At 38.7% G+C, this 72,089-nt stretch overlaps 1 protein-coding gene and 1 long non-coding RNA gene across 2 annotated transcripts; both read right to left on the bottom strand.

Annotated features, from left to right (window-relative positions):
* Nucleotides 1-10,302: 10,302 nt before the first annotated feature.
* On the bottom strand, nucleotides 10,303-23,835 carry LOC139044144 (uncharacterized). The gene is made up of 5 exons (XR_011501195.1): nucleotides 23,657-23,835; nucleotides 21,081-21,172; nucleotides 20,140-20,218; nucleotides 18,248-18,345; nucleotides 10,303-13,257 (listed from the first exon to the last, which is right to left on the bottom strand). It is a non-coding gene; the product is annotated as an uncharacterized lncRNA (long non-coding RNA).
* Nucleotides 23,836-30,594: 6,759 nt separating this feature from the next.
* LOC139044143 (centromere-associated protein E-like) lies at nucleotides 30,595-66,936 on the bottom strand. The gene is made up of 14 exons (XM_070503707.1): nucleotides 66,919-66,936; nucleotides 64,815-65,280; nucleotides 60,362-60,438; nucleotides 55,833-55,940; nucleotides 52,475-52,693; nucleotides 50,358-50,555; nucleotides 49,251-49,454; nucleotides 47,164-47,382; nucleotides 44,054-44,239; nucleotides 37,472-37,584; nucleotides 35,768-35,865; nucleotides 33,969-34,152; nucleotides 31,995-32,281; nucleotides 30,595-30,950 (listed from the first exon to the last, which is right to left on the bottom strand). The coding sequence occupies exons 1-14, from the start codon at nucleotides 66,934-66,936 to the stop codon at nucleotides 30,856-30,858; spliced, it is 2,472 nt and encodes an 823-aa protein (XP_070359808.1). The 3' UTR covers nucleotides 30,595-30,855.
* Nucleotides 66,937-72,089: the final 5,153 nt, after the last annotated feature.

The following is a 72,089-nucleotide window of genomic DNA, read 5'->3' as shown; positions in this document are numbered from 1 at the left end:
GATGAAAAACCAACTTTCCAAAGTCACCCAAAGTTACAAGAGCAAGAGAATTGGATTTGAACCCAAATCTATCGCTATATCATGTAATTCCAAATGAAAGCAAGTTGAGAGTAGAGCTCAAACTATTTGAATTGTATTCCAAAGGATTGGAGATTAATCGATTTTCCTCTACTTCCTTTCCCCGAGAAGAGAAAATACCAAATGCAAATAGACCATCTTACTTAAGTTAAATGACAATCCCTCAATAATTTATGAGATATTCTTTGAAATATTCCTCTAATAATGGAAAAACAACCGGTAAACAATAATATAGCTTGGTTCCATTTGCATCTTAAGGAAAGCCTGATATTTAATAAAAGAAAAGCACTAATTCGTCTTTGAAAATGAAAACAATTACAGCTCATTTACTCACTTATCTTTTCTATAACAATAGTCCAGGTGTGGAAGTTTTAGCATATGGTTACTAAGGACTCTCCTCCACATCCTTCTTCCCTGATGATAAATCCACTACTGAAAGTAAAATATAAAGAAAAGTGTGAAGTACAAAATAGAATGTCATCTAAAATCCCACCATCCAGAGATAATCGTAGGGGAAAATGTTAACACACATTTGGTTTTAACAAAACTGAATGGTTACTCTACTGTTTTGTAACCTTTCCTGTCCATTAATATACTGTAAATATTTTCCTGCATCATTAAATATTCTTCTAAACATAATTTTTAGTGGCAGCATAGTATTCCATCATGTAAAGATGCCATAAGATTTTTTTTCCAGCTAACAGCACTTAAGAGGGATATGCTTTCATTGTAAGAATTGCAGCTGCATACTAATAGGATATATAGCACAGCTGGTAAATTTTAAAATCAATTTTTATTTATTCAGATCATAAGTACCACAAAAATAAGGGCTACGTGTATTAACTATTACAAAAGATTCGCTGAGAAAAATATGGTGACACTTATTTATCTTCACTTAAAGAATTACCAATGCTTGTCTGCGCTGTTAAAAACTTCAGTGGTAAGTTATAGGTGTCTACAAAAACACAGCTGGCCACAATAAAGAACTGCAGAACAAGAAAATTCTCAAACTGCCAGTGGAAGTGTAAATTAATAAAGTCATTATGGAGAGCAATTTGGCAATTCTAATAAGAAACAAAGGAGTGGACATCAGCATCATGGCAGAGTGAGGTCTTGCCTTACACTCTCCCCCCCTAAGATACAATGAAAAGGACACTCATAAACCAACAGAGGAAACTGACACAATACAAGAGATGTCTGAGAGATCCACACAGCCATATGTCTGAAGATGAAGGTGCTGGACCACACAGGAGGCAGCGGAAGGAGGTAAGGGGATCTCCTGTCGCCCTCGAACGGCAGCAATCTAGAGCATAACACCATGCATGGCTCTGAGAGAAGAGAGGGGGGAAAGGGCAGCCCTCCAGGGGAACGCATTCAATCTCAGAGTTGTCTCCCAGCTGTGGCAACACTCCACACAGAGGAGGCTTAGCAATCACGGGGGCGTCTTCCCCAAGCTGAGCAGCCCAGAAGGGCAGAGAGTGAGTACAGAGCAGGAGCACCCCCAGGGATCACGCAGCAAAAGAAAGCAGCCTTCCCCTGCCTGGCACATCAGCTCATCCAGAGCAAGGGACTCTCACCAGAGCGCCTGCACACCTATGTGTGTAAATGCAGCGGTGGCCAGTGGGCAAATGCAGATGGGGCCCCTGTCAGCACAACTTCCAAAGGACAAGCACACCTGCCAGGGATTGCAGTGGGCTCAGATACACAGGTTCTGCCCGGCCCTCCCGTGGTGGGAAGAGGCAGCTGTGACTAGATACTACCACTATGCAACAGCACCAATCCACCCATCAAATAGTATGAAGAGATATATTAACACTACAGACCAGAAAGTAAATGACCCAGAAATGAATCCTGAAGCCACAGAAAATTACAATCTAACTGACGGACAATTCAAAATAACTATCACAAAAAAACTCAATGAGATATAGAAAAAAAAAATCAGAAATGCTGGCAATGAAAAACACAATGAATAAGATAAAGAAAAATTTGGAGTCTTTAAACAGAGGTGATATTATGGAGGACAAAATTAGCAATTTAGAAGAAAGAAATATGCAAATGCTTCAGAAGGATGAGGAGATAGAAGTAAGACTACAAACAAATGAAAAAATATCCAACTCAATTACAAAATGTAACATAAGGATAATCGGTATTCCAGAGGGAGAAAGGAGCAGAGAGCTTGTTCAAAGAAATAATAGCTGAGAACTTCCCAAAGCCAGGGAAGGAGCTGGAATTACAAGTAAATGAAGTCAATAGAACTCTTAATTACATCAACATAAAAAGACCTTCTCCAAGGCATGTATTAGTAAAACTGGCAAAAATCAAAGACCAAAAGTATTAAGGGCAGCAAGGCAGAAGAAAATAACCTACAACAGAACCCCTATCAGGCTTTCAGATTTCTCAGCAGAAACCTTAGAGGCTAGGAGAGAGCAGAATGATATATTCAAAATTCTGAAAGACAAAAACTTTCAGCCGAGAATACTCTACCCAGCAAAAATATCCTTCAGATATGCTGGAGAAATAAAAACTTTTCCAGATGAATAAAAGCTAAAGGAGTTCACTGCCACAAAACCTCACATAAAAGAAATGATCACGAAGGCCCTCATACCTCAAAAAAAAGGGTAACCAAGCCTTGAGCGAGGAGATAGACAAAAACAGAATATTACAACTCTCTATCACAACAGGTTAGCAAAACATTATAACGTTAAAGAAAAAGGGAAGGAAAACATCAAAAATAACTATAATCACTTCATTTTAACCAAAACTCACAAAAACGGATTAAGTTGTGACAACAATAACTCAGGGAAGAAGGAAGAGATGGAACCTGCTCAGACTAAGAAAATAAGAGGGCTATCAGAAAATGGACTATTTCATCTACAAGATCTTTTATACAAACCTCACGATAACTACTGAACAAAAACTCAGAACAGAGACACAAATGATAAATAAAGACAAAACTGAGAAAACCCTCATAGACGAGTCGCCAAACTTAATTCACAGTCAGAAAATACACCGGATTGAGAAACAAGGGAAATACAGGAACAACCAGAAAACAAGTGATAAAATGGCAGCATTAAGCCCTCATATGTCAATAATCATTATAAATGCAAGTGGAGTGAATTCTCCAATCAAAAACACAGAGTGGCTGGATGGATTAAAAAAACAAGACCCAACAATATGCTGCCTCCAGGAAACATCTCAGCTCTAAACACAAATAACGGGCTTAGAAGGGATGGAAGACAATACTCCAAGTTAAGGGAAAACAAAAGAAAGCAGGTCTTGCCATACCTGTATCAGACAAAGTAGACTTCAAGATAAAAAAAGGCAATGAGAGACAACACAGGCTAGTATATAATAATAAAAGGGACACTACACCAAGAGGATATAACACTTTTAAGTATATGCACCTAACACAGGAGCACCAAAGTACACAAAGTAACTACTGACTGACCTAAACAGAGATATTAACAGCAAAACAATAATAGTAGGGCCCTTAACAACACCCCCACTTACATCAATGGATAGATCATACAGAAAGTCACCAAGGAAACATGGGGATATAAATGAAAAACTAGAGCAGAGGGACTTAACAGATATGTATAGAACATTCCATCCAAAAACTGCAGAATACACATTGTTCCCAAGTACACGTGGAACAATCTCAAAGACGGACCATATGTTGGGAAACAAGCAAGCCTCAAGAACTTAAGACTGAAATCATATCAAGCATCTTTTTCAACTGTATTCTATGAAACTAGAAGTCAACTACAAGAAAAAAGCTGGGCAAGTCATGAATATGTGGACACTAAACAACATGCTTACTGAACAACCAATGGATCACTGAAGAAATCAAAGGAAAAATCAAAAATATCTGGAGACAAATGAAAATGAAAACACTCATACCAAAGTCATATGGGATGCAGCAAAAGAGGTCCTGAGAGGGAAATTCACAGCAATCCAGGTCCACCATGGAAACAAGAAAAATCTCAATAAGCAATCTTAAACTATGCCTAACAGAGAAAATGAAGAACAAAATCCAAAGTCAGCAGAAAGAAGAAAATAATAAAAACTAAGTTCAGAAAAAAATGAAACAAATCAAATAAACAGTAGAAAAGATCAATGAAACTAACAGCTGGTTCTTTGAGAAGATAAGCAAAATTCACAAACCCTTAGCCAGACTCACTAAGGAAAAAAGGAAAAAGGCTCAAGTAAATATAATTAGAAATGAAAGAGAGAAATTACAACGAATACCACAGAAATGCAAAGGATTATAAGAGAAGACTGTGAAAAACAGTATGTCAACAAATGGGGACAATCTAGAAGAATGGATAAATTCTTAGACTCATACAACCTCCCAAAACTAAGTCAAGAAGAAACAGAGGATCTGAATAGACCAATCACAAGCAAAGAGACTAAAACAGTAATCAAAAGCCTCCAGAAAACAAAAGTCCAGGACCAAATGGCTGCTCTGGAGAATTCTAGGAAACATTCAAAGAAGAGTCAGTGCCTATCCTTCTCAAACTTTTCCAAAAATTCAAGAAGATGGAACACTTCTAACACGCTTCTACAAGGCCACTGTCACCCTGATCCCAAAGCCAGATGAGGAAAACACAAAGAAGGAAAATTAGAGGCCAGTATCACTGATGAACATACATGCAAAAGTCCTCGACAAACAGTGGCAACCTGAATGCAGCAATACATTAAAAGCATCATACACCATGATCAAATGGGATTTATACAGGGATGCACGGATGCTTCAGCATCTGCGAATCAATCAATGTGATAAACCACATTAACAACATGAGGAATAAAAACTATATGATCATCTCAACAGACACAGAGAAAGCATTTGACAAGATCCAACAGCCATTTATGATAAAAACTCTCAACAAAATGGGTACAGAAGTAAAGTGCCTCAACATAATAAAGGCCATATATGACAAACTGACAGCCAACATCATACTCAACAAGGAAAAACTGAAAACCATCCCTCTAAGACAAACAGAAGAAGACAATCTCCACTAATATTCAATGCAGTAGTGGATATTTTGGCAAGAGCAATTAAGCAAGAGAAAGAAATAAAAGCAATCCAAGCTGGCAATGAAGAAGTGAAACTCTCAGTGTTTACAGATGACATGATTTTATATATAGAAAATCCTAAAGAATCCACTGGAAAACTACTAGAAATAATGAAGAACTACAGCAAAGCTGCAGGGTACAAAATCAACTTATAAAAATCAGTTGCATTTCTATACTCTAATAATGAACTAACAGAAAGAGAACTCAAGAATACAATCCCATTTACAAGTGCAACAAAAAGAATAAAATATCTAGGAATAAATTTGACCAAGGAGGTAAGACCTATACAATGAAAATTATAAGACATTATTGAAAGAAATCAATAATGACATTATAAAACGGAAAAATATTCCAGGCATATGGATTGGGAAGATAAACATAGTTAAAATGTCCATACTACCTAAAGAAATCTACAGATCCAATGTAATCCCAATCAGAATCCCAATGATATTCTTCAGGGAAAGAGAACTAAGAAGGCTAAAATTCATATGGGGCAACCAAAGACCCCAAACAGTGAAACCAATCCTGAGAAAAAAGAATGAAGCTGGAGGCATCACAATCCCTGACTTCAAAATATACTACAAAGCTATGGTAATCAAAACAGCATGGTACTGGTACACAAACAGACACATAGATCAATGGAACAGAACTGAAAGCCAGAAAGAAAACCACACATCTATGGACAGCTAATCCTCGACAAAGGAGCTAAGAACATACGATGGAGAAAGCAAAGTCTCTTCAATAAATGGTGCTGGGGAAACTGGGCAGCTACATGCACAAGAATGAAAGTAGACCATTATCTTTCTCGCCATACACAAAAATCAACTCAAAAGAGATTAAAGACCTGCAGATAAGACGTGAAACTATAAAACTCCTAGATGAAAATATAGGCAGTATACTCTTTGACATCGGTCTTAGCAGTACCTTTTCAAATACCATGTCTACTCTCGCAAGGGAAACAAAAGAAAAAATAAGCAAATGGGACTTCATCAGATTAAGGAGCTTCTGCAAGGCCAAGGAAACCAAGAACATAACAAAAAGACAACCCACCCACCAACTGGGAGAAAATATTTGCAAGTCATATATCCAACAAGGGGTTAATCTCCATACTATATAAAGAACTCATACAATTCAACAACAAAAAAACAAACAACCCAATCAAAAAATGGGCAGAGGAATGTGAGGACACAGGGAAAGGTGGCTGTCCACAAGGTAAGAAGAGAGGTCTCACCAGAAACCAATTCTGGTGGCACCTTCATCTCTGACTTACAGCCTCCTTATGAGAAAATAAACTTCTGCTGTTTGAGCCACCCAAAAAAAAAAAAAAAAGGGCAGAGGATATGAACAGACATTTCTCCAAAGCAGATGGCCAACAGGCACACGAAAAGATGTTCAACATCACTAATCATCAGGAGAATGCAAATCAAAACTACACTAAGTATCACCTTACACCTGTCAGAATGGCTATAATCACCAAGACAAAAAAGAACAAATGTTGGAGAGGGTGTGGAGAAAAGGGAACCCTCATACACTGCTGGTGGGAATGCAAATTGGTGCAGTCACTATGGAAAACAGCATGGAGATTTCTCAAGAAATTAAAAATAAAACTACCATATGATCCAGCTATGCCACTGCTGGGTATTTATCCAAAGAACTTGAAATCAACAATTTAAATAGACCCATGAACCCCTATGTTCTTTGCAGCATTATTCACAATAGTCAAGATGTGGAAGCAACTCAAGTGCCCATCGACTGATGATTGAATAAAGATGATGTGGTAGTTATATACAATGAAATACTACTCAGCCATAACAAAAGACAAAACCTTCCCATTTGAAACAACATGGATGGAACTTGAGGATATTATGTTAAGATAAATAAGCCAGACAGAAAAAGATGAACACCGTATGATTTCACTCATGTGGAAGATAAATACATGGACAGAGAACAGATTAGTGGTTACCTAAGGGTAGGAGGTTCGGGGGTGGGGATAAGGGCTAAAGGGGCACATATATATGGTGAGTGACAAATAATAATGTACAACTGGAATTTCACAATGTTATAAACTATTATGACCTAAGTAAAATTGATCTCCTGAAGAAACGCTAGCATATGTTCAAAGGAGACATGATGAAGAGTGTTTATGGAACCACATTTAATAGCACCAAATTAGAAAAAGATTCAAAAATCCACCAAGGGTAGATAAATTACAGTTTACTCATACAACTTAATACTAAACAGGAATGAAAAGTGAGCAATCTAGATTAGTGTTGTCCAAAAGAAATGTAATGTAAGCCACAAACATGAGCCACAAATATAATGTAAAATTTTCTAGAAGCCAAGTTAAGGAAATTGAAAAGGCAGGTGAAATTAATTTTAATATCTTATTTAACCCAATATATCCAAATTATCACTTCAATATACAATATAAAGGAATTCGTAATGAGATTTTACATAATTTTTTCATTTTGTCTTAACCCATTGTGCAAATACACTTCCAGCACATCTCAATTCACACTAGCTACATTTCAAATACTCAATAGCCAGAGATAGTGGCTATTGTTTTGGATAGTGCTGATCTGAGGCTACTTCATACTCCCCAAAACAACACTAAACAAAAAAGCAAGCTGTAAAATAATATGTACTGTAGGGTGCAACTTAAACTTAGGAAACCAAAAGAATTCTAAATAATGTTTATGACTACGTAAAAACGTGTCCATTATATGTTCATATATGTAGACAATATTTTAAAATCCATGAGACCTCATGTCTACCTGTAATGTTTTACTTCTCTAAAAGAAATCTGAAGCAAATGTGACATAAGATTTCATAAGGCTGGGTAGTAGGTGGAAAGGTATTTATATTGTGTTCTTGTCTGGAATATTTCACAATTAAATAAATTCAGAGTGTGCATGTTCTAGAACTCTCATTACCTCTACCTTACAATAACTTAAGTCTGAAAATATGCTAACGAAGTATTTAGAATATAAACAACTTACTTCACTTTGTTCTACAGAGAATAAAAGTAGCCTTCTTTCCTTCATGTAAGTTTTAAGGGAAACGAAAACTTCAAAAAACAAAATAAAGATAAAAATTGATACATTTGCCTTACTTATTTACTCAATAAGCATTTACTACATGGCTATCATTAGCATTCAAGAAGCTCATGGTGTGGAGAACAGCTTTTTCTGTCACAAGTTACACAGTCATGTGGAGATCAAAGTATATTTAGGCACTTTACAGAATACCAAGATCCAAGAAAAAGAGCTACACACCAAAACAGCGACTTTTGGCCCTCAAAATAATCGTTAAATGGAAAAATTTAAAGGAGATTCCTAAAATAGCATATTAGTTTGCTGTATCACCCTGGGACACACAAGGACTTCCTAGAATAGTGTTTTTTAAAAGACCAGTGAAAACACACATGCAAAACCCTCATTATTCATTCTATTTAGTGTTGGCTAAATATGAATTACTGGGACATAAGCTAAATACTCTAAGAAAGGTTCCCAGTGTATGAAAGCAAAGTTCAAAATGAGAAGCACTGAAACCACAGAGAATGAGTTGTCACAACTCAGAACTTCAGATATAAACCATCATTCACAACAACAAATTTTATGCAGAACAAGAAATCTGATAAAATCTAGTTGAAAAGGCAACTTTAAAAATTAAACTTCAATTATCCTGATCTCTTCAGTTTACTTTGAAATGAATAAGAAAACAAGATGGATTGTTACATCAATGGAGAGTTGGATAGATAGATAAATATGTGATGAAATAAGTACAGTAAAATACTAAAGGTAGACTCCAGTAAGTATATGTAAAATTTTTTCAATCTAGCTGTAAGTTTGAAAATTTTTCATAATAAAATGTTGAAATATTTATACTTCAATAATATGAGAGTAGGGGCTGGCCCCATGGCCGAGTGGTTAAGTTTGCGCGCTCCACTGCAGGCGGCCCAGTGTTTCGTTGGTTCGAATCCTGGGCACAGACATGGCACTGCTCATCAGACCACGCTGAGGCAGCATCCCACATGCCACAACTAGAAGGACTCACAACGAAGAACGTACAACTCTGTACTGGGGGGCTTTGGGAAGAAAAAGGAAAAAAATAAAAAATCTTTAAAAAAATAACATGAAGAGTATAATAACCTCTAAACTACAATTATGATGGACGCCAAACACCAAAGATACTACCACTTAAAGGAAATCAAGAATGCTACCTGTTTCTTGTATTGGCACCAAAAGAAAATAAAAAAAAATCAACTTGTCTTTTTGCAAATAGTTCATTTTAGGCAAACCCTCTACGGCACAGTTTTTTTAAAAAACAAAAAAATTCAATATAATAATATGATGTCTGGAATTTGTTTCCAAATAATCCAGTGAGGGGGGACCTGGGTGGGTATATATGAAATTCAACTAACCATGAGATGGTAATTGTTGAAGCTTGGTGACAGGTACTTGGCAGGGTTCTATTTTCTTCTTTTTGAATACACTTGTGATTTTCCAGAATAAGAAAGTTAAATATATAAAGAATATTATTTTAACACCTAGCTCAGTGTTCTATACCCTAGAATAAGTGGCCTATAAACAGTAGGTACTCAAATTTGTATAGATAAGCATTTATATAAGTAAGGAAATCTAGAATTTAAACTCACACACTTCTGATTATATTCAGTTAAACATGGATTAATGCTTATTTGTGAATTCATGACATAAAAACATACAAGTCATTCATTTCAAGCGTCCCCTGCCCTTACACCTCACTGGGTGTTCCTAGAGAAGATTCAACCGCCATAGGTAACATTTACTGGGTTAAGCACTGTTCTAAGTGCTTAACACGCATTATCTCAGGTAATCCTCAGAACTACCCTATAAGATAGGTACTATTATTATCTCCATTGTACGGATGAGAAAACTGAGGCACAGGGAGGTTAGGTAACTTGCCCGAAGTCACAATGTAAATAAATTGTGGAGCCAGAATCTAAATGTAGTTGATAACTCCCAAATCATACCTTAGCCAGATCTGAATTACAAAGTACTTAAGAAGTAGAGGTTTGCTTTCATTTAATATAGCAAGTAAAAAATGGGGAGAGATTTTTAAAGTACTCAGGAAAAAAAGAAAAAAAAGAAAGTACTCAGGAAAAACAATTCTTAGCAATGTTTTAATTAGATGGGGGCTTTAAACAAGTGAGTCCAATGTCCTGAATTTACAGCAAATCAAACACAGCTATAATTAAACATATTCTACTTGATTACATAAAAATTCCACAAATACATATGACACTAGAAAGAAACAGCTCTCTAGAGCCACAGGATAGTATGGACGTCACGACTGTATCCCCTAGTAAATAAATAGCCATTTAATAAGTATTTGCTGAATAAGCTGAATGGTTAAAACAATCCTTATCTTATTTGTATAGTTGGATGTTTTTTACTTTGCAGATAAAATAAGCTGTTTCAACTATTTATAGTATTAAAGGTGTAACTAATCCTGGCTCCCCATTAAACGATAATCTTGTAGAAAGATACTGATCCTTGTTTTTATGGACAATTAAGTTCTAAATCTTCTGGGTACCTCCATATTTCTTGATCTATTATTATAGTGTGCATTTAGGAAAGTAGTAAGAGAGTTACCAGGACTTGACATGAGTTCCATAAATCTGATCCAAGCTTCTGGACTTTCCCCACTCTGATCAAAGAATGTAAGGGAAGGGTAACTGTTCTTTGGCCAACTTCTAACTTATTCCACATTTTTCACCATAATAAAATCACATAGGTAATAAAGAAATGGAATTCCAAGTTCTAATATAAGACATACGATGGAAAGGTCAAATAAGGAATATTTTTTCACAGCAGAAAGATTAGTTTAAATTACTCAAATTTTATAGAAGACTAGAATTGGTTTACTCTCACTTTTTTTCTCCTATTCCAGACTTCCTCCTGCTATAGGTAGGCATCAAGACCTTTCTACCTAGCAAATGGAATTTATTCTGACCCCTAAAGGTCATACTGTTAAACTGGTTATGGAACTTAAAACAGAGTCAAAACTATGGAGCATGCAAATCCAAAGTAGAAACTGTACATCAGAACAAAGAACACATACAAACTACTTTGAGATTAGAAAAGGAAACTTTTCTGATCGAAAACAACTATGTCACTAATTGCACACTCCTAGAAAGTTCCCTTAGCTTCTGAGTTATGTTGTAGTGATTTCAGTAAATAATCACCTTATCTTAATTTAAATAGTAAGGAAACAACTCTGAAGCATATGAACAAAAACACAAGGAATCAAGAAGATTCTAAATAATCCACTGTCACAACAATAGAATTGTAGCTAATTTACTTCCTTGAGACTGTAGCAATGACACAAAACTGTAAAAATTACTTTAAGACATAACAAGTGTCCTTTGGTTTCTTGAACAAGAGTTCTGACATGACTTACAGAAAAATATTCTACATTCTTCATTGTTATAAAATACATACAAAAAATCCTAATGGGCTATTAAAAGCATAGTACTGCACCAAGAACCCTGATCTGGGAGTCAAATAATCTTGGTTCTAGTCCTAATTACTACTTAGAGTTATGACCTTAAGCAAACTGCAACCTCAGTAGAGCTCAATTTCCTCACTTGTAAAATGAGAGAACTTTACTAGATGACTGTTAAGATAACGTTCCAGCTATTAAATTTGCTTCTGAAAGGGATCATCAATCCAACTTTATATTTGACTTTCCAAGTGGTTAAGTTCACACACTCGCTTTGGCAGCATGGGTTTCCCCAGTTTGGATCCTGGGTGTAGACCTACACACTGCTCATCAAGCCACATTGTGGCAGCATCCCACATAACATAGAGGAAGGTTGGAACAGATGTTAGCTCAGCAACAATCTTCCTCAAGCAAAAGGAGGAAGATTGGCAACAGATGTCAGCTCAGGGCCAATCTTCCTCACACAAATAAAAAAGAAAGAAAGAAAGAATTGAGACCTAGGGACACACAAGTAATAGAAGACCCAGAACTAAGTTACAGAAAGCATGGTATTACTCCAGTGCTTTTTCAATATTTCATTCTATTAAAAACACTACCCATAACCTGATAATACCTTGACTTACTTTATATCACCCAAAGTTTCAAAGTTATTTCATTCCTTCACCAACTATTTAAGTCTAAGTGTAAATCAAGCTAGCTATCATCGCTGAACGGGAGCTGTGTCATATAATAAATCTACTTTGCCCATCATTCCACTGTTTATCATTGTTAACTAATTATCTTTTCAAAAGCAAGAGACTCAATAATCCTCACAGAGATCTGGCCCAAGAGTAAAGACAGACTTCCTCCCCCTACCATGTTTCCTAATTTTTAGAAAAGCACATGCAACAAATAACAAAGATTTATTATCTATCGTTACACAAATAAATGTTGGCTTTAACAATAACTTTGATGAAACAAATTTATGAATAAAAGGAAATGTTTTGAACTCCTCACTCTTTTATAACTGGATCACAACTAGGCCACACTACTCAAAACTAAGGAAATATGAACCATACCCTTGCTTCCTTAGAAGGATATCATTAAATATGTCTAGCGTCCACATGGAGGAAAAATCCTGTCCTCAGGTACTTTTCTTGAAAAACAGAAATACAGTAAATAAGAGGAAATAAATGTATCTACGCATATGGTCTTAGCCAGTTCTTAGAAAGCAAAAGACTAGCCATACCATTACAAGATTCAAAACCATGAAAATTTCACTTCTAAAATCGTTATTACATAAAAACTTGCAGAGCTCTCTTTTAGAGAAAGGAATAGCAAATTCAAATACAACACTAGAAATAAAACAAAAGTTAGAAAAATCCACTTAAATTATTAAAGATAAAGCAAACAGGAGCCAGACCGGTGGTGCAGCAGTTACGTTTGCACGTTCCTCTTTGGGGGCCCGGGGTTCACGGGTTCAGATCCTGGCTGCAGACATGGCACCGCTTGTCAAGCCATGCTGTGGCAGGCGTCCCACATATAAAGTAGAGGAAGAAGGGCACGGATGTGAGCTCAGGGCCAGTCTTCCTCAGCAAAAAGAGGACGATTGGCAGCAGATGTTAGCTCAGGGCTAATCTTCCTCAAAAAAAAAAAAGGTAAAACAGTATAAACAGTATATTCTTAGACATGACTATGAACATGTTAAAAGAACATTTCCAGTCACATAAAAATTACTTCTGATTTTCACAGAATGCTATTCCCCATCCCTGCCAACTATAATCTGTTATGGTGAAAGACCTAAGCCAAGCCAAGTTATATTTGTAAGTTTCAAGACCGTAACAATTTAAATAAAAAGGAAAACAAGCCAAGAAAAATACCCCCAGAAATATGATGAAAAACTAACATCTATTTCTATTAAGATATCAAATACATTTTAAAAAATTTTGTCATCAAAGGAATAGACAAGGACATCAAGGACAAAGAATAGAACAATTCTCACAAAAGATGCAATTAGTAAAATGTGTTGAACTACCTTTAACCTCTTTATAGCAAGGTACCATTTTACACCCAACAACTGAAAATATAATGCCCAATGAAGGTACAGTGAAATGGGTACTCTCACACATTATGCTAACAGTGTAAATAAGTATAAACCCTTTAGAAAGCAATTGGTAAATTACAGAAGAATCATAAACGTCATAACCTTTGATTCACTAATCCCTCTCTTAGGAATATAAACTAAAGAAATAACCTTTTAAAACGCCTTATAAGAATGAATGAAGCCATTGTCACAGAGAATAATAGAGTAAATTACGCTATAGCTAAATGGATTAAAAACAACTGAAAGAAACAGAAATCAGAACAGAAATTAACAGAGGATAGAGAGAACAGGAACGGGGAATTACTGTTTAATGGATACACAGGTTCTCTTTGGGATGATGAAAAAGTTCTGCAAATAGACTGTGGCGATGGTTACACAATACTATGAATTTACTTAAAGACACTGAACTGTACACTTAAAAATGGTTAAAATGGTAAATTTTATGCTACGTATATTTTTACCACAATAAAAAAGATGGAAAAAATAACTACGTAAACTACATTTTTAAGTGAAAATACTGATTCTCAAATTTAATCAAAACTATTTCTAACTATGTGAACATTATACACGCACATGTCCAAGGAATTTTAAAGCACCACGGGAGCTGGAGCAAAACACCGCTGGAGGACAGCAGCTCTCTCCGGGGGCAATTTTGCCCCCAGGGTACATGTGACAATGTCTGGAGACTATTTGGGAGATCACAACAGCGGATGGGGTCATCACTGGCATATAGTGGGGAAGGGGCGAAGGATACTGCTAAACATCTTACGACGCACCCAAGAGTGCCCCCACGACAAACAATCATCTGGCCCAATACATCAACAGTGATCCTGCTGAGAAATCCTGCTTTAACAAGATTTTTGGAGAGTTCTCTTTTATTTAATGTGTCTATATTGTTTTTAACGACTGCAGGGTAAATAAAAATTCATTAAAGGCTCAGCAGTTGGGTCTCTTTTTCTTTCCCCTACAAATCTCCCCCACAATCCGTATTTTTTATTCTAGAGAAAGGTCGGGAACCAAAGGTCAAAAATGGGAAAAGCAGCAAATTGTTACACATGGGTTATTTTTCTGCAAACTGTTCTTAAACAAATTACAAGAAATAGAACAAATCTGGAATTGGCAGGCTTTTAACACAATTTCCATAGACCTATCCATATGTTGGCTTTGTATTATTTTCTATTATATTTTTTCTATGATTTTTCTTATTAAGATTATGATAGATTACAACCTTGTGAGATTTCAGTTGTACATTATCGTTAGTAATGATGTGAGTACACCACTTCACCCTGTGTGCCCTCCCCCCACCCCCCCTTTTCCCTGGTAACCACCGATCAGTTTTCCTTGTCTATATGTTAACTTCCACCTATAAGTGGGGTCATATAGAGTTCGTCTTTCTCTGTCTGGCTTATTTTGCTTACCATAATACCCTCAAGGTCCATCCATGTTGATGCGAATGGAACAATTTGGTCCTTTTTTATGGCTGAGTAGTATTCCATTGTGTATATATACCATATCTTCTTTATCCAGTCGTCAGTTTCTGGGCATTTAGGTTGGTTCCATGTCTTGGCTATTGTAAATAATGCTGCGATGAACATAGGGGTGCATGGGATTCTTAGGATTGCTGATCCAAAACCACAAAAAGTGACAAATGTTGGAGAGGTTGTGGAGAAAAGGGAACCCTCATACACTGTTGGTGAGAATGCAAACTAGTGCAGCCACTATGGAAAACAGTATGGAGATTTCTCAAAAAGTTAAAAATAGAAATACCCTATGACCCAGCTATGCCACTACTGGGTATCTATCCTAAGAACCTGAAATCAGCAATCCCAAGAATCCCATGCACCCCTATTTTCTATTATATTTTATGACTCCACATTCTCATTTGTTTCATCATAGCAATTTATTTTCAAATTTGAGACCTATTACTGTTTTACACCATCGTTTCTCCACGATAAAATAACTTTTAAAAATGTTGTTCTTCAAATGCATCTTTGTAAATGCCAGTAAGCGTAAAATAAATGAAATCAATCACCACATTTTTTAAAAGTCATAGTAATAAATTAATGCTAAAACTAGTAAGTGAAAGTTTATTAAGGAATAAGATATTTACACAGTCTCAGTATCTCCCCACAAATTATTTAGTGGTTAAAAATGGGGAATAATTAACTTTACATAGAAAAATCTGGTGGATACCACTTTAACCAAGCGATCGAAATTATCATCACTAGTCTTGGGATCAATTGACATCATGTGTCTCCTATCAAGATGCACTAAAAAGAACACAGTATCACTTCTGTTGTATTTCTACCAAAAATGCATAACCTTAATCTAATCATAAGGAGGCATCACACAGACCCAAACTGAGGGACCTTATAAAAACATAACTGGCCTGTGCTCCTCAAAAATATCAAAGTTAAGAAAGACAATGAGAGGCAGAAGAACTGTTCCAAATTAAAAGACATCAGGGCAAGTGGAAACTCTGAATATGGATTTTGCATTAGATAAGAGTATTATACATATTTAAAGTTTCTGATTTGTTATTTGCATAAAAGAATATTCTTGTCCTTCCAAAATACTGAAGAATTCAGGGGAAAGGGAGCATGATGTCTGCAACTCACTCTCAAATGGTTCAGAAAAAAAATGAATATAAGAAGAGAAAATGCAACTAATTAAGTAGTTGGGACAAAATGTTAACAATGGAACTCTAGATAAAGGGTAAACAGGAGTTCTTTGTACTAGTCTTGTAATGCTTACGTAAGTGTGAAATAATATCACAATAAAAGTCACCAGGTTCCATGATGAACAAAACTGGAAGAGTAATTAAACAATGGGGAAAAATTATCATTAAAAACGATTTCTATTCCACTTCCTTTTCATTTTTATTTTCATTTATTGACTTAGACCATTGTCCCTTCCCTAACCAAGACTTTTAACAATTCAAACATAGTATCACTTGGTACATTAGGTAAGTAAGTGTCTCAACAACTTAAGGTAAAAAATTCATTATTTGAAAACAAGATCCTTCTTTTAAAAGAAGGCGGCAAGTGTCTGGAGCCCCCAAACATAAGAAGCTCTATACCAAATGCACAGGAAATATCAACGCCATTACAAACAACTGAGGACACTTGCCCCAGTGGACTCTGATTTCAAGAGCAGCAGTGCCCTCAGGTGGCAAGAACTTATCATTCTCAAGGGAAATCAAAGTTGCAGGGAAAACAAGTATCTCACCATCTCAGGGCAGCAAAGTAATATCGCTACTGTACAGTTCTGACATACTGAGTAAACAAAGCAGAACAAAAGAAAACCCTCAAAATAGCCTTTGCTATTTTCCAAGTCACATTTCCTCAAGGAAGCTTTATAACAATGGGGTCCTAATTGATTTCACTGTCCCCTGGACCAAAATTATGTAATTACTTATAAAATATTGTCAGTTGTGATTCCCATGTACCACTGTACTTCCAGTTCAATCAAATGACAGCAAGAACCACATGCTATATTTCTATATCCCTTACTTTGCTGAAAATTTAATAGATGCTCAAAAAATAATTTTGCTAGTTGATTTTTTCATGGTTCTGAATATATTCTTCTATGAAAGATGAGCAGATTATTTATAAAATAGATAATCATAAATTGTTGCTTTAATTTCCATACATTGTAACACATGATAAACTATGAATAGACAGACTTTTTTCATACTGAAACATGATTAGGAAGAATCATAAAAATACATAAGAAGGCTCTAGGATTTTTCTATCAATGCCACAGTATAAACGTTAACACCACACAAGAAAAGTGGAACATCAGACTCTATCTACTCAGTCCTGCGTAAGCCTCAACTGTCCTCATCTCTACTGTCATGCCTGAAAAGGGAGAGTGAGCACAAGCACTAGCTGCTCCACATGGGGCTGCTCCAGCTCCAGTCTCTCATCCTTCAAGCATGGTTCAGCAAGTTTGGTACTACTCTATCAAGTTCAATTAAGCCATTCTCTTTGTGCTGTATATAAAGCAACAGAGTGAAACTTCTTTTGCTGGGATTAATTGTCCTAATAAGAAATGCTGCGCTTGGGAGGTAGAAAGAACTTGCCAGAATGTTGTGCCAACAAATGGGGAACATTCGCATTTCAATAAACTGAGTACTCAGTTTTTGGCAGATATACTTTGCCTTAAAGACACTCCTGGAAAACAGTTTTTAATTTTATTTTATAAGTCTTAGTGGAACATCAGTGACAAGTCCACTGGTGTGAGCCTGTCCCCAGCCTTAGGTAGATCAACAGCGTTGGATTGGTAGCAGTTGTCTTGAGTATCCTTAAGTGCCTTTAGGCCCCAAGCACATGTCAACTTCTATGGCTGTTTTACTTGCTGAATCTTACTTGTAACAAAAATTCTGTCCAAAATCCAGCTTTATTTCCTAAGGAATATATTAGGGTTCACAAAGAATAATTTGGCCATATTATCAAATTTCTTTTAATAAAAGACATAGAAAACTTTCTGTGAGGAGAATGAAATTAAAAAGTTATGAATTACCCAGCAACATTAAAGAGAATGTCAACTCTCTCAATTTCATTGGCAAACTCATCAATTTGTTTTTTTTTTTGTGACATCCAGGACTCGAGTCTGAATACCTGAAACATAAAACAAGGGAAACTATTTACTTATACCCATAAAAAATGTTTAGTCTTGTAGATGTAGCTGCTTTGAAGTACAAAGATTACAGTATCTGTCCATTTTGCCTTCATAGGATTGTTGACCATTGGTAGGGTCTTAAGAATCTTAAGAATCTCATTAATAAAAATCTTAAAATCCTCCCCATCCTGAACTCCCAATAACACACCTCTCTTTCCCTCCCTTTCTCTTCACTCTCTAAATTGAATACTAAAGGCCTTTTCTGAGAAAAGACTTTACAGTGAAGTATGAATGATCTATATTAGATGCTTCTCAGTGAGCCAGCAGTAATAACAGAGCGCAGGCTTGCTCTTTCCCCAGAGGTGAGTCACTGCCCCAGGAACACTGAATCCTATCTGAGTGAGGGGTAGGGAAGGGCAGGGCAGTGAGACAGGAGACTGTTTCCATTTGTGCACTTTACCTTCATGTCAATTCCATTATTTATTGGAAACAACTTTGTCAGTCAAGGGTATAATCACTTATTTCTGCACTAAATTGCAAGGAGAAGAAATGAGGGGCCAGGAGAAGGGATGAAACACTTGAAAGCTAGACATGAGAGATCCAGCATTGGATCTCAGAGACACACTGTAATAGTTACTAAAAAACCCCAAACATTCTCTAATAAAAGAAAGTCACTATTTTAATGTTTTTAAAAAAATATGGTTTATTATTCTTTTATAGATATAGAAAGAAAAGATTATAAACATAGAAAAGGAGAGAAAGGGGAGAAAGTTTTGGGAGGACTTTCTTCCCTTAGTACTTTTTCAATACTTTTTCAGTACAACAGCGTTTTTCTGACTTGGAGTTAAAATTCCCTATTATTAAAATTAAATAATTTTCCAATAATAAATAAACAATCCAATAATTAAAATAGCATAGTCTAATTCCGTTCATGAATTCAATGTGCTAATTTGCATTTGATTATATAACCTGTTCTATTTTGCTGGAAGAATTAACTTTCAAATGAGCTGTCTGTTCTGATTTCTTTCAGAGGAACTCTAGTTGAAGTCCTTTGATGCTGGAGTTGAGTTCAGTGTGGTGCAGTAAGGGGTGATACACAGCGAAATAATTTGCATAATCTCTTAGGGTTTCTGATCATATGTGACTTTAGGGCTGAGCTGTCTCCAATATGGTAGCCACCAGGCACATGTGGCTACTAAGCACTTGAAATGCAGCTAGTCAGAACTGAAATGCGCTGTAAGTGTACAACACACGTGAATTTAAAAGATTTAGTATGAAAAAAGAACGTAAAATATTCCATAAATTTTTTTTATATTGAGTATGTTAAAATGGTATTTTAGATATATTTAGTTAAATAAAATACATTACTAAAATTAATTTTCATCTGTTTCTTTTTACTTTTTAAATGTAGCCACAGGAAATTTAAATCACACACGTGGTTCACATCATTTTCCTACTGGACAGCACTGTGCTGAGTAGGGCACAGAAGTGAAAGTTGTCATTAAAAGTTAACGCAACAACTGTTAAATTTCACATACAACTTTGTAATTAGGTACTGAATCCTTCAACATGCTGGATAAAAAAAATTTTAAGTATACAACTTTTATATATTTAAGTATACAGATTTTTGTCTGTAGGTTCACAGAATATAGATTTGATATCAAAGAATCAGGCTCTAAGAAGAAGGCCGGTGGAGCTGACCAGCCAAGTAATTTTCTTTCAGCAGACGAGTACTGTTTTTTATAATACCTTATGGACTCTGAATCCCAAGTTCAAGCTGCTGAGTTGCTTACCCGGGTACTTTTCCAGTTCTTGAAGTTTGGACTCATTGATATCTGTGGCTATGACTTGGGCACCTTCTCTTGCAAAAGCCTGGAAGACAACACACAAATGAATCCTTTGTTTACTTGGTTAAGCTGCTCTCATGAATAGAAAATCCTTTAGCCTTTTCTCCCTTTATCTTATTTTCATTGTTTTCCTTATACATGGGTGGAATTTCAAACTATCTAGTCTCACTTAGCCCTTCCCATTGTTATTTTTATCATTAATTAGTACAACATGACATACATTGTGCTTGTCATCTGACTTTGTCCCTTTTAGTAACATCAAATACAATCGTGTTTTTAAAAAACTAGGATTCTGTTATTAACACCTCTCAAAATACTACTATTCTGTGATTTGACAGCCTTTATTCCATTTCTGAGCAGGTGACTAAACCCAAAATAATGAGAAAAATGGGTTATTTCAACACTTTTCCTCCTAAGAGTATACTAGTGTATTTACAAATATCAAACTAATCCTACCGTTACAGTTAAGCTGCATTATTAGCTCAAGTGAGGACTATAATGTGCAAGAAGCTGCTATAAATTACAAGGTAAAGGTAACCTGATAGTCTTAGAACTCTGGAGTCCTATGTCTGAACTGAGGTGATTTCAGAGGGCTATGTACTCCTTTAGGCCCGCTGTAACAAATTTATTACAGTGCAGAGAAACTGAGGCAAAGAAATAAGTTCTCAGCGTCAAAAGTTATGAGACGTCACATAATAAATATGTGAGGTAAGCCTTGCTTCATCTGCCTGGGATCAAGAGTAGCAACTTTTATTTTTGTAACTTAAGACAACAGAAGCACAAAAGCCAATAAAAAAAAGAAGTAGAGCAGAATTAAACAGCCATGGGATCTGTCCACGTGATTCAACACCTCTAAAGGCAGGAAGCAAACAGAGATAGTAACTTACTATGGCAGTGGCCCGGCCGATCCCCTGAGCAGCAGCTGTCAGGACGATGACCTTCCCATCAAGTCGACCCATAACGGAACCTGCGGTTTAATCTACAGACACGTGTATTTAATGGCATGCACTGTAGACATGGTCCTATGCAGTAACATCTAGAATGAATGGTTCAATGTACTCCTTTAAGAACCTGAAGATGGCACCTCAGCACAAATATTCCCACCATGAGAATTCTCCAAGAGCGCCCACTCTAGATACCTAGCTTTGTACATCAAAACCATTTGGCACAGCCCACTCAACTGATACTCAGTAAGAGACAGACATTGAACTTGACCCACCTTTCGGTTTTTTGAGAACCCAATGCTGATCCAGAAGGGGTGGAGTCCTCCCCTCCCCATCCTCCCCGCTGTGCCCGCACGCACTGCTATGCCACTGGGCATGTCCTTCCTGCTTTCTGTCCTGTAAACTTCCGTTGGGTTTGCACCATCAATCATTTCTAGTTTGTTTATTTATATTCTTATTTTTGCAGGGGAAGATTCGCCCTAAGCTAACATTGAACCAGGAGGCTGAAGTGGAGTGCACCAAACTTTAACCACTAAGCCATCAGGGCTGGCTCTCATCTGTGGTTTTTCCTTGTCCCTTGGAAAGATTTCACCATCGGCCTCAGAAAGTCACTGAACAAAAGAACCGGAAAATCAAATCATGTCCAATACCCCCATTTTACAGATGAGGAAACTGATGTGGCCTGGTCCAGGTGAGAGAGACAGACGAAACGCAGGCCTCCCCATAACGCTGCCGATCCTCTTCTCAAGCTTAAGCCGGCGGGAGTTAACGCTTTAACAGCCACAGTCAGTCACTTCTGACAGGCAGGACTGAGACACTGTGACCTGGGGAAAGGTGGCGTGCATCAGGTCTGATCAGTGCCGACTGCAGGGCGCGCGGAACGGCTAGTGCTGAGGTCGGGGTGGCGAGGAGTCAAACGATGATCAAATGAGGTGGTCTTCAAGGAGCCAGGCTCTCTCCCCCATCCTGCTGTTCTCAACGTGTGCCTCTGACCTCGCGCCAAGTCACAACATGGCTGCTATGTCCCAAGGCACCATATCCGCATCCGCGTCAAAAAACACCAAGGGAAGGAGCAAAAGCCAAAGGTCTTTCTACCCAAGAAGGAAGGCCTGCTCAGAACCCCGGCCCACGTTTCACCCGCCAGCCCTAGCAGCCGCGGGGGCCGGCGTGTGGGGGCGCCGTCTTCCCCCCTCAGGATGGGAAAGGCAGGGAAGCGAGCTGGGAGGGCGTTGAGCGAACGCACTCAAGCAGCACGCGCGCACACACACCGCGCCCGAGAAGGCGCAGGCGGCTTCTCCAGCCTGGGCCCCGAAGCCCTTTCCTCCCGAGCCCCACTCCGTCCTCCTCAGCCACGCGCGGCTCCGCCCGCCGGGGGCGCTCACGCGGGCAGGCGTCAGGCAAGCGGGGGCGGGAGGGCCGGGGGCGGGGGGGGGGCGTCAGGAAGGCGTGGGCGGACGCGCCGGGGGGGGGTGTCAGGCAGGCGGGGGCGGGCGCGCTGGGGGAGGCGGGGCGCGGGGCGAAGGCCCGAGGTGCGGCCGGGTCCCGCGCGCTCCTTCCCGCGTCCCAGCCGGCGTCGCACCCGGGCCTCCCACCGGCCATCCCAGCGGGCCTCGTGTCGCCCGGACGCCTGCCGTCCAGCCCTCGGCCGCCCGGGGCCCGCGGCGTCCACGCGCGGACAGGCGGCGGGCGTTCCAGGGGGTGCCCCGCCGTCCCCGCCCCTGCCCGGGCGCTCGCTCCCTCTGCTCCCAGCGCTGCCCCGAGCTGCCGGCGCCCGACTCCGGGACCAGCTCGCCGCTGCCCGAGGCGCTCCGACCGCGGCCGCCCTCGCCAGCCACCAAGAAGCCCAGCCACTCTGAGGCAACGAAATTTTCACTGGTTTTCCCCCTTCTTACACGAGAGGTTCATACTCACTTTAAACTTGGGGAGAGTTGAGATATTTTCAGTATGTACTTTAGGAATGAGAGACTCCAGGAACCTTTACCCACCCCCAGTCCTGAGCGTGCGGATCAAACGCTGTGACTTGAGACCGTGCGCCCCGCGGCTCTGGGCGCCGGGCTCCGGGCGGCCTCCCCGCCTTTCTGGGCCCGGAGTTTGGAGCCGAAGGTTTACTGTTAGGTCAACTGCACTGCCACGCTAAAACAGAGTTTTTGGGAAAATGAGTTGCAAACATAGACTGAAATGGTAAAATCCAATATGAAAAGCAAACTTGATGGCTTTCTTACTGTAAACACTGGAATCAAAGTGTTAATTTTTCATTATCAGAGACAGAGCATTTTCAGGAATTCTGTCTTCGTGAGCCCGGAAGAAAAATGTTCACTTAAAACACTGAAAAATCCTCTCTTCTTTGGTTATTTTGAAAAACTTAAGATACCAGACTTCCAAATGCATCCTTATCCTGATCTAACTGCTAAGATTTCCTGAAATAAGTAACGTGCAGAGCAAAGCAACATCTAAAAATTAAACATCTCCTTTTCCCAGTCCATTTAAAGTTTCATTGAAAAAATACCAGGAAATCTTACTTTAGAGTAGCAGCAGGTGGATGGCGTCCTCCAGGTCACTGCGCGAGCGGCAAACGGAGACCGACCTTCGTGCAGACAAGTCAGGCGCTTAATGATGAATGCTGGGATGTGTAGTTCAGGTTTCTTCCGAGTTTGCTGGTTCTGTTTCCTTGAGTTTTTAAGGATTCGCACATTGGTATACTCAATGTGTGTACGTGCTGCCGTCTAGTGGAGCTCAGGTCGAACTGCTAACTCCGAGTAAATGGTGAAAAGCGGAAAAAGCCCCCGCAGCATGCTCAGGACTGGAAACCACTCCCTTGGCTTTGACCCCTCTCAGTCCCTGTCGTTTGTGTCTACTACGTGCCGTTCTGCGGTGTTCAAGATGGAATGAGGCAGAAGTCGCATGTGGAAGACGGCAGAGCCGCGAAACAGAAGGAGCCCAGGTCACTGAAGATACTAGAGCCTTCTCTCCTGGCCCTTGACATGATTGCTGAGAGGGCAGCACACGTTCTCTCGCGTTGAAGGTATGGTTGTGGTTCTCTTGTGACGCGCCGTCTCTTCTAACACTAATACACGCTTAGTGGCGGAATGCAGGCGTCCTGACTGCACTGGCGGTGGCGTCAGGGAGCAGGTTGAGCCTCAGTGGGAGTGTGGAGGCTTCAAGGAAAGAACATGCTGGGTAAGAGCAAAAAGCCAAGTCTGGCTGAAGAGAACAGATACACAAGAAGGAAAAGAAAGGACTGGGTCACGTGAGCCCTCTACACTAGGCTTCGTAACTCCAACTTTCTCAGGCAGGTAACTGAGCAGAGTGAGTGTGTAGGTTGTTTGTGCACGTGCTGTTTAAGTGGCTTCACTCAGCACCCACCCAACTCACTTTCACCTGCCTCCTACACTGTAAGGGTGATAAATAAATGACAAGCAGTAGGCTATATTGGAGGATATGAGGAAGCCATTTGGTTTGAAACTAATTTGACCTGACCTTGTTTTTCCAGAAAGGTCTGTTGAGCATGCATTGTACATCTGCTTTAAACGCTTACAATGTCCCAAAGATAAGAACAATGCCCTTAAAGATAAGGAGGTAGCTTCCCCCCGACATCGGCATTTCCTTTAATATGCATCTCTCCCTAAACTAAGGATTAATTATGGACCTGCTGTGCTCACCGTGTGACCACCCACCTTGTGACCACTGACCTACTGACCTCTGACCTGCTGGGCCAGCAAAGCATCTCGCGATAATTGTAAAAGGGATATTCCTGCCATATATGATGGATGCTCTTTGTTCCAAGACTGTGTATAACCACTCGGTACACCCCACTTCTTTGGTGCCCTTCCTTCCTTGGGGGAGGAAGGCCCCAGGCTAGTCCTCAGACCTGACTCATAATAAATTCACCCCAATTTTGATTTGTAGATTGATGTGGATTATTTGTGTCAAGGGGCTGAAAACAAAACTCTCAAATTGCCAGCTTCCTTTGCTGCTAGGGTTGGCCAATGAAATGTGGGCGGAGTTTCTGAGGAGGCCTTTCTTCTTGGATAGAAAGGCCTTTGGCTTTTGCTCCTTCCTTTTTGGGGGGGGCGGTCCTGGAACGTGGATATGGTGCCTTGGGACCTAGCAGCCATTTTGTGACTTGGTCTGAGGTCAGAGGCACACACTAAGGACAATAGGGAAGAAAAGGAACCTAGTTCCTTGAAGACAGGCTTAAGACAAAATCCCTAAACTAACTCCTCTGGACTTCTTATGTGAGAAAAATAAACTTTAGTCACTTTTCACGTTTTTCGTTCTTGGAGCTAAGTGTATCCGTAACAGTCACAGTGGTTAAGAACAGACTGTGGAGTCAGAAAGATGCAGGTAAGTCCCACATCTTTCCCTCACCAGCTAAGTGAATAAGTTACACAGCTGACCAAACCTGTTTCACGTCTGTAAAATGAAGGTAGGCATAGCACCTACCTCAGGGATGTTGTGAGGAGGAAGGACTTGGCATGTACAATATTTGTTACATTTGTACTTAAAAATGTGAATGATTATTAGAAATCCAATTATAATGGATGGTAAAAATTACCCTTAAAGATTTTTTAAAACCCTGCCCTAGTTTCTGCTTGTGTTCACATAAGGTCTTTGGTAAAACTGTCTCTCATTGCCCCACTGTAGCTTCTAACACTGGGTCTAATGACTGTAATCACACGCAGCTGTGCTCCTTGTGTTCCTAACAACATCTTTCCTTTCTTTTTTTTTATGCTTTTTTTTTGGTGAGGAAGACTGGCCCTGAGTTAACATGTTACCAATCTTCCTCTTTTTTTTTTTCTCCCAAAAGCTCCAGTACATAGGTGTATAGCTTAGTTGTAGGTCATTCTAGCTCTTCTATGTGAGACACTGCTACAGCATGGCTTGATGAGCGGTGGTAGGTCCACGCTCAGGATCTGAACCAGTGAACCCCACGCCACCAAAGCAGAACATGCGAACTTAACCACTTGGCCATGGGGCCAGCGCCAATACCTTTCCTTTGACTTTTGAGGATTTTGGAATAGACTTTTTATGAATATGAGAGTTCCCTAATCAAGGCCAACTCAGGTACCTCTTTCTCGATGCAGCTGTCTTCAGCCTCCCTTTATTCACAGATCTTCAACAATTATGCTTACTCTACGACCGCCTAAGTCACATGGTATTGCAGATATTTGCTTACCCCTCTGTATAGTCAGTGGACTAAATTTGTTTAAGGTTAGGGACCATATCTTTTTCACCCTTACATTGTGATCAGCTCATATTAAAAGTATGAGTTATTTGTTTTCCAGCTACAACATGAGTCCCACAAAGGCAGTGCCTTTCGGTGCCTAGACCAGTGATCAGCACACAGTAGAAGGTAGTTAAATATTTGAGTATGAATGGCAGGCTCTCAATAAGTTTCCTGAACATGATTCTGCTAGGCTCTCAAGAAAATGTTTCCTATGAACAATACTGTATTTTGTCTTCTCTGGTCCTGACTTGACTTTTCAGATTTTAGTGTTGTCTGACCATCTTATTGCTTTTTAACATTCTCGCAAGTTTCCATTGCTAACTTTCATCATTGTTCCTTCACAATCTTTCATCATGACACTGAAACTCAGGTCATAAGAGTTAAGCAACATTCTGAGGGAGACATCAGCAAGACGGAGGAATACAAAGTCCCGGCTCTTTTTCCCTGACAGAGACACTGTCGTAACAGCAATACATGGACCAAAGTATCTTTGTGAGAACTTCAGAAGCCAGGTAAGAAGTTGCAGTCCCCTGGGTAAGGGCAAAGCTAACAACTTCCACCCTGAAACTAGGCAGAAGAGCCCTTTCATTTTCCCTGCGACCACCTCTCCCCCAAGCCAGCACAGCTCACCCCTGCTTACAGCTCCTCCATCGTGAGGAGCAGGGGAAAGAAAAGAGAGGAAAATTCATTCACAGTTCCGTCTTTTTGGAGATCTGCCTGAAGGACTGGTTTCTGTCTCACTTGACCCGAACTGCTGATGGAACTGGCATGGTCTGGCACCAGACAGAGCCTAGCGTGGCTCAGCACCATCAGGAGTAGGTGCCCAACTCGAAGCTTCATCCTCGGGAGGGAGGGAGGGAGGAGAGCAGAGCGTGTGTCTTATGTGCCAGCGTTTTGGAGGGCTGCCATTGGGACTGGTTTCTATCTCACCTGATTTGGGGTGCTGATGGGAGCTGACGTAATTTGGATGCCTGGGGGCCAATGAGAACAAAGGAGAGTGGGGTGGCTTCCTGCTGCAGCACCAAAGAAGCTGCAGTACTACAGACAGATATTAGAGGGAGCAAGAGATTATGAGCTCCTGAAAAAGAAACTGGCAAACCTCTCTAATTGGCAAATCACATACACAAGCCTAGAGAATCACATCTGCCCAAAAGCTTTCAGAGGGCCCACAGTCTATAACTGGGCTGACTGATGAAGGTCTTCCCCTGTATGAAGCAGCCCACAAAGACTGGAAGAGGTGGCTATTTTTCAAATGCATAAAAGTCAGCAAAAAAATCAAAAGGCACACAAAGAAACAGAGAAACATGATGCAATCAAAGAAACAAACTAAATCTCCAGAAACCCACTCCAAAGAAATGGTGACCTATGAGCAAATACCTGACAAACACTTGAAAATAATAGTTTTAAGGAAGCTCAATGATCTACAAGAGAACACCAATAGACAGCTAAATGAAATCAGGAAAATGATGCACAAACAAAATGAGAATATTAAAGAGATGGAAACTATAAAAAAGGACCAAACAGAAATTCTGGAGCTGAAGAATACAAATAACTAAAATGAAAAATTCACAGAGGGGTTCAATAGCAGACTTGATCAAGCAGAAGAATCAATAAGTTGAAACCAGGTCATATGAAATTACTCAGTTAGAGAAGAAAAAAGAAAAAAGAATAAAGAAAAGTGAAGAGAGCCTAAGGTACTTATGGGACATCAGCAAGTGGACCAATATATGCATCATGGAACTTCCAGAAGGAAAGAGAAAGGGACAAAAGATTTATTTGAGGAAATAATGGCCAAAAACTTCCCAAATCTGAGGAATGAAAGATATCCAAATTCAAGAGTTAAGCAACATTCTACTAGACTGGATATCTGAAGACTGATCTTATATATATATATAATTTCTATTGAGTTCATAAGAGTTGACATCATTGTGAAATTTCAGTTGTACATTGTTTCTTGTCTGTCACCACGTAAGTGTTCTCCTTCACCCCCTATGCCCACCCCTCACCCCCCTTCCCCTGGTAACCACTGAACTGTTTTCTTTGTCCATGTGTTTGTTTATATTGCACATGTGAGTGAAATCATCTGGTGTTTGTCTTTTTCAGTCTTACTTCCCTTAGCATAATTCCCTCCAGGTCCTTCCATGTTGTTGCAAATGGGATGGATCCGTCTTCTTTTAATGGCTGAGTAGTATTCCATTGTATATATACCACATCATCTTTATCCAATCATTGGTCAATGGGCACTTGGGTTGCTTCCAGGTCTTGGCTATTGTGGATAGTGCTGCTATCAACACAGGGGTGCATATGTTCTTTGGATTATTGATTGCAAGTTGTTTAGGTAGATACCCAGTAATGGAATAACTGGATATGGTATTTCTATTTTTAGTTTTCTGAGGAACCTCCATCTTGTTTTCCATAGTGGCTATACCAGTTTGCAGTCCCACCAGCAGTGTATGAGGGTTCCCTTTTCTCCACACCCTCTCCAACTTTTGTTATTTTTAGTCTTAGTGATTATAGCCATTTAAACAGGTGTAAGGTGGTATCTTAGTGTAGTTTTGATTTGCATTTCCCTGATGATTAGTGATGTTGAACATCTTTTCATGTGTTTCTTGGCCATCTGTATATCTTCTTTGGAAAAATGTTCATATCCCCTGCTCATTTTTTGATTGTGCTGTCTTTTTGTTGTTCAGTTGTGTGAATTCCTTATATATTATGGAGATTAACTCCTTGTCAGATATATGATTTGCAAATATTTTCTCCCACTTGGTGGGCTGTCTTTTTGTTTTGATCCTAGTTTCTTTTGCCTTGCAGAAGCTCTTTAGTCTGATGAAGTCCCACTTATTTTTTTCTTCTGTTTCCCTTGTCTGAGAAGACCTGGTATTCAAAAAGATCCTTTTAAGTTTGATGTCAGTGAGTCTACTACCTATATTTTCTTCTAGGAGTTTTATGGTTTCAGGACTTATCTTCAAGTCTTTGATCCATTTTATTTTTGTGTATGGCATGAGATAATGGTCTACTTTCATTCTTTTGCATGTGGCTGTCCAGTTTTCCCAACACCATTTGTTGAAAATACTTTCCTTTCTCCATTGTATGTTCCCAGCTCCTTTGTCAAAGATTAGCTGTCCATAGATGTGTGGTTTTCCTTCTGGGCTTTCAGTTCTGTTCCACTGATCTGTGTGTCTGTTTTTGTACCAGTACCATGTCATTTTGATCACTATGGCTTTGTAGTACACTTTGAAGTCAGGGATGGTGGTACCTCCAGCTTTGTTCTTTTTTCTCAGGATGGCTTTAGCAATTTGGCGTCTTTGGTTGCCCCATATGAATTTTAGGATTCTCTGTTCTGTTTCCATGAAGAATGTCATTGGGATTCTGATTGGGATTGCATTACATCTGTAGATTGCTTTGGGTAGTATGGACATTTTAACCGTGTTTATTCTTCCAATCCATGTGCGTGGAATCGCTTTCCATCTCTTTATGTCATCATCTATTTTTAAGACTGATTATATTTTTAATGGCCTTAAAGTCGTTTTATTACCCAGGTGAACATACCTACTACTTTGCAATACTCTTATTCAGTGGAGGAGTGAACATCGTAGAGAATCAACCTGCAGCTCTGTAATCATGTCTGGTTTGGGTGCAGAGGAGAAACCAAACTCCCAAGGGACAGGCCTGAGGGACAGCGTTATAGGAAGGCACAGTTTCACTTCACCCTAGTGAACCTGTGACAGTGTGTTAAGGTAAGGGAAATAACCAATTCATAGACTTTAACAGTGATGGCTATGATACAATTAATAATCTCTCCCTTTGAATAAGTCTTCTTACCAAAGAGCCAAGAATGCCTTGAAATCACTAACTCTGTTCTAAACCTTATGCAACTTGCTGTTTTATATGGTTTTTCAAAGTCATATGATATAAAAGTACTATCAGATACTCTCTAAAACCACAGTTCTTAACCTCTTATAGAGTAACAGACCTCTCAGAGAGTATGTTATAAGAAAGTAGGGACCCTAGTATCCTAGAAAACTGAATCCACACACAAAAGATAAAATTTCAGAGGTTTTACAGATTGTGTGAAGCCCATCCATAGATGCTTTATGTGTTGCGGGGAGCCCAGGTTTAGGAATTTTGTTAATTAAATGATGCTTTAATTTATGTATTATCTAAGTCACATGTGGATTACGAGATTAATGAAAATGTATACATTTTATGTATACACGGAAAGACTGGAAATTTCCTTCAATAACTTTATTCTTCACAAAATATATAAATAAATAAAACAATTCAACTTCTAAAGTATTACCACATTCAGGAAGAAGGCAGTCTATCACCATTCTAAATGACTGGAATGCCTCAATTTCTAATGGCAAAGTGCAAACTGAATTGAAATTAAGTTGGACTGTGACATCATTGCCAGGGATAGAAAAATAAAGTAACAAATACAGTCATTTCTAAATAAGGAACACTAGGCCCCTAGAAAAGTGACAGCAGAGTTTACTGAGTCTTGCACTCGGGCACAGCTTGTCCTGAGGAGGCGTGCCAAGGGCCTGGCTGAGGATCCACACTCTCTGCTCCAGCAGTTTGTTCTTCTGAGAAAAAAATAGAAAGCAAAAGTCATCTTATTAAAAAACACGTTTGGTTGCAACACAACATACAGCTTATATACAGTTTACCTTACAGCTGAGGTAATGTTTTCAAATTGATAACCCATTATGTTCTCCTGCTGTTCTTTAACATCTTTCAACGGCTTCCTCTAGCATGCTCCCAGGATGAAGTAAAAATTCCTCTCCACAACCCACAAAGTCCTGCGCATCTGGCTCTTCTCTCTCTGGCTTCACCGACTTCACCCAGAGGAACCTGTGTGCACTGCGCTCTGGCCACACGTGGTTTTCCAACCCTTCCCCTGGTTACGGTCTCTCCCAGCTGGGCCGACCCTGTTCCCTCTGCCTGAATCGCCTTCCCCTCCCCTCTTTGTTAAGCTAACTCACCTTAACCTGTTAGATCTCAGTCCCCTTCTTCAAGGAAGACTTCCTTATGTTCCTAAAACAACCTATTAAAAACTCATAGGCTTTTGAACTCTAGAACTGTACCTTTTTTGACTACTTGATCACCGTCTATACCCACTAGACTGTGAACTCCAGGAAGGCAGGGGCCATATCTGGTTTGGTTATCAATGTACCATCAGGGTGCAATATGTGACACATAGGTGGAGACCAAAAATTTCTGTTCATTGAATGAATATGTAAATGATATAAGTCTATGATCTGGCTTGTGTAAAATGAATATAATGCTACTGGAAATACTGGCCCATTGAATTGATAAGAAGGTCTTTTGCAGTAAAAGTAGTTATGTTTGTAGGATGGTGTCTCTCTGTGTCCTCGAGAGCTGCTTGTCTATCTGAGGGAAAAGTTGAAGGTTCAGGAGGCAGAATAAGACTTCCCTCGGGGTAAAAAGTGATTTCAATTCAGTGCTGTGCTTTGGAGAAACTTCTCACAGAGACAGCAAATGACATCTCTGCAGTGCAGCTTCTCCATGACATCTTCTCTTGTCTAAACTTGCCCTTTGGGGCCACAGGTGACAAATGAGTTCCAACCGTTATCCCCGATCCCCAAGTAACCAGTATATTTACCCACCTGGGCGGAGGCCTAGACTTGAGTTATCAAAATAGCGAACTGGGTGAGGTGCTGGGAAAGACTTTGATCGGCCATCAAAAAACCAAGATTTCGGTGAGTCCTTTGGCACAGGATCTTGTAAATTCTGTTCCTTGCATTGAGAAGGCGTATGCTGTCTCTCTTGAGAAGCTGGTCCGGTCACTTTAGGAGACTTTGGAGAATTCTCACAAGTCACTTCTTTGTGAGCTTCTCTTTTAAGAGTTCTCTCCTTCCACATTTTGACCTCATTGGAAAGATGATGATTATTGCTTAAATGTGGGGAAAAATAAAAGAGACTGTAAGACTGCTCAATTCCAGAAATATATTCATATTTACATAAAATTTTTTTTCTTAATTGTGGTAAAATATATGTGACATATAATTTACCATTTTATCATATTTACATTTTAATTTCAACCTAATGCTTCCTAAGTTTGGATTATTTCCACAGTTCAGAAAATGAAATGAGGTCAATATAAATTGAAAAATTGTACTAAATCTCCGTGATCACAGAATCTTGAAAAGTATGATATTAGGTTTCAAATGAATCAGTGATGTCGTCCAGCATGGTTTATCTACTGATGCTCTGTGGCAATAATTTGATAAGTTAGTCTTCTGGATGGATGAATCTTTAATGTACCTTTGTTATTTTAAAAGATATATTACACTGTGCTTTTCTGGATTACTTATAGTGTTGCTTCCCACAGGAAATGCTGCCTGCATTTATTCACTCCTTCAGAGAAGCCTGGGAAGCAATCCTAGGCCCTGCTCTCCTTTCTTTGATCAGTCAGCCAAGTGTGTTGATACAACCTCACACTTTTGGGTTCCCCCCCATTCTGCTCTAGCAGCTAGAGACGCCGTATGAGCTCATTAGGCCCCAGCTTAAAATCCTCCAGTGGTGGTAATCCTCCCGTTACATTTAGGAGACCACCCCAGCTGCCTCAGAATGACCTGCAATGTGTAATCTGGACCAGTGGCCTCTGGCATCGCATCTTGCACTTACTCTGCCTCATTCTGTATGCTCTGGCCACACTGCATGTCTTTCTGTTCCACTTTCCTCTTTGACTCAAAGCCTGTGCACATGCTGTTCCCTCAGCCTAGAAGGCTTAGCCATCTCTACTGTCATCATGCCTAACTGCTACTCATTTTCAGATCTACTCTTACATATTAGTTTCTTGATCACCGCCCCTCCCCACATCTAGATAAGGTCTGATCCCTCTGTTGGACCCTTTCATAATGTCCTGTTTGCTTTTTTTGTTGTTTAATAGCCTCACACAGAACAGTAGCTATTTGCATATTTATTTAATGCCTATTTTTCTTCTATTGCATCATTAGTAAAGATTAGCACAAGATTCTAATCTTTGGTAGAAGCCAATTAATTAAATTTTTTACAACTGTTTATAAAGGTTAATGGGCTACAATAATGGACCTCAGGGATTCTCCTTTGAGTAAAGCCTCACTGACTTGGGCATATTTGTGGCATATTTAAGCTCCCCTCAAAGATCTTGGTTTACTTTTTGGTTCTTGGCTTAGTTAAAAACAGGCTTAGCTAAAATCAGTTGATGGGCCAGCCCTGTGGCCTAGTGGTTAAGTTCCGGGCACTCCACTTTGGCAGCCTGGGTTTGGTTTTCGAGTGTGGACCCACATCACTCTGTTAGTGGCCATGCTGTGCTGGCAGCCCACATACTAAAAATAGAGGAAGATTGGCATGTTAGCTCAGGGGAATCTTCCTCAGGAAAAAAAAAAGGTCAGTTGATGGATAGCAAACCTCTGGAATGGTGCTACCATATTCTCATTCCTTTTAAAAAAGACACATTACATGAGCTCTAAAAATTACTTCCCCTATATGTGTGAGGGGTTGCCCACTGCAAAAAATATATATGCATGTGTAGGCATCATCCTCTCCCACACGTACCACCATAAGCATAATTCCTGTATCAGGTAAGCAGATCTTACCTTAACAGTTCATTCCATTGCTTTGTTAACTGTTCATTTTGCTGCTTTAACTTAGAAATTTCCTTTTCTAGCCGTATATATTCACTTTTCAAAATAAGAGCTCTTGTGCTTTGTACAATGCCGCTGCCACCCCCACAGGTTAAGGGTTTCCTTGAAGGCTGAGAATCAGTATGTTCTGATATCACTGTGGGAGGCAAACACACAGGCAGGTGATAATTTTAATTATCTCCAAAGTTCACAATAAAGGAAACATTAGTAAGTTCAATAAATCACTATAAAAAACAAAACATCTCAGCACCATCTCCCTGAACGTCATCCTTGACTTCCTCCTCTTCCCTCACCTCCTATGCCAATTCCATCATGGATTCTAAGTATCTGTGGAACCCCTGCTTCTCTCCACCCACTACCTCCACCACCACCACCTGCTAGGATCACTCACGGTGACGGCAGCAGTCGGAGCTGCCCTTCACTGTCTACTCTCGACGCCAGTGGGGTCCCCTGGAGGGCTGCTTCCACCACACAGCGTGTGTGGGGTCCACCCCAAGGCAGTCAATGTGCTCCCAATACTCAACACGTATTTGTTAACTAAATAAACCTTAGACTGCTATTAAAGAATATACTATTCAGTATTTTACACCATATGTGTACAAGTAATGTAAAGAACTGTTTTGTAAATTTTAGGTAAAATTGCATAAAAGTGTGAGGTGCTTAGAAAGTGGAATGATTCACTGGGTCACTGACTGTTTACAAGGGAGGGGCAAGATGAGTGTGGGGAAGACACTCAATGTCCATTTCCTTTTGAATTATTCTGAATTCAGGTATAACACGTACCTGAAAGTCACAAATTAGAAGGAATCATCCTGACCCTTCTCTAACAACAAAAGTTCTATTTTTACCCCTTGAAGTTTTCCAGGTAGGAGCTGCAATTATCCTGCAATGGACACTAGGGCAGTTCAAACTAAACAAGCACCAGACAATGCGTGGACAATAATACACACAAACATCATCTTGCATTTGCCTGACATTTAGAATTTTCAGTGTGCTTTCACACACAACTTTTAGCCTGATCCTTACAAGTCTATATCCAATCTAGAAGGTCAGGCGTTCTCCTCATGATTTCACAGGCTGTTAAGTGAGGGCAGTCAGCTTAGAGAACTGTTCGTGACGTTATTTCGATGCTGGACCCACTACACAAAGCTGCCCCAAGTACTGTTCAGCATTCTCTCTTTTCAAATGAAACATAAGAGACAGAAATATGGGAAAAGATACAGTTTGAGGAATGTATATGCAGAAATTTGATGATTAGATTTGAAAACTGTATCTAAGATAAGTTTCAAAGAGTTTGCCAGTAAGCATCAAGTCTGTATTTTCAGTACCAACAACAAGTAGGATAATATTTACTGTATACTGACTATGTTTTTACAGTGCACATGGTTAAAATCTATTAAGATATGCTTGTGTTTTATTGGGAAGGGTACGTCTACCTTGACAGGTAAGTCATTCTTGTATACTACTGAAGGTATCTTCACTGATATGTAAAGATCTGATAGCGCACAGGTTACATTCATAGTTTTTAAGAATCTATAATGGATAAATAGTTGAGATTACAGGAAACTTAAGGAGGTATCACAGGATAAATATGATCTCAATGAATTCATTTTAAAAATAGTTCTTTATAAATTAGTGATTAACAGGTTTATTCTTGACTGTCATATATATAGTAGCAGTCTTCAAAATGTGTAAGTATACTGAGAAGTAAGATGGAAAAAGATCTGGAAATATCAGCATTTTCTACTTACTTGAAGTATCTTGGGCCTGCTGATTTCGTCTAAGATTTTCTCTCAATAGCCTTATAACTTCTTTTTGATGTTCTACAGTGGCTTTTGTACAAGTAATTCTATTAAGAATAACAACAGAAATATGTAAAAGGCCAGCAACTAATTTTTAATGGAAGAATAAACAGAACTGCTGTCAAGAATTTTCTGATAAGATACATCACATTGATATGATATGCATAAGCAGCAGTAGGTAAGCCCTCACGATACCCCCTGGTATCATGCACTTTATAGCCATAAATAACACCATCAAATTGGAAGTGTTCTGTTTGGCTGCAGGGGCAATTTTTTTTTAACATTGAGAAACCAATTCTTTTAAAATTTCTGAAAGCCCAATAGGTATCATTAACTGGATATTGAGCAAAATTACATTCAGGGGCACCATAAAACAAATAATTGGGTTGTTATCATGAGGTCCTAGAAACCTCTTGAAGGTACAACAATTACCAAAGCGTAAAACCAAAAGCACCTTCTGTATACACTGTAAGGAAAGCACACTCGACTGCAGCTCTGATCTGAGGTGACACAGTCAGAGGTCACAGTCTGCTCATTGCACCCAGGAGAAAAAGACATTCTGTTAATTATTTGCTTGAGTGTTAATTGGCAATGCTAAATTATGAGACTTTCTGCCTTTCTTAGAGACTGAAAGTATCTGCTGATTCTATTCTATATAAAATTGCTTTGCATTTATTTAAAAAAATTTTTTTCTTTTGAGGAAGATTAGCTAGCCCTGAGCTAACATCTGCCACCAATCCTCTTTTTGCTGAGGAGGACTGGCCCTGAGCTAACATCGGTGCCCATCTTCCTCTACTTTATATGTGGGATGCCTACCACAGCATGGCTTGACAGGTGATGTGTAGGTCCACACCTAGGATGGTGAACCCTGGGCCACCGAAGCGGAATGTGCAAACTTAACCACCGTGCCACTGGGCTGGCCACTAAAATTGCCTTTTTAATGATGCTCCACTAAAACCAACAGTCCTATCAATAGAAGGCTGGTTAGAATGCATGAAGATTCAGAGTGCGACTTTTTGGGCAAAATTAGATATCATCATTAAACATTTATTAAACATTTACAGGAAGAATAAAAAGTGTGAGGAGTCAGAGGTGACATATTAATAAGTGGCAACATTATATTTCTAATTCAGTTTCCTTGACTCTCTGTTTAATGTTCTTTTCATTATGCTATACCACAAAGAACTTTAGGCATGCTATTGTATATGGTACTATACATAAATAAATCAATAAAAAGGGAATATGCTCTTGGGCACTAAGTACTACAATTTAAAAGGAAATAAAACCTTACACAAAAATACAATAGGAAGAACAAATGAAATTAAGAGAACCAACGGAAACCTTAGACAAACTGCTAAAAACACACACACGTTCTTAATATTCACTTTCAAACAAAAAAGGCCATTTTTAAGCTGTTCCTATATGATTGAACAAGAAGTATCCAAAGACATAGTATGTCAGTAATTGATCAGAATTGTGCTTGTTTTCAAAACCTTTGCATACATAATGAGAATTTAATAACTTTAAAATCTGTAGATGTTTGTATTTATTTTATAAAAAGCAATAACAATATCTTAATATATTTTAAATTTATACAGTTTAGAAAGGAAATTTAAGCTACTAAAGTCATATTCAATTAAGACAAAGACATACTCCTTTTCAAACTCCTTGGCATTTCTCATCTTCTCTAGGTCTGTTTTCACCAGCTTTGTTTTGAGCTCTTCAATTTCTTCTTTATAGGGCTTAGCTCCTAAAGCAACTTTGTCCTAAAGGTTTTAGAGAAAAGAGAAATAAAGTAATTTTAGAGCAGTTTCAAAGACTTGTTAACTACCTAATATAGTAGGAACATTTTAAAACAGCAAACTCCAAACATATGAAAAGGAGGAAAGGCACAAATTTTAACCCTAAAATGAGTAACAAATAGATATTTGATGTGAAGTACATGTGAAGCTATTGGAAGCTAATGTGTAATTAGAAAACCTATGACTTCTATTTCTTAAAACAAATATTTTTCCCAATTAAAAAACAATATACTTAAACAAAATGAAACAGAAAAGTTGAAACGAATGAAATGGGTAGATAAAGGTAAATCAGGAAAATAAGACAAGAGATGAACAGTAATATAAATATCAAAGTAGAACTGAATTCAAGGCACAAAATATTATATAACATTATTGGGGATATTCTGTACTCAAGGTTGGTTCAATCTAGCCATACATCTACTTCGACTCAGAAAAAAAATCAGTCATATATACATACAAACATATACAAAAATCTTTTTTAATAAATAGGTTTAATTTTTTAGAGCAATTTTAGGTTTATAGACAAATTGAGCAGAGTACATAGAGTCCCGGTAATACCCGTGTCCTCCCCTAGTTTCTCCTATTATTAGCATCTTAGTGTGGTATGATTGTTACAAATGATGAGCCAATATCGATACATTATTAACTGACGTTCACAGTTTACATTAGAGTCTATTGTTTGCATTGTATAGTCCATGGGTTTTGACAAATGTATGACACGTGTTCATCATCACTGTATCATGCAGAATAGTTTCACTGCCCTAAAAATCTCCTGTGCTCCACTTATCCATCCCTCCACCCTCCCCCAGAACCCTTAGTAATCATTGATCTTTTCCTGTTCGCCTAGTTTTGCCTCTTCCAGAATGTCATACAGTATGCAGTGTTTTTAGATGGGCTTTTTAAAATTAGCAATGTGCATTTAAGGTTCCTCCATGTCTTTTGTGGCTTGATGGCTCATTTCTTATTATTGCTGAATAAATCATTCATTTCTTTTATTGCTGTTACCACAGCCATACTATGGATTACTATTATATATTGAATACAAAAATAAACCCATCTAAATAGGGACCCAGAGAGCTCTTCATTCCTCTAGGCGTTACCCCCAGTGCCTATAAAAACATTTGCACACACACGTAGTTAGCAAAGACTAAAAAGATGCAAGCTTCCAAAGCTGAGATGCTCAGCTTAAGAGGGTTGCTGACTAGGTCAGATAAGCCCATTCTGGGAGGAGCCCAGTATTTGCTCAGTCATGGCACCAGTAAAATACCCTGGCTTTCTGGACCAGATGCTGATATCAGGGACTCCTTGAGCATATGACTGGCTGGAGTGGTGTCAGTTTTGTAAGAAACTGCCAAACTCTCTTCTAAAGTGGCTACTGTACCACTTGCATTCCCACCAGCAGTGAGCAAGAGCTCCTGGCCCCACTCCTTGCCAGCATTTAGTGTAGTCAGTGTTCCGGATTTTGGCCATTATATTTTGAGATACAGTGGATGTACAGTGGTATCTCATTGTTTTTTAATTTGCAATTTTCTAATGACATATGATGTGGAGCATCTTTTCATATGCTTATTTGCCATGTGTGTATCTTCTCTGGTGAAGTGTCTGTTCAGATCCATTGCCTATTTTTAAATCAGGCTGTTTGCTTTCTAATTATTGAGTTTTAAGAGTTCTTTGTATATTTTGGATAACAGTTCTTGAAAGATATGTGTTTTGCAAAGATTTTCTTCCAGTCTGTGGCTTGTCTTTCATAGGGCAAACATTTTTAATTTAAATGAAGTCCAGTTTATCAATTTTTTTCCTTCATAGATTATGCTTTTGGTGTTGTATGTAAAAAAATGTCAATGCCAAACCCAAGGTCACCTCGATTTTCTCCTACGTTATCTTCTAGGCATTTTCTAGTTTTGTGTTTTAGATTTAGGTTACAATCAATTGAGTTAATTTTTGTGAAAGGTGCCCAGTTGTTCAGCACCGCTAGTTGATAAGACTACCCTTTTCCATTGAATTGCCTTTGCTCTTTTGTCAAAGATGAACTGACTATATTTGTGTGTATATATTTCTGGGCTCTCTATTTTGTTCCATTGATCTATTCGTATACATTTTGATTTAAAAGTTCAAAGAACTCTAAAAATATTTATTCATTTATGACACCTAAAAGAAAATTTCAATATATTCTAAAAATGGAGAAATTGCAGTAATTTTTTTGCCACAATATAATGAAATAAATTAGTCATATATAACAGTTTTAAAACAATTCTTGAGTAAAAGAAATTGAAATTGGAAATACTCTCTTAGAAATGAAAGACAGTGAGAATTCCTTATTTCAAACACACGACGTGTGCCCAAGCTGCACTCAGAAGCGCTGACAGCCTTAAACATCCTCTAGCCGCCTGAGGAGTCTGAGCGCCTGTGTTCTCAGTGAACAGCACCTGCTCATCCTATTTTAGATGGAGTCTGCTGAGAAACTTTCTTTGCTCTACCAGAAAAAGAATTCCTTTGAGATTCTGATTTGAATTACATTAACTTTAGAAATTAATTTGGGAAAAACTGATGGTTGTACAGTATTTAGGTTACAACCTAGGAAATGGCATAGTTCTTATTTTAAACCACATGCTCTCCTATATTTCCTTTTAGAGTTTTGTTGTTCTTTTCATATATGTTGCCTCATTTTTTGTTAAGGTTAGTCACTTGAGCATTTTATATTTTGTGCCAGTTATAAATAAGATCTTTTTTTCCCCACTGTGCAGGATGTCCCTAAAGTACTAGCACACTTTGAATTTTTAACAAATTTACTGCTACTTGATATAAATAATTTGTAAAGATACAACAGAGGAAATGTATCAAGATTTAAACAAAACTGTTAATGAGTCATTTGTTCAAATTACTTTCTTCTATATTCACTTAATAAACCCTACATTATATTGGACAGCTATATCCAGGTGAATTAAAATAGTGGTGAATAGGTTAAAAGTTAATATCTTTGCATTTTACTATGCCAAATCTCGAGTTAAATATACTGTTGCATTTTATAGAATATTTATATAAAATACAGAAACAGATTCTTAAAAATTCAAACTGTATAAAGATTTTATGGATACCCTATACTTTGCTTTCTTTCCTCATGGATGCTGTACAATGGCATACTCTATTATATTATCTAAATGGTTACTTTTAGTATGCAGGAAAGATATTCCTCTCTCCATAGACACCTGTACCAATCTATACTGAGTGTGGAGAAATTTGTCGCTTACTCCCTCTTTCTTGAAACACTAGCTTCACTTATATGAAGAAACTGGAACCACTCTGTTGCCCAGACCCCCTTTTCTTTTTCACTCACTGGCTGCTCCATCTCAGTATCATTTGGTTACTCCACATCTCCTCTCCATTATGCTTATGCCCTCGTCCAGTCTCATGATTTTTATATGCTGATGATTCCCCAAACTTAAACCTCTCGCCTATATCTTGCTCAGACTCAGATATTCAATTGCCTAAGTCATATCTCAACTTGGGTGTCCCCAGTGGGCATTTCCAATTCAGCATGTCCAAAACTGAACTTTCCTGGTTTCAAACTTCCTCTTCTGGCAGTCTTTCCCATTTCCGTATGTAGCAACTCTATCTTCTTGGCTGCTCAGGCCAAAAACTTTGGAATCATCTCTGACTCCAAGAAATACGAGAGGTACGTGTTTGGCTTTCTCTTTGATAAATTGAATCTAAATATTTTGCAAAAAAAAAGAAATATGAGAGGAAGAGACATGTGCCACTTCTGGGCCAGAGCCTTTATGAGTACAGATTTTAAGACAATTTTTAGCTTCTCCATCTTGTCCCTTTTCTGTGAGCCTGAGCACGGACAGCTTACAACTGGGCTTTAACCATGCAGATGAAAACAGCACCAAGGAAGTGCTGGAGAAACAAGATGGGAGAAACGGGGGCCTCTGAATGACCATGTGGAAAGGAGCCACTTGCCAAGCTGGAACCCACACTTTTACGTGTGAAATAAGCTTCTGTTTTGTTTGAGCCATTGCATTTTGTGGTTCCCTTTGTTGTAGGAGCTGGCACGTCACTAACAAACACGCCTTCCTGGATTCTATTTTCAAAGGGCAGCCTTTAAAAATTTAAGTCAGACTATATCATTTTGCCAAAATCCTCTGATGACTTCCCATCTCATCCAGAATAAAACCCAAAGTGCTTACAAATAGCTTTCAAGATGCTTTATGATTTGGCTCTCTGCTACTTCTCACCTATTTCCCCTTCTATCCTTGCCCACGCTGCTCAGGAGACGCTGGCTTTCTTGCTGTTTCCTTGAATACATCTCAACTACTTCTGTGTTGCGGCCTTCGCATTTGCTACTTCTTTTGCCTAGAAGGCCCTTCCCTACCAGACAGCTCACACCATCACTTCGTCATCTTAATTGTGCGGCTCTCCTCAACTCCCCTTACAAAATCACACTCCTACTCACACCCACTCTCACCCTGCACCTATATACCTCTGTCTGGCTTAATATTTTTCCATTGCACTTCTCACCGTTTAACAAACATATATACTTGTTTATTTTCTGACTTCATGAAGCAGAATGTAAGCCTCTTCAAGGAGGCTTTATTTTTTTTCCATTGCAGTACACATGGCATCTAGAACAATGACCAACACATAGTAGGTATTCAACAAATACTTGTTGAATGAATAAAAATGTGATCATTTAGTTATTTGAAGTATTAAAAAATTACTCTCAAAGATTTTAAAGCTTTACAGTTGATTTTCTTGGTTTTTAGCTATACTAACAATTTCTAAAAACAAAATTAAGATTATTTTCTCTTGCCTCTCTGTTTCATGTCTCATTGAAAGAACCAGAATTTTTAGAACAATGTTAAATAATGAAAAGAGTAGGCATTCTTGGCTTGTTTCTAATTTTGGAATGAAGAGAAGAGACACTGGAGCAGGAACAGTGAACAAAATGCCTATTAGGATCCGACCCAAGTAGCAGAAGAGTGAGAAGTAGCTGTGGCTCAGACGAGGAAGGAAGGCTGTGATGAAGGAGGGTGCGACTTGTGTAACGGCATTCAAGCTCAAAAACATTTCAACTCTGCTCTTTCTAGAGAAAACAGGTTAGATTAAGCCCATAGGCTACCAGGTGGGACTCAATAACAGGGGATTAAGTAGAAAAAAATATAATTTTAAAATGTACTTATCTAACAGAGTATTAAATATTTAGATAAGAAGCATATTTTTTTGAAAAATAAAAAGAAAGTCTCAACAAGAAAAAAACCAACAACTCAATTAAAAAGTGGGCAAAAGATCTGAACAGAGATTTCTGCAAAGAAGATATATGGGTGGCCAACAGGCTCATGAAAAGATGTTCAACATCATTAGCTATCAGGGAAATGCAAATCAAAACTACAAGGAGATATCACCTCACTCTGGTCAGAATGGCTATAATTAACAAGACAGGAAACAACAAGTGTTGGAGAGGATGTGGAAAGAAAGGAACCCTCAAACATTGCTGGTGGGAGTGCAAAGTGGTGAAGCCACTATGGAAAACAGTATGGAGACGCCTCAGAAAATTAAGAATAGATCTACCATATGATCCAGCTATCCCATTGCTGGGTATTTATCCAAAGAACTTGAAAACACAAAGGCATAAAAGATATATGCACCCCTATGTTCATCACATCATTATTCACAATAGCCAAGGCTTGTAAACAACCTAGGTGCCCATCAAGGGACGAATGGAAGATGTGGTATATATACACAATGGAATACTACTCAGCCATAAGAAATGATGAAATCTGGCCATTTGTGACAACATAGATGGACCTTGAGGGTATTATGCTAAGTGAAATAAGTCAGAGGGAGAAAGTCAAATACCATATGATCTCACTCATAAGTAGAAGATAAAAATGACAAACAAACACAGAGCAAGAGAGACTGGATTGGTGGTTACCAGAAGGGAAGGGAGGAGGGGGAAGGGCAAAAGGGGTGATTAGACACACGTGTGGTGATGGATAATTGGTCTATGTGGGGTGAACATGATGTAATCTACACAGAATTCGAAATATATTATGATGTACACCTGAAAGTTATATAATGTTATAATCCAATGTTACTGCAATAATGAAAAATTTAAAAAAAACATATTTATGAAAAAATGTTGCAATATACTACTAGAGATATACAAACATACATCCTCTACATTTTTGGCATTCAGAAATTAAAGTGAAAATAAAAAATTTCCTTACTTTGAAAAGTAAAAAAATTAAAAAAAATTAAAAAAATAAGATATATTTTAAACTGTCAAGAATATTTATGTTTTTTAAAAATAATTTTTACAGGAAGATGAAAACAATCATTATTTGGCATGAAAATAAACGTATGCATTTATTTATATTTATTATGCATAATTTATAAAATTATGCCTTTATTTATAAAATGAGTTTTAAGTTACCTGAAGTACTTGGATCATTTCTTTTGTTTTTTCAAGGCATTTATTTGATTCATTAACTTGTGATTGAAGTTTTGCTATTATATCATTAGTCATCTCAAGCTCTTTCTGCATCTTTATAATCTTGTCTTCCTTTTGCATGGCGGTTTCTTTAGCTTCACGTAGTGAAGTTTCCAGCTCTTGAATCTTCTATTAAAAAAAACACACATATATAAGGTGTGCCTTGAAGACAGAATCACAGTTTATATGAAACAAAGATCATATATAGGTATTAATCTTTCAGATTGCATCAACATAGGATAGATGGAGACTCCAAATGTCACTCAATTTATACATGTATTATTTTTTTCATTTAGAAGCTGATCATTTAGGACTAAAAGAGGCCCAGATTTTATATAAGGTTAGTACTTATTTTATTTACTAGTTAGCATGGTGCTAAGCATATTAAATAGGCACTTACATTTTAAATTAACACTACTTACAGAAAGTATATTTGTTAATTGACACTTTAGAGGAATACATGTAACATATCTTTCCCTTTATTTTTATTACCTAGTTTTTATGCTGAAAAATACAAGTATGTGGAAAAATCCAAAGGCATATAATTAAGATTAAGTTCCCCCATCTCAGAACCCCCACTGACTCTAAAGCGACGACTACTAAACTCTTTCAAGTGTATCCTTCTAGAAATTTTCTATATGTATCTACGCATGTGAATATACAGTTTACAAAAACAGTAAGTCACACACACAATAGTGTGTAAGAAGAAAGTTCACACAGAATAGCGTGAAAGAAGAAAGAGCCAAAGCAGGACTGCATTCGAACATGAAGAAGACAGATATGACTACAGAAGAACTATACAACTTTAATGTAGACCATGAAGACACTGAAATTGTTAAAGGTTTTGTTTCCCTTGGTTCAGTCATCAGTTTAAATGGAGACCGCAGCCAAGAAATCAAGAGAAGACTGTGACTCAGAAGGGCAGCGATGGAAGAATCAGGAAAGATCATCAACAGTAAGGGAGTATCATTAGAGACCAAGGCCAAGATTATCGACACCCTCGCATTCCCAATTACTATGTGTGGGTGCGAAAGCTGGACAGTGAAGAAGGCTGACAGGAAAAAATGGACTCATTTGAGATATGGTGTTGGAGGAGAGCTCTACAGATACCCTGGACTGCCAGAAAAATGAACAAGTGGGTCCAAGAGCAAATTAAGCCTGACCTATCTCTGGAGGCAAAAATTGTAAAACTGAGACTATCCTACCTTGGGGACATGATGAAAAGTAAAAGGCAGCAGGAAAAGAGGAAGACGAAATACGAGATGGCGTAATTCCAGAAAGGAAGCCATAGGCGTGAGTCTACAGGAGCTGAGTAGGGCTCTTGAGGACAGGATATTGGACATCACTCATTCATAGAGTTGCCAGGAATCAGAGCTGACTCTACAGCACATAACAACAATAAATATATACTTCTGGTTTTTTGTGGGTTTTTATTGCTGAGGAAGATGAGCCCTGAGCTAACTTCCTCTTTTTTTGCTTGAGGAAGATTAGCCCTGAGCTAATATCTATGTCAATCTTCCTCCATTTTATATGTGGATTGCTGCCACATCATGGCTGCCAATGAGTGGTGTAGGTCCGTGCCTGGGATCTGAACCATGAACTGGGCCGCCGAAGTAGAGCATGCAAACTTAACCACTATGCCATGGGGCTGGCCTCCTGCTTTTTAAAAAATTAAAAATTTTATTTTCACTTGATAATATATTTTCCAGATCTTTTCATTATCAACACATAGATCTCTCGCATTTTTGTTTTCATGGGTAAATATATCCTATTTCATGGAGGTACTATAAACTAGTTAACCTGTCACCTACTAATGAACATTTAGGTTATTTCCAGTTTTTTATAAGTACAAAAATATCTTAATTTGTTCATAATATAAGACTGTTCACATATACACACATGCAGGTTTTCCTGGAAAACGTTTCTTTTTGGTCCACCTGGAATTTACTTTTGTTTAATGAATGAGGTAGGAGTCCAGACTTATTCTTCTAAGATGGCTAGTTGGTTGTTCTGATTCAAACATTAAGCAGACTATCTTTCCCCCCTGAGTTGACTGCTCCTACTGTCATGCACTGAATTCTCCTACTTGTTTGGGTGGACTGCCCAACTCTCTGCCTGCCCCACTGCTCTACCTCCACATCACTGACCTGCTCTGTGCTACTCTGATTTGGCCTAATTATCAAACTAATAACATACGATTTATTATCTGATGGGGTATTTCCTGGGGTCATTGAAAATGGGATTTCCTTGTGCTTGTTTATCTTATTGCTTTGGAAGATGGGTTTCATATTTCCACTATTTTTACCTCTACAGCTGACTGAGGTCTGTAGTGATCAGCAAATCAATAAACTCTATATTAGTGATCTTCTAGTTTCCACTAGTAATAATTATTAAACTGGCAGTTGATGTTTTATTATAAATATTTATTTTGGTAAAAATGCTAAGTTGTAATTCACTCGGGTTCCCCACTAAGACGTGTGTGCTAACAAAATAAAACAGCGTGTTTGCTGTACAGATTCCCAAGTAAGGGCAGTTAATACAGTTATTGGATTATTCAAATAATGTACTGATTCTTGGGCACAGGTTAATCTGTATAAGAAATTTATTATACTTTTAGCCTCTTCCATTTTCGTTTTGATCACATTAACCAATATTAAAGACACTGATGATAATTAGAGAAAAGCTAAATTGCTCTTTCTCTCTAAACTAGTTTGGTACTATAGACATAGATTATAATTTAATAGAAAGTCACATGATTTAGAAAACTTATAATGTATGGTAATAACACCTTAAGTGGTATACATACCTATTAATCAAATTAAGGCATGAGTTACTTCTATTTTATAATTCAAAGGTAAGATCTTATGTAACATGTAGCTTTATAATTAGTTGAGTGAGCGCCCCAATAGAACTATATTTAAAAAACAAGTCCATCATGCATGTTCCCTAATACCTTCAATACTGTGATTTTGCTCTGAAATGTTACATATGATACATCTTTAACTCTACAATGAAGCTGCAAATTGAAAAACATCTTATAAGAAATCTCATACCTCTGTGGTTAGTTGTGTAGCTCTTGATGTGACATGAAGATTCTTATCGCCTTGTGTAGTAGGATTAACAAGGGCACCAGATGTTCGAGAGATCTTCAAAGTTTGATAGTTTTTCAACAGTTTTTCATTTTTCTCTTTCACTGATTTCAGGTCATGTTCCCATTCTTTGGTGATGGTCACATTTCTTTCCTCAAACTCTGTTGATTCATTCATTATAGCCTATTGAGTAGTAAAGACAACACTATAGCTTCTAAAATGAATTACGTATTAAAAAAACCACTATGGAAAATACTAGAGTTCTAGGACAAGGCATATGTTGAAATTCATTATTCAGAACATTCTAGAATAGTACTTTAAAAGAATGTGAACATTCTTTGTGGCTTGCACCAGTTCCTGACATTTCAGAAGATGCTGGATATTGATTATGAGAATAAAAGAAGAATAAGGACTAGAGAGGATTCATATTGATCTGCAAGATGATAATCTCATTCTATTAGATCAGCACTGACATATGAAGAGGAATCTGAAGAACTGGTCAGGTTAAAATCATTATGTATGTTATGACATATATAATGTCATATATAAACATTAACTGACATCTAATAGCAGAGCATACCCAGTAAACTTAATAACAATCTATTTTCCTCTTTCATTTCAAACCTCAGTGTTTATAAGGAAAAAAATTTACTGACTTTTCGTAATCTGAAAATCTTCTATTTCCGTGCAGGGAGTAACAGCCAATCCATACCCTCGTTACATCAAAGGCTGACTCACTCTGAAATTGCTTCTATCATCTTTTTACTTCCTATTCCTATGGGATGTACTTTTTGCTCTCATCATGAATGCCTTCTTGGCCTTACCTGTATCTTTCTTTGTGGCTTTATGGTAGTTCTGTGAGATGCGGATCCTAAATTAGTTGTGTTCTTGCTGGCACCCTGGACTCTCCTTGGTTCTGGACTACTGACCCCACACCACACCAAGTTATCAATTGCTATGCTCAGATGGTGGAAGAAGCCACATATCCATGCTGATCCACAGAGCAGAAATCTCTACTTTCTAACCACAAGTGAGCCCTCAATATTATGAGAAAAACACTGAATTATATGGAAATTATCTTATCCCAAACACTGGTTTTATGCTTTTCTTCATTGATTGTGGACCATTTTTTTTTATTTTAAAAGCTCATTTACTGTTTTGCTAGCTTGGGGTATTCGACAAATGGGATTCACTATCCACAGGAAAACCTTTTTTAAAAATGTTATCTACATTTCAATGTGATTTAAGTATAGTTTCCAGATGAAATTAAAGTGTCAGGAAAGAACTACCCAAACAAATGAAATATAAAACCAATCTTAGGAGCTATAATATTAATCTAGCTCCCTTTGCTCCAACTGCCTATATAACAAGCAACTTTCTGATTAATGACAATTTTACCAGGTGTATGAGGTAGAGATTACTTCAGAAAGCCGAATGAATCTTCTCATCAGTGGAAAGTAAAACAAATTAATAAAACTGATCTCAAGCAATCTTGGTTCATATGAATCTGTCCACAAGGGCTGGTCACCTTGGGAACAATGATACAAACCACATGTTTGAACCTCACAGTTGAAGGATCAGCACGTATGATAGCAACAGCACCGAGGTGAGAAGCACAAGGCCTCACTAATTAGTGGACTAGAGCTGTCTTTGGCTTGACCACAGGTGCTGCCCACAGCCCTGAAACAGGCTAGCATCTCACCTTGTTTGAGGATACTTGGGGGAAAAGGCTCGGGTCCTACGGAAGCGAGAAAGGACAGAGGAAAATGGCAAGATTTGAGGTTTCACCAGTGGAAATGGATTGTTATACTGCAACATTTTATTATCTTCTTTACAAGTTGATATATTTAATTACCTTAAGGAAGCAAAATGTGTTAGAGGAAGAACACATTTACAGTCACTCTTTTTCAAATAAAAAAATAAAGAAGCATATACAAATAAATGAAAGAAAATATACTTAAAATTAAGTTGCTCTAAGTCTTTTTAAGAATGAGGCAGAAAAGTTAAAGCAAACAAAAAAAAAGAATGAGCACAAAAAAAGTACTACTTACAATTATCTTTTTATTATAAAAGATATTCACTTCACAAATCCTATCATTTTCTTTCTGGATGCCATTTTTAAGCTTTTCTATATCAAAATGAGTATTCAACCACTCTTCCAAAAACTGGGTCATTTCTTTCCTATTACTCAGTACTTGTTGAAATTCCATCTTTACGCTGTGGAAGTCACATTCCGAAAAATCTTTGAGAATTTCCTGTGTGAAAAATAAGCATTGAATCTCCTGAATCTTAGGAAAGTTTTTATCTAAATATCAGACAAATATCATAAAAAGGGGAAAATAACCTTACTGAACTTTCACTTCTAATATTTTGAAGTAAACATAATTCTAATTTATCCTCATTATATTAGAAATATAATTCTAATTTAAATAATAAAATTTTGGCAGTATAGGCTATGTAACAGAGGCACATCTACAAATTCTGCCTTTTGGCATTTTTAAAACCTGTTCGAAACAATGAATCTGTGACAGTGTCTGAAGTGCTTCTGGATGCAGCTTTTCTGTGCATACAGCAGGCCTTGCATGCATACTGGGAACTGCAGGGGCCTCACACTGCTGGGTGAGAGCAGGACACTCCATGTGGGGTTGCTACAATACAAATGTCTGTGACTCCCAGTCACAGATCTAGGAAGTTTTAGAAGGCATTTGGAAACTTATTCTGGCCTTCCAAGAAATCCTACTTGCTGATATTAAGTCTACTTTTCTATATCTGTGTAGTTCTGAAAGGAGGCTAGTCTATGACTTGGCACTCTTTACATCTGGCCAGCTGTCATCCTGCAACCTATTTTTTCTCTCCCCAAAGCCCCAGTAGTACATAGTTGTATATCCTAGTTCTAGGTCCTTCTGGTTCTTCTCTGTGGGACACTGCCACAGCATGGCCTGACGAGCAGTGCCAGGTCCACGCCTAGGATCTGAATCAGCGAACCCCAGGCTGCCAAAGCAGAGCACAGGAACCCACTTGCTACGCCACCAGGCTGGCCCCTCTGCAAGCTGTTTTTAATTTCATAAATGAAAATGACTCTAAGCACATGAAGAGGTACCTTTCTATTTGATAAAAAGACTTAAAATCTAATTAAATCCATTTTAAATAAATCATACCTCAATATGTAGATCCATTTTCTGGCTCAACTGGAGGTCCCCTAATTCTCTGGATGGTACATCATCATCTTGTTGAAGATGCTGCATTTTACTTAGCAGTTCATTTTGCTTTTCCACTTCATCAATAAAAACCATTTCAAGTTTACTGATGGATTCATGTTGTTCTTCCTTTATCTTTGTAACATGGCTTAACACATACTTGCAGGAAAACATGAAACAAATTGGGAAATGAAACTTTTATCACGTTTAGAGGAAGTTCTAAACTCTCAAGACTAAGAGGTGGGGCGGCTTGTCTTGTTTGTCTCTATCCTCTGAGGAGTGAGGAAGAAGGGAAGAACCTCTCTCTATTCCCAAGTTTCTACTCTCAGCGTCTTCGGAGAGTGACTTCCAGACCTCTAGTTTCTTATTTCTGACTTCCTTCTGGAGCTACCTCAGGGATGTCCTACAGTTACCTCAGATTCAATATGTTTACAATGTAACATGATGCCTTTCCCTATAAACCCACCTTTTTCTATTGCCTCCTTTTGGTTAATTATATCACGCAGTTTTCCCAGTGAGATTCATTTCAACATCCTCTCCTGCCTATGTCAGCTGGGTGGCCAACGTGAGTGTGCCCTGCCTCAGGACTTACCTGTCAAGTGTGGCTTAAAGGGGACAAGAATTTGAATGCCCTGGTTCTATGGACCTCATGAATAAGTTCTGGATATCTGATTGTTAGGCTTTTGAAGACTATTAGAGCCTGAGGGGCAATCTACCTAGGTAGGGAAGATACCGCTTCCTACTTCCTCAACTTCCACCATTCCTTAACAATTTACAATCTGGCCTCTTTCCTAACCACTCAACTAAAACTGCTCTGACAAAGGTCACCAGTAAGCTCTATTGTCAACAATTGAGGGGATCTCTTCATTCATGTTCTGGCTGTCTGAAGCATCTGCCACTCTTGACCACTTCATCTTGGACACACTCTCCTCCACTGACTTGACCAATGGCACTTTTGCTCAGTTCTCTCTTATCTCTCTGACTTTTCCAACCTCAAACTCATGTGTTGCTCTCTTTTCTGCTACTGCCTCTTGAGAACTGATCTTTTCCAGAGTTCTCTTTTATCTTCACTCTATTATGCTTCTGGGTGGCCTCATTCACACCTGTTGTACTATCTATCACCAAATGCTGATGGATCCCACATCTTTATCTGTGGTCCTGATTTTTCTCCTGACAAACCTCAGATTCACAACTAAAAGCCTACTTGGTTTCTCTTCCTGGATGTTCCATTATAGGTATTTCTATCTCAAAACATCTCAAATTAAACACCAGATCTCTCCTCCTGCCTCACCTGCCTTCTCCCTTTCGTTTTTTCTTTCTATCAGTTAATGGCACCACTATCCACAAACCCGGCTAAGCCCAAATCCTGCGGCTCAGTCTGAACTTCCCTCCCCTCCCTCCACTGTCAAGCACATGGACCTACTATTGTAAACTGCCAAATATTTCTTTAACTTCTTTCATCCTTTCCATCCCTATGAATCCTTCCCCCATAGTACTGTCACCCATCACATCTCATCAGGACAATTGTAACTGCCTCTTGTCTCTTCTCTCTGCCACCAGGCTTATCATCCCCTGCAGACTCATTTCTTCTTTGTCTGTAGTGAAGTCTCTACAATGGCAACCCGATCACATTACTGCCACCACTTAAAATAACTGTCCAGTGACCCCTCCTCATCTCTAAAATGAACTCTAAGCTTTACTGCTTGAGCCCAGCTTCCAGTCCAGTCTTGTCTTCAACTTGTTCTCCAGGACATTGTCCACTACTGCACTTCTCACCTGTTCAAATGTCTGCCTCACCCACTGGACTAGGAGAGATTTAGCGGTTGCTCATCTCTGTCTCCCCAGCACCCTGACACATTGTTAAGGCCAAAGGCAGAGCTCAGGTTTTGTTGAATGAGCAGGTCCTAGATGCACTGAGGATCCTGCACATGCTATTCTCAGACCCATGCCATCTTTAATTCAGTAGCAAATGTACTAATTAGCAAATACACCAACTCCCAAAGCAGGACTTAAATATACTGGTTTGTAACTGAAATTAATGGCAATATTTACAAAGATATTACTAAAACAGGTGGTACCTTGAGTTTCTTCATGACTCTGTGGAACTCCATGGAACATCTCTGGTTGGCAGTGAGAAGTTTCTGAATCTGTCTGGTTTGTGGATGTGGAAGTGAGAGGTTTGCTTTTACTCTAATTGAAAGCTCTCTTTGGGTTTCAATTTCCCTCTCCAAGTCAAGGCAGAGTCCATTTAAGCACTCATAATGACTATCCATCTCTGTGTATCTCTTCAGAAGCTCCTAAAGGCAGTGAGAATTCATTCAATTTAATAATTCATTCTACTTTAACAATAAGTAGTCCTAGCTCTGGAATTGTAACAAAATTTATGCTTTAACACTTTCTATAGGGCAGAAATAAATTGAGACTTTTGTGTATAAAAAACAAAGAGAAAATGTTATTGTCGATTTTGGATTATAGAAATAATTATAATCATTGTGGAAATTTAAGAAGTTTAAACTGTAGGGGAGGAAGATATTTCCTCTACACGCTCTAGGTCCTTCTGGCTGGACAGCGAATTAAATTCACATGAGACAGAATAACAGGAGAAAATTAAACAAAGCTTTATAACATGTATACATGGGAGAGACCCAGGAAAACTGAGCAACTCACCAAAATGGCAGAAGCTCTCACCTTAAATATCATCTTCAGCTAAAGACAAAGGAGGATGTTGTGGGTAGGGGGAGTCAGTATGGGAGGTTACCAGACAAGTACAGTAAACAAGAGTAAGGTTATTATGCAGATTTAAGTCCTTGCCTTCCGCATTGATAAGAGTTTCTAGAGGTAAGGTCATCCCCCTTCTTCCTGGTACAGAGAGGGAGACATCTTTACAGATGGAGATTTCCCTTACAAATGGAAATGTCTCTTACAAAGGGTAACTTCTACTTTTCAGAGTTTCTCTCATGTCTGCAGTTTTTGAAAGTAACCAGCCCAAAATAATCTTCATGCCAAAGAGATATATCTTGGGGTGGCCAATTCTAATCCTCTATAAAACAGCTATAACAAAGAAAACCAGAAACAACCATTGTTATCATTTTGATACATTTTCTTTTAGTCTTCTAAACATCCATGATTTGAATGAACATTTACAAAGTTGGAAGAGAAATTTGCATGAATTCAATCTAGTATGTATTGTAGGTCAAGGCTGAATGCTAGCTTCTGTTGACAATAGGTGGTGTGAGTGAGCAGATAAAACTGATGAGGATCAAGGATGCCTCAGGGAGAAAAGCCCAAGGCTTCCTGGCCTACATACCAATCTATATCATCCTCACAGAAGCATGGGACATCCTGACCTCATTCAATCTGATTCTTACCCAAAGTTATAAGACCACCTGATAACCAGACTCCACCTGCACTGATACTTTTTTTACCTAATTTTTCCTTTGTCTTGTAAAGAAGCAACTCACATACTTATGCCTTATAAATTTAGCCCTACCCTCAACCCATGTTTGCAGCTCTTCACTGCCCATAGGTCCTGTCCCCATGCTACTCCATGCTACTTCCTGAATAAAAGAGCACTACTGCCAGACCTTGAGAGTCCAAGAAATGTTTCTTTCGACTCCTCAGCTCACTGAGCCAGCATCAAAACGAGTGACAACAAATCACATGACCTACGTTCTATTATCTGCCTAGAATCTGAGATTTCTCACCTTTTATCAGAGTTAGAGTTCAGGTTCTAGCCCTGTCACTTCCTGACTGGGGAAATCCTTGAGCCATTCTCCCAACTACAAAATGAAGACTACAATAATTTCCACAAAGTTTTCTAGGGAATTAAGTAAAATGTTAGATAATATCTAAATATAACCTATAAAATACATACAGACACTATAAATTAAAGGAAATAAAATTACATTTGTAGAAATGCTTCTATACCCAAGTTTTAAACTTAGACTTGGTTTCAAATCCTAATTTTACCAATTTACCAGCTGTGTGACCTTGGGCAATGACTAAACTTCCTCCTGGGCCTCAATTTCTTTGTTTATAAATGGAACAATAAACTCTGTCTCATGAGGTAAAGCACCCAGTCTAGTGCCTTGTGTATGGCAGACACCCATTAGGCCCAGGCCCAGCAGCTCAACTTTCTAGAGACCAGACAGGTGACAAGCTGGTCAGGGCACAGGTGGAAGAACACTTTACATTCAATCGGGTATTAACATATTTAGTTCAGGGTGCTAAACAATAGAGTAAGGGGCTTCTGACAATAATGAGCTCTCCTTTTAATAATTTAAGGAAAACCTAGATAGATGTTCATTAATCTGGGATGTTGGAGAGGGGATTCTTGCCTTTGGTCTTAGGAGGAATCACCTTATGGTTGGAGCAGCACTGTCTAGTCATTCATTTGTACTTTTAATAAATACATATTGAAGGCTGACTTCTGTCAGGACTGTGCTAAGTGATGCAGCCATAAACAACACACAGAAGTCTTTAGGGATCTTGTGTTCTAATAGGGGTGACAGTAAATCCTGTTGGCTTTACCCTCACTACATGTTCAGAATCCACACACTTCTCACTGCTTCCACTACTACCTCTCTGGGCCAAGCCATCACCATCTTCGCATGATTACTGAAATTAGTCTTTCAAATAGTCTTCCTGCTATCACTTAATTTTCAACACAACAATCAGAGCTATCCCTTTAAAATGTAAGTCAGACCATGTCTCTCTTGTGGTCAAAACTCTCCAGTGGATCCACATCTCGTTCAGAGTAAAACCCAAAGTCTTTTAAAAGCCCCACAGCCTGCTTCCTCCTGTTAACTCTGACCTCGTTTCTCATTAGCTTTCCCCCTTGTTGATGTTGCTGGAGCCCACTAGGCAGCTTCTGCTCAGGAGCTCTGTCCTTGCTGTTCTCCCTGCCTGTTCTGCTCTCCACCAGATACCTGTATGTCTCAACCATTGACTCCTTTCAGGTATCTGCTGAAATACCACCTTTCCAGTGAAGCCTCAAAATCATAAACCCTACTGTTTTTTTTCAAAGATTGGCACCTGAGCTAACATCTGTTGCCAATCTTTTTTCTTCTTCTCCCCAAAGCCTCCCCAGTACATAATTGTATATTCTAGTTGTGAGTACCTCTGGTTGTGCTATGTGGGATGCTGCCTCAGCGTGGCCTGACAAGCGGTGCCATGTCTGTGCCCAGGATCTGAACTGGGGAAACCCTGGGCTGCCGAAGCGGGAGCAGAAACTTAACCACTTGGCCCCAGGGCCGGCCCCAAACCCCACTGTTTTGTTTGTGTATGTATGCATGTATGCACACACATATCTGTACTAGATTATGAAGTTTAGAAGAATACTGAGCATTATCTATTCATTCCATAGAGGTGCCTGTGACTCCTCAGGCCTTTGGAAGGGCCCCAATATTTATTTGTAATTTGAACAGGGGCACTTACTTTTATCCTAAAGCACTTTTCTCTCAGGCTTTCTGTAAGGTGCTGTTTTCCATCACATAGCAACATTTTTTCATATTTTAATACCTCTTTGATGTTCTGTTGGTCCTGCTTGGATGGAAAGAAATAAACAAGGCTTCAGCTATAACTCCATTCATATATAATGTCTAATCATTTACTTTTTCAATTACACATTGTACATTATTTCAATAATGGAATCAAATATTATACTTGTAACACAAAAAAATGTAAAAAATGGTCAGAAAATGAATAATAGTATCATGAAGTCTTTTAGTGAGTAACCTCAACTCATTGGGGAAAAAAGTGGGAGAACCACATATTTTTTGGAGACAGAATCTGTTCCTGTAACCTTCATAGCTGCAAATTAGGTTTTAGATTTATCTCTGGTTCCTACTCTTCCAGATCTCTGCAGTAGAATAATTATTGCCAACTAAACATGCTAGCACGACTGTCTGTACTGTCCATGGTGCTCCAAGCTCCATTCATATATTCTTCCCAGCACCTTGGACCAGAAAATTCATACCCTGCCTACATTTTGTATTTCTGACTACAAGTACAAAACAAAACATTTTCTCCCATTTGTTTATCTTATTTACTGCAGTACCCAGAAGACTAATTGTTCAATGATTATTGGTTGAATGAATTAAATCTCTTTATAAATTTAGTTAGGGTCCACATAAATATGATTCCCAAGTGTCTGATGTTTCTATTGAGATTGCAAATGATACTGTTTTCCACTTTATTCTTTCTTCACTATTGAAATATGAGAATGAAAAAGATTTTTATAGATTTCATAAACTTTCTTATTGATCTGAAGTTTACATTACTTTTTAGAGGATTCAGTTCAATTTCTTTTCCAATATCCATTTATGATAAAAACTCTCAATAAAATGGGTATAGAGGGAAAGTACCTCAACATTACAAAGGCCATATATGACCAACCCACCGCCAACATCACACACAATGGTCAAAAAGTGAAAGCCATTCCTCTGAGAACAGGAACAAGACAAGGGTGCCCACTCTTGCCACTCTTCTTCAACATAGTACTGGGAATTTTAGCCAAACAAGTAAGGCAAGAAAAAGAAATAATAGGTATCCAAAAAGGAAAGGAAGAATTAAAACTGTCACTATTTGTGGTTGACATGATTCTATATACAGAAAACTGTAAAGAATCCAACAAAAAACTATTAGAAATAATCAACGAATACAGTAAAGCTGCAGAGTACAAAATCAACATTCAAAAATCATTTGCATTTCACTCCATAACGGGGGCCTGCAGTTTGCCAGTTGGGATCCTGGGCGTGGACCTACACACCGCTCATCAGGCCATGCTGTGGTGGCATCCCAAATAGAAGAACTAGAACTATTTACAACTAGGATATACAACTATGTACTGGGGCTTTGGGGAGAAAATAAAAGAGGAAGATTGGCAAAATACGTTATCTCAAGGCCAGTCTTCCTCACACACACAAAATCAGTTGCATTCCTATACACTAGTAATGGACCACCAGAAAGAGAAGTCAAGACTATAATCCCATTTACAACTGCAACAAAAAAGAATAAAATACTTGGAATAAATTTAACCAAGGAGGTGAATGCCATATACTCCAAAAACTATGACATTAATGAAATAACTCAAAGAAGACAAAGAAATGGAAAGATATTCCATTCCCACGCATTGGAAGAATAAACACAGTTAAAATGTCCATATTACCTAAATCAATCTACAGATTGATCTACAGATCAACCTACAGACTTAATGCAAACCCGAATGGAATACCAATGACATTCTTCATGAAAAGAGAAAAAAGAATCTTAAAATTTATATGGAAAAACAAATGACACTGAATAGCCAAAGCAATTCTGAGGGGGGAAAAAAGAAACAATATTTGGATGTATCATGCTCCCTGAACTCAAAATATACTACAAAGCTGTAGTAGTCAAAACAGCATGGTACTGGCATAAAAAACCCGGATATACAGATCAATGGAACAGAATTGAAAGCCCAGAAGTAAAACCACACATCAAGGGACAGCTAATCTTCAACAAAGGAGGCAAGAACACACAATGAAGAAAGGAAAATCTCTTCAATTAATAGTGTTGGGAAAATTGGACAGCCACATGCAAAAGAATGAATGTAGACCATTGTCTCACATGATACACAAAAATTAACTCTAAATTGATTAAAGACTTGAACGTAAGACCTGAAACCATAAAACTCTTAGAAGAACATATAGGCAGTACAGATTTGACGTAGGTCTTAGTAGTATCTTTCTGAATACCATGTCTCTACAGGCAAGGGAATCAAAAGACAAAATAAAGAAATGGGATTACATCAGACTAAAGAGCTTCTGTAATGCAAAGGAAACCATCAGCAAAACGAAAAGACAACCTACCAATGGGAAGAAAACATTTGCAAATCATACATCTGACAAGGCGTTACTTTCCAAAATATATAAAGAGCTCATACAACTCATTAACAAGAAAAAAGAATAATCCAATAAAAAAATGGGCAGAGGATACGAACAGACATTTTTCAAAGACGATATCCAGATGGCCAACAGGCACACGAAAAGATGTTCGACATCACTAATCATCAGGGAAATGCAAATCAAAACGACAATGAGATATCACCTCAGACCAGTCAAATGGCTATAATTACCAAGACAAAAAATAACAAACGTTGGAGAGGATGTGGAGTAAAGGGAATGCTCATAAACTGGTGGTGGGAATGCAAACCGGTGTGACCACTATGGAAAACAGTATGCAAATTTCTCAAAAACTTAAAAACGGAAATACTGTATGATCCAGCCATTCTGCTACTGGGTATTTATCAAAAGAACATGAAATCACTAATTCAAAAAGATATATGCACCCGTATGCTCACCACAGCATTATTCACAATAGGCAAGATGTGGAAGCAACCTAGGTGCCCATCAAGAGACAAATGGATAAGAAGGTGTTGTATATATATACAATGGAATACTAATCACCCATAAAAACAGACAAACTCCTCCCATGTGAGACAACATGGATGGATCTTGAGCAAAATAAGTCAGACAGAGAAAGAAATACTGTATGATTTCACTCCTATGTGGAATATAAGCAAACACATAAATGAGAATAGATTAGTGGTTACCAGAGGAAAAAGGGATGAGGGAGGATGAAATGGTAAAGCCACATATGTATGGTGATGGATAAAAACTGAATTATTGGTGATGAACACAATGCAGTCTAAAGAGAAACCGAAATATAATGATAGACACTTGAAATGTATACAAGGTTGAAAGCCAATATGACCCAATAAAATAATTATATATATAAATACATATATATATACATATATATATATTTAAATACAGACACTGACCACTAAAAATAGGCACATATAGAAAAAGCAAGTTAAAATGGAATTTTAAATAAATATTATTAACCCCAAAGAAGAAAAAAAGAGAAAGGGGAACAAAAGCCAAACGGAAAAAAAGAAAACATATAGTAAAACGGATGACCTAAATCTAACTGTCAATAATTACATTAAATGTAAAAGGATAAAATTCTCCAATTGAAACTTAGAGTTTGTCATAACAGATAGAAAAACAGCATTTAAAAAGAAACAAAAGAATATCTTAAATACTCAAATTCTTTGTTAAATTCTATCATATGTAGTTTCATTATTTTGACAAATATTTTGAATGGCTGCATAGCACTCTAACTTATGGTATAATAGAATTAATCATGTTTAGATGATTATGATTTTATACATTAAGTTGGACAACATATCTAAGGTCTTTTCTGCTCTTGCTCTCTGTTAATTTAAGACATGATTTTACTCTCTCTTATGGCCACTAGCAATCCGACTTAGTACTTCTGTGGTTCATGAGTTAGAGGATACTAATGTAGGATGATCCAGAATTATATCAAAGTCATTAAAATTCATCGCATCCTAGTCAGCAATAAAATAGTCATATTTATCATTCAGGAATCCCTTACCAAGGACCATGATCCATATATTTTCAAGTCTTAAATCATATTGCTATTCAATTCCAAAAACCTCACAGAGCATTGGATCTCAGCCTCCAGAGATCGTTCATTGCTGGGCTTTATCACGTGTATCTAGAAAACTCACGTCTGTGAGAATGTCAGAGTCTTTCCCTGCTTGGCCAAATGGGATCTCCATCTCTCATGCAACTACAGTCCTGACACGGGAAGCTCAAATCATTTCTTGACAGGACTTAATTTCTTCATTCCTCCATTATAGCTCTTAATATTACTAAGTTGAACATATAGGAGAGAATAATCTGGTCAGTGAATACATAAACACTGGCTAGAAGAGACTCGGCCACATAAGGAGGACTAGGTTATTTGGAACCATTGTTCAGTTCACTGGAATGGGAGGAACTGGGAAGCACATAATAACATGGGGTTCTTTTGGGTAGGAAGCTTCAGAACAATTAATGAAAACATTTACGTCCCACTATTTCAATGAGAAGGAAACACTAACTTACACATACCATGGTTGTGCACCTGCCAAAACGGATCAGTCCTCCTTGGGATTCCTCTACTGGGAAAGAACAAAGAGAATCCAGAGCTGGGAAAGGAAAAAGAGACCATGAGAGCAAGCATAATTTAGGGTTACCATGAGAGGAAGTAACATTTGGCTCCTCCATTCCATTTTGCATAATACCTCTAACTGTACAAACATAACAATATGAAAAAATTAGAAGGACTGTAGATAAACCCAAACTCTTCCCCTAATGCCCAGGAAACCCAAACACTTCAGCAGACAGTTTTCTGGCCAGACCTCCACTTTGGGGAAGCTGCTCTGCACCTGAGACTAGGCTGCTCAGCCCAGCCCTGAACAGGTCCTCCTCCCTCCATTCACACCTTCCAGGACTGAAAAGGAGCCACGCCATCCAGGCACACCTAACCTCATGGCCTTGGGGTCAGGTGAGGTTGAAGAGGTTAGAAAAGACATAGAACTGGTCAGGAAATATTCAGTATTCCAATTCCAGAAAAACTGACTGTGATTAAACACATTACAACATATCCACGTAATAAACGTGAAGTCAGGAAAAATATCGTGAACATGGAAAGCATTCCGGAAACACTGTCAGTAGAAAAATCAGGTTATAAAACTATAGGTACAATATGATACCATTTGAAGAACATATGTGTATCTCAATATCAAACGACTGAAAAATCATCAGACTTCAATAGACAGAAAAAATCTAGAAAGTTTTACATTTACATGTTGACAGTGCTTATCTTTTGCCCCTGATGGGGGATTTTGTTTGTTGAGTATATCTTAACTTGCTGATTGAATGTTCATTTGTTAAAATATCTATGCATGTGAAGATTTGTTGTGTGTTAAGTGGAAGCTGTTTTCCAAAATGTGGACAGTTCATTCTTCTAAACAGAGTTTAGTTGGTCTTGGGGAAATGTACTAAATTTGGGTTGTTTTATTAAATGGTTTTTGTTTCCTTCAGTTACCAGTGACACAATCTCCTCTCAGGTTTCTAGGCATGCTCATTGCTGGATTACTGTCTAGACAGATGGCTGAAGTCCCTGAGTATAGCTAATATGTATTGTTGCTGGTCTCGGGGCTACATCCTTTTGCAAGTTCTCTTCATGGAACCCGTTCCCATCCTGTTAGCCACGTCCTCCAGAAAGCTGCTCAATTATCTTATCCCATCAGTCTCACTCAGCAACCATCATCATCAGAATAAAAAATGTAAAGTAGGAGTTACCATGTGACCCAGCACTTCTGCCCTTAGGTATATACTGAAGAGAATGGAAATATGCATTCACACAAAAACTAGTACACAAATGTTCACATTTGTCACAGCCAAAAAGTGGAAGCAATACAAATGTCCATCAACAGATGGATGAAGAAAATGCCATTTATGGATATAAGGGAATATTACGCAGCCAGAAAAATAAGGCTATTTTGATACCGACTCCTCATGGATGACCTTGAGGACACTGCACTAAGTAAAATGAGCTAGTCACAAAAGTATAAATTTTGCACGATTGCTCTACTATGAGGGTCCTAGAGAAGTCAAATTCATAGACACAGAAAGGAGAACAGTGGTTGCCAGGACTGGGAGGAGAGGGGAATGGGGAGTTAGTGTTTAATGGGACAGAGTTTCAGTCGAAGATGAAAAAGTCCTGGAAGTGGGTGGTGCTGATGGTTGTACAACAGTGTGAATGTACTTACTGTCACAGAACTGTACACTGAAAAGTGGTTAAAATAGCAAATGTAATGCCGTGTATACTTTCCAAAATAAAGTAAAAGAATGATGTGCTTATCTACCACATGGACGAACTTTGAAAACCTCAGGCTAAGTGAAAGGAGCTAGACATAAAAGGACACATACTGCATGATTCCATGTAGACTGAATTTCAAGACTCAGCAAATCCATGGAGACAGACGACGTGTTAGTGGTTTCCAGAGTATGGGAGGACGAGGGATAGGAAGTGACAGCTGACAAGGACAGGGTTTCTTACTAAGGTGATCAAATATTTTGGAATTAGATAGTGGTACTGATTTGTACAACCTTGTGAATATAGTAAAAAGTTTTCTTTTGAGTACATTTTTACAAGGTGAATTTGGGGCTGGCCCAGTGGCGTAGTGGTCAAGTTCAGCACATTTTGCTTTGGTGGCCCGGGTTCACAGGTTTGGGTCCCAGGCATGGACCTACACCACTCATCATGCCATGCTGTGGTGGCACCCCACATACACAACAGAGGAAGACGGGCACAGATGTTAGCTCGGGGCCACTCTTCCTCAAGCAAAAAGAGGAAGATTAGCCACAGGTGTTAGCACAGGGCCAAACTACCTCACCAAAAAAAAAAAAAGGGGGGGGGAATTTTATGATCATGTATATATCTCAACTGAAAAAGTAAGGTAAAAATTTACAACATAAATTCCTTACCATCATGGTGCTCTCATAGGTCATCATAGTTTGATCGCAACCCGACAGTGGTGGCTGCAGTCAGAATGACATCACTGCCTTATCAAACACCAAGTCACATTATCTGAATCTCCCTAGTGGCCTTCAATGCATCTATTCCTATTCAGGGTTTACTTTACCTACCAGAAGGAACATAAGAGTATCAACAGTGTCATTTGAGTCTTTTTATCACCCCAAATACTAAGATGGCATGGTCTGGCATATGATAAGCATTTACTAAAAATCTGATTATTTTACCCCAAATTCTAGTTCTAGACATTTCTTAAGAAAATATTGAGATAAAGAAATGCATGTACGAGTATCTTCAATACAGAGTTTTTGACAGCCAAAAACTAGAAACACAAAAATCTAACAGGGAACAGGTTAACTAATTTGGTTCTGCTGTGTGATGGCATGTACAGGATTATTAATCAGGATGATACTGGTCCCAGTGTAAAGTACACACTCATAACCGGGGAATGGTATCCAGTTGAAACTTAAGACATAGATTCTGTTCTCAGATTTTCTAAATGTAACTGCTCTTAGAGTTCATGACATTTTAGTGTCTTGGGTTTTTCATCAGTAAAGGCAAGAGTACGAAGATCACTTACTTAGCATGAATATGTTGGAGAAATATGATCTACATTAAAACTTAGTAATATGTTGTAATCCCATATAAATATAAATATGTTAGCTATTTTTATTGAAGAACATTGCATGTCCCCTAATTGGGTATTATAAAAGAAACGATTCTCCTTCCTAGAGTAAAATTGTGCTTATCAGCCCTGCTCTGATAATGCTCACAAAAATAATGGGCAAAATTAGATCTTTTGCTTGAGAATGCATTTTTAATTCATACATCAAGAGTTTCTAGAAAAGAGGAGGAGGAAATTTCCCTCCCGCCGAAATGCAGCAGAAACAAAGAGACATTTGTGAATCACAACCTGCGCAAAGAAGCTGATGTGATCAAGCGTCTCATAAAGTGAGAACATCAGTAAGACTCTCAATGCCCTGAAGCAGCAACAAAAGGCATGTGGGTAAATAAAACGATTCCTTATTTTCTTGTATTTCAATCAGTATTTGGAAATCTTTTTGGGAAGACAATTAAAAATCAGATATTATTGCAAAGTTTTGTTAAATTTTTCTTATATCAATAATTTAAAATCAGTGAATTTATGAAAGAAAGAAACAACTATCCTCAATGTTGATTTTTGCATGAAAACAATTCTTTCCCCTCCCCAAGGTTCTTCTTTGGGGGATGGCAGGACTGAGGAGGAAGTCACCAGGCACCAGGCTGTTCTTGGGGCACAGAATGACTCCCTTACACGACACTCTCCAGGTCCACACCCGCCCTGCTCATACACATAAACAGATGGAAAAGACGACAGAGCCTGGACTACGGGTATAGGTTTACAGCACGTTCCTGGGGTCCGAGCTCTGGGAACCCCGAGGCTCTGAGACAGTAGCTGCCCCTCAGAGCTCCCAAGTAGAGAACTTTCCAGGCTTTCCCAAACTAACCTCGGTGCCCCCTGGCTGGAAATCTTCCTTTAGGGCTCAATATCCTACTTTCCTCTTGCAGCCAAGTGGCTGTGAGGAGAGAAGAGGAGGAAGCGCCAGGGAGCCCAGAGCCACCAGACAGTGACGCCACAAAGCCACAGCCATCACACCCGCACAGATGAAGGACACGCAACCAAATCCCCGTCACCCCAGCACAGCCACTCACCTGTCACAGCCTCGCAGCCACACCCACGGCACGGAGGCGCATCCCACCGCTCACTCGCGTCTCTCACACACACCCCGCCACACGCTGCCCGTCTGTCCCCACAGACACACACCGTCCTCTGCCGTTCATGCCCGAGAGTCCCCTGAGGACTGGCGTCCTTACTACGGGCCTCCACCCTGTGAGCGCTCCCGCTGCCACCCCACCTGGTTCACGTCGGGCTCCGAATTGACTCGCTTCACAGGATTCCCGCATCCTGTGCTAACACATCCACAAACGAGCTCCACTCACCTTGCAAAGAGGGAGAAGCGCGCGAAAACGGAATGGAAGCCGAAGATCTGGCGTGACCGCTGCCCTCTGGCAAGTGTCGCTCCAACCTGAACCTCTCTGGGCGCGGCGGCTCGTCAGACAGGCCGCCGAAGCGCGGAAGTCCCGGTGGAACTGCAGCGGCGAGAACCGCCCGGAGCCCGGCCCCGGAGCGCGCGATGCGAGGGCACGTGCACGGGCAAACGCCGCTGCGCCCAGGAGGCCGAGCAGGGCAGCCCGGCGCTGGTTCTGAGCCTCTGGCCTGTGCACGCAGAGTCGCACTGGAGTGTCGGGGGGCGGCCCCTGGGGCGCGAGCGCACGGCGGGTGTGAGCTCTGAGGGCGGGGCCCCGGGCGAGTCCCCTCAGGCGGCTGCAGCCTGGCGACAGCATATGCGGAACCTAACTCCTGATACCGCCGGGGGCGGGCTGGTTTATTCAGAAAGCCTGTTAGCTGCGTTTAAACGGTGTGTAGGAGTGAAGTAACACATGTTTACTTAATTCTCTAGGCTAAGCTATAATAATAAAAATGGAATGAATATTTAATTGTAAAGGTGCTGTGGTGAATATTTTGTATATACTTTGCAATATTGATTTAGGGACAGATTTTCCAAGCATACCCAAAGAGAGGAATCTTAGTAAAATTCTAAGAGTTCACTGGATAATTATTGTAATCATCCTAATCACTTGAATGCAAATCAATTAATAAAAGTAAATCCTAGACAAAGATTTGATAGATTTATTTTAACAAATATAATGAGACTGCATTACAGCCCGCTGAATTAGAATCTCTGGAAAGCTTTTGTTTATGTCTGTGGAGGATTTTGACACAGCCAATGCATGGACTAAGATTTGAGAGTCAGTGCCTAATAACAAGTATAATAATGCAAATAATAACTAATGTATACTTAATCCATGCCATGAGCCATGCACCAGGCCAAGCACTTCAGATTATCTCCTTTAACATTCATAACAACCCAATGGTGTAGGTACTGTTACTATTCCTGTTTTATATGTGAGGGAATGGACGTTTAGAGGGGTCAAGTTACCTGCTTAAGGTCACATGGTAGGACTTGAGCTCATGAAACAGACAAACAGCTTTTCAGCCTCTAGCTGTAACCATCAATTATATACAGAGGGCCAAGGAACATGTTAAATGGCACCATGGGGATTCAATCAGAAAACTCCAGAATGTGGGAAATTCCATGACATAAATGACTTGGGTTTTTTTTGACAATCAAAATGGATGAAACAGAGAGGGAAGAGAGACTTGTAGATCAGCACTGTCCTATAACACTTTGTGCAATCGTGGAAATGTTCCGTATCTGCACTATCCATGCGACTATTTGGCACTTGAAATGTGGCTGTTGCAATGGAGGAACTGAATTTTTAATTTTATTTAATTTGAATTAATTTGTGTTTAAATTTAAATGGATACATGTGGCTAGTAGCTGCCATGTTGAACAGTGCAGTTATAGATCAGACTAAAGAGACAGGTCAGTCAAATGCTATGTGTAGACCTTATTTAAATCCTGAGTCAAACAAAATAATTCTAAAAAGATTTTATGAGACAACTGGGAAATGGCCACTGACTAGGTATGTGTTAAAATTTTTAAGTAGCATAATGGCTTTATAGTTAGGCTTTTAAAAAAGAGACTTTACCTTTTAGAGATACACACTAAAATATGTAAGCATGGGGATGATATGACATCTGGAACTTGCTGTATAAGATTCCTTTGGGGGCAAGAGAGAGTACTGGTTGGAGTATAGATGAACATCACTGACCGTGAATGGATGATTGTTGAAGCTGGGTGATGGGCACATGAGGGTACAACTGTCTTCTCTCCACCTTAGAATAGGTTTGAAATTTTCAACAATTAAAAATGTAAAAAGATATTTGCGTAGTGCTTTTCCATGTATTATCTCATTTAATCATCAGAACTTAGGAAGCAACTGGAACGACTGTTTACAGATGGAGAATCCGAGGCTCAGAGAGATTAGGTAACGTGCCTGAGGTCACACAGCTAGTTGAAGGCCTAGACTCAAATCCAAGCAATCTACCTCCAAATGTTGTGATTCCATCTCCTCATACTCTGACAACCTGTGTCATTGTCACGGGTTGCTTAACGGTGAATGAAGCAGGAAGGGTGAGGGAAACAGAGTAAACACCATGGCTCTCATTCAGAATGATGGCTCTGCAGCACGTGCTCCTCTAATTAGGAAGAGATGACCGTCAGCCACCAGCTGCATGAGCTGATTAGTGAGCACAGAGAGAGAATGCTGCTGAACAGGATTAATTTGTAAGTTCCAGCTGTGAAAGAGGCTTTATTAACCTTTTTCTATATACCACCAATGATGATAATAAAAGCCATTTAAGACATTAAGTCCATTGATTGCAATTGCTCTTCTCAGGACTCAAAGGTTATATTATGCTCCTTTTCCTTCAAAATATAGTCAATATGTGCCGAGGAAAATTTTCTCAGGGTAGTATCTGAAACAAAAGACAAGTAACTTGTATTTGATCTTGTTAATGCATCTATTCTCAAATTAAATGATTTTGGTCTTTAATTTCTTATACCTTCCTCAAAGGCCTTGGTTCCTATCGGCATATGATGACACGTTAACGTTTCCTACATAAAAGATTTCACAGCAGAGGCACAGCTCGGCCAATGCTTTTAGGCAATATTTTCACTCCTTGACAATTATGATACAGTGAAGTATCTTTCTTAAGCTAATAAATTAACCACTTAGTATCTGTGGGAACTACAAACAAGAGAGATGAATATACTAATTATTACCCTTCGTATCCGGACCTTTGTCTAGGCTTCACTGCTTACTGGTTGTAGCCTATGATAGTAGTCACTCAGCACTTGAGTGAAGAGTCACATGTAGCTTCATCTCTAAAAATATTTGCAAATATTTGCCTGGATCTGTTGGAATGTAATAAAAGGGACAAAAAAATAATGGCCTAATAATGACAGGATGCAGGAAAAAGGGTTATGAATTGAATCTTGAAGCAATTAAACTGTGTCCCGTAGAATTTTATTCCTGGGCTGAGAGTAACGGCCTTGAAGCACTGAGCCTTCTTGCTCAGAACAATTGCCTGCTTCCCAAGCAGCTGCTCTGAATCCAACATCTCCATCATCTCAAGCAGCCGTCACTCCCTCCTCAGGTCTGAGCTGACCCATCTCACCTGAGAGCTGGTGTTGCAGGAAGGCACGAGGCAGGAATTGGAGTCAGAAGGCAAATGGCAAGCGCAGATTTATGGAATGGTGAGTTCCAATAATTAAGTAACCAAAATGTCATACAGAAATGAGATGTGCCACACAAATTGTAACCATGAGTGCCTTAGAGTTTGCTTAGGAGAGAATAGGATTACGAAGACTTTACCCTAATGGTCTAAGAAGGCTTTGAAAACTACGGATGTCTTTCCACGTGCTTTGAGTCAAGACTTGTTTTCTTCACGTTATTAAAAAATCCACCTCTAGCCAAAAGGGTTTAAAGACATTACCGCCTTCTAAAGATCATGAAAATTGAAAATCAAAATGACTTTGCTTATGTAGGATCCAAACTTTTCTGAAGTATTTGAGTTCTCTTCAAAGGAAATTTCACACATAATTTGGAGGAATGCACGTGTTGAGGTAAAGATTCTTTTAGGGACATTTAGATGGTGAAAGAAAGTAAGCCCTACCCTCACCCCCACAGATAGTGCAATAAACCATTATTAGATCTTATACTGTTATTAAATAATATGTTTTACAAAAAAGATTGAACACATAAAATAAGAACATACCTCTGATTGTTCCAGAAGTAAAAATATCATCATTTTGTGTCAAAAAGCTCTTCCTGATTGACCACACCTGCTATGTTCCTTGTTCACTGTGTAGTTTATTGCTTATTTCTACAGGCCGGCTCTGCAGATGTCACGTCTGGTTATGCGACAGGTTTGGAGTTTTAGTTTATTTTTGGCTGGGATGGCGTGACAAAGTTTAATGTCTTGCATAAGCTTAACATTTCAAAAATTTTTAGCCTGAACTTTGTTACATCTAGGACTTTCCTGAAACTTTGACCTGATAATGAGGAGAAAGTGAACATTATTCAAAAGATGTAGGACAAGGAAGATAGGGAGAAAGGAGCATCAGTACTGAACCCTCCAGATCAATCTTCGCCCTCGACCTGATACAGTTATCAATGCTGCATTAGACAACCCGGCTCTGGGCAGTGAGCAGAAGCCTTTCAACGAAGACGTCTGGCTACTACATACAGTGTTTAGCATGGTTTCCCAATTGAAGGTTTCTGAATTTAATTTAACCTCACCGTTAGCCTCCCTTAATATCTGGCAGGCAAAGTGTTGCACAGTCTGGATAGAATCCTGCTGCAGGATTACCAGATTTCTGGACTATTAGTACTATTCTCTTTTAATGTCATCGTTGTGAAACAAAATGAACAACCTGAAAACTATATTTGCAAGTTAAGCTGCAGTAACCATTTACTGCCAAAACTAAACGTGACCAAAAACCTCTAAACATGACAAAACACACGCACACCACCCTACACCACACACACACACACACACACACACACACACACACACACACGGGCCAGGAGCCATAAGGCAATAGTTTGATAAATTATACTACTATCAAAATCATACAACTCCCAAACACAGAGGATACACACAAGAGACAGAAAGGATGTGGGTAAGAGGAATCCTCACTTACTACTAGGGAAAAGTATGAACTCTAGGAGACAACCACGCTGAAGAACACTTTACAATAGCCAGTAAGGAGGGTGCAGGACTCACAAACCAACAGCCTCCCTTGTAGACAGACACACTAGGGAAATCCTTGGACACGTGCACAAGGAGATATGTCAATGCAGCATTGTTTTTACTAAAGGAAAAAGGAATAATCTAAATGTTTATTAATTTTAAAATAGAAAAATATATTCATAAAAGGGACTACTATTCGGTAGTTAAAAGGAATAATCTCAATCTATATGCATCCACATGGATAAATTTTGAAGTCATAGTGAATAACCATGCTGAATTGCAGAATGATATGCACAGTCTGGTGCAATTTATAGAAACTTTATAATTTTAAAAAATTATATATATACATTTTTTAAAGAAACAGATCTGTGAAAAAGTATAAAACCATGGGAGTGTATTGTTTAAGGTGTTGTCAAAATCACAGGTGACTCCCTTGTTTAGGCCAAGCCCAATTTGGGTTCTTTTAAAAATAAGCAATGAGGTAGAAGTTTCAGAATATCCAAAGACTAGAGAGTATTCAGAAGTTTCTTTTACCGTCCTTTAATTCTTTCTGCAAAAACGTTCAGACATGAGCACATTGGTTCCATCAGCCTCCTCAGGAAATGTCTTCATTTTTCATGTGCCCGAGCAGATAGGAACGCCCCAGGCCCCCTGCCTGCAACCTTTCATAGAGGCAGACGTTAGAGCTTTGACCCCAGCTAAAATCTGCTCCAAAGTGGGCAGAAAGAGGTATTATGGCCCTTTTCAAATGAACCTCTCCTAGGGTCAAAATAAATTATTGTATAATATATAATATATCCAATCACAACTCAACGACCTCCTTTGAGGCAAGTTTGACGGGCAGATTCTTCTCTGTTCTTTATTAGCAACATCAGTCAGAAGGTGGCACAGTTTGTGAACAGCTTCTCACGGGAACTTTGCGAGCCTCACTGTTGCAACGATGTGAACCTGGTCTCTCTTGGAAAGATGCTTGCAGATCCCGGGAAGGCTTACTTGAGAACAACTGTCCACAGACAATTCATTATTGCTGTCTTTTTTTCTTCTAAAAGACACAGGAAAATATTTAAACCTTTGGTGCATGTGAGGGGGTTTTCAGGTGTACAAAGGGTCTCCACAAATGATGCACGTCACCTTCGAGGTGGTGGTCACCTGTGGGGAGACGTGGAGAAGAACGGCATCAGTGAGAGTGGAAGAGAAGCTTCAGCTGTACCTGTAACATTTTATTCTTTAAAAAACAAAGGTGAAGCAAATATTGCAAAATCACGGTAACATTTTAAAACTGGATGGTGGACATATAGGTGCTATTATATAATTCTCTCCTGCTTTCTGTACACTTGAAATGTTATACTTAAAAAAATGATAAAGAAACAAAGCAATGCTGAAGGGTGAACAACAAACTTGGAAAAATATATTCAGAACATGTATGGGTGTGGGCCCTGTGGCCGAGAGGTTAAGTTCATGTGCTCATCTTTGGCAGCCTGGGGTTTGCTGGTTCGGATCCTGGGTGTGGACCTACACACTGCCCACCAGGCCATGCTGCGGTAGCATCCCACATAGAAGAACTAGAATGACTTGGAACTAGGATATACAATTACGAACTGGGGCTTTGGGGAGAAAAAAAATACAGGAAAATTGGTAACAGGTGTTAGCTTAGGGCCACTCTTGCTCACCAAAAAAAAAGGAAAAGCATACTTAAAAAAAAAGGAACATGTATGAGAAAAGGGTCTATTTTCCTGATATGTAAAGACAAATCAATAAGGACAAGATAAATGACCCAAGAGAAAAATCTGTGGAGGATATGAATGGGGAATTTATAGAAAAATAGCTAATGAATTTATAAAATATATAGCCTAAATATATATGAATCTCTCTCCATGTGTGTCTATGTGTGTGTATACACTCATCAAACAAATGCAAATTGAGAAAACAATACTGCTTTTCACTATCATATTGGCAAAATTTCTTATATTTGGCAAAACACAGTGTTACTAATGGTGGAGAAGAAACATTCTCATGTGTTTTTGAGAAGACTGTATTGGTATAATCATTCTGGAAGGCAACATTTTTTACATTCCCTTTGAAAGACCAATTCCATTTCTAGGGTTTTTTCCCTTTGGATATAATTGCATGAATGCACACAGATATATGTATAAAGGTATTGTTTATCATAGTAAAAAATTGAAGAGAAAATAAATTTTCACCAGTGGAAGACAGATCAAATTGATGATGATACATCCAATTGCCGAATAGTCTGTATCAACAAATGAAGATCTCCACAATACAACATAAGTTTAGAATGAGCAAGTGGTGGAACCATGTATACAATACAATTCGATTTGCATGAAAGGCATGCGTTATACATACGTGTGCACCCAAATGTCTGAACGCAGCATCACAGTGATTACCTCCGGGGCATGAAACTGGAGGTTGGGAACAGGCAAGAAACCTTTTCTTTCCTCTTAGACTTTTATTGCATCAGTTAGGACTCTATG

Source organism: Equus asinus, unplaced genomic scaffold (assembly GCF_041296235.1).
Source record: "Equus asinus isolate D_3611 breed Donkey unplaced genomic scaffold, EquAss-T2T_v2 contig_621, whole genome shotgun sequence".
Lineage (NCBI taxonomy): Eukaryota > Metazoa > Chordata > Mammalia > Perissodactyla > Equidae > Equus > Equus asinus.
Note: the sequence above shows the minus strand (reverse complement) of the source record. Positions and strands in the feature narration are given on the sequence as shown.

Bases quoted from the DNA above. Each gene is read 5' to 3' on its own strand.
- LOC139044143 (XM_070503707.1), bottom strand. The intron at 44,240-47,163 runs GTATGAGATTTC...TTTTTTTAATAG, and splicing joins CTACACAACTAACCACAGAG to AAGATTCAAGAGCTGGAAAC. The intron at 37,585-44,053 runs GTAACTTAAAAC...TAAAACCTTTAG, and splicing joins AAATGATCCAAGTACTTCAG to GACAAAGTTGCTTTAGGAGC.